The following is a 72,089-nucleotide window of genomic DNA, read 5'->3' as shown; positions in this document are numbered from 1 at the left end:
TTTTCTAGGTAAATACAAGTCTCTGTGTTACTGAAAACCTGAAATGGGCATAAACTTTTATGCAATTGCTTTATGGTATTTACACATGTTCACTATTGTGATTCAATTGCATATTAAAATTAAATTTTGATATAGTTACCACAAACTGTTGAATTAATTAACAGTAAACATCTAGGTGGGGTATTTGGTTCTGTATGACTGCTCTATTAGAGTATTATAAAAACCGTTTGTCAACAATACCATGTACGTAACAAAATCGTGAGTGAATGTTGGAGAATCATGAACTCATATGGGCGCATTTGAGCTTTATGGCCACTTGTTAACCATTTTCATCAATTCTCAATTCCTTGAATTAGCTACAAGAAAATATTTTTAAAACTGGACCCTGTGCTAAACAGCATCACTTTAAGCATCAAAATTCTAACTATTTCTCATGCATGACCATATGGGCAAAATTTGGTCACAATTAACTTTCTTGTATGATATTGTAAAAATTTAGTTTGCTACAAAAAGGTGAAACAAATAGTTGTACATTACTTACACAATTTTGTGAGGTTTTTATCACATCAAGTACATGGAAACATGTATTGTTAAAGTTCCCAACATTATGTATGCAAAGCTTAGGGACCCGCCGATTATGCTCATTATTTTACCTATTATGCTATGCTGCACTGCTCAAAAATTTATCTATTATGCTTAAATTAATGCTCAATATTTACCTATTATGCTCAATATTTTTACCTCAGTTCCCATGTTTTTTGCACTTTATGGAAAAGCAGTAAGTGGTTGAAGCACAGACTGTAAATCCTTGCTTGTCAAAATGCATGTCACAGAAAAGATCGATATACTCTAATAGAACAGTCAGCTACCTGATAATTTTATTAGTTACTGACTGTTCTATTAGAGTATATCGATCTTTTTGTTGGATATGTATTTTGATAAGCAAGAATTTATGGTAATGCACAAATTTTCTTCCTATTATGCTAGCATTATGCTCAATGCTTTCAGGCACCTATTATGCTCATTATTATGCCAGCATAATCGGCGGGTCCCTAGCGATGATACATTTATAAACTATTAAACATTGTCCCACCAGAAGCAAAGTAGTAGGGAAATAGAGCAGCTCCCTCAATGAATTCATACATTTCAGCGGAAGACAGGTTGGCCTCCTCAGCAGGTGCGTAGCCAGACTTTTGGTGATGCCAGGGCCTAACTATTATTATTATTATTAACATCATCATCCAAAGAAAGAGTACACAAAAGGCTTATAGCCTGTACAAGGTGGTCCCCAAAACACATACACAGTACAAAAAGCAATTCAGAAACATTGACTAGCTACAAGCAAACAAAAACAACAAACAAGCAAACAAAAACAACTATACAAAAAGTAATAATAAGTGAGAGACATCAGTTAAACAAGTAACATCAGAGCCGTGATCTAAATAAGCATGATGGTAAGGACAAAATTTCATATGGGATTGAGTTCCAAACAAATGGTGTGTTCACGTAGAAGGAATATCAGCAAAGAGTAAAGAGTTTGCAAAGTCAGTGGATGAGATCGTGTAGTGTTAGTGTTAAGATTAAGATTAAAGTGGTGACAGGAATTGATTGGAGTTTGTTTATGCATAATGGAGTACACCTTAATGACACTCTGGTATTGACACTCCAGTAACTGTATAGCAAGACCAAAAAAGGTCACTACCTTGCTGACAATAACTGCCCTCCCACCAACTATATCTCTCCTTATTAACTACGCAGCTTGCTACACTGCTTCTCTGAATATTCTATTAGAGTGTATATCTCAATCACTGTGACTATACAATTATTGATGCCCAGGCATGGGCCCAGGTTCTGGCTATGTATGCCTCTGCTCATCAGTACACGGACAAAAAATCGAAATAGCCACTCTAATAAAACAGTCAAACCAGACTCCAATAAAATATGTGGTCGCACGAGACCGAAGACTAATAATGTATTGTATGTTATTGTTATTAGCGTTTTACAGTGACCAGCACTGAAGGTCTGACAGCAACATGTGTATGTATCATCTTATTACTAATGATGGTTCTCCCTCTGTCACTGAAACAATTTGAGACATTATACTATACTAGATATAGCTACTGAGTACGACCTGATCATAGGGCACCTATCAATGTTAATCCCATTATCCCCACCCCGTACACCGGATTTGACATCTACACTTTGCCCCACCCCCTTTAACGGCGGCAGTTTGCTGAAATAGGTACTAAATCAAGAAACCCTCTTTCAAGGAGGGCCGGGACATAGCGGGGTTTTGACAAGCTTCTTAGCCCCACTACTGGGGAATTTGACACTAGACTTTGTCAAATCCCTGTATTGCCCCACCCTGCTAGGGTGTGGGGCATGACATTCAGTTAGGTGCATAATTACTGAACCTGTTTTTACACGTGTACATCGCCATACCGGGAAGCAGCTGCAAGCAAGATCACAGATGCCCACAATCATGATACCATACCTGTATTAGCTGCTCCACAACCAACCAAAACAGCAAATAATACCAATTTAAGCGTGTCCATCATAACATTCGACGATTCGCGCAACCAATCACGTGACCAGACTTGCAACGGTTGGTCACACCCACTCAACTTTTGGAATCCTTTACACTATAAATTATTAAACTCCATGGTTACTACCCTCGGTAAGCTATGTACCACATGCAGTACTTCCAACCCCAGTTTCTCACCAGCTAATCGTAGCATCTATGATTATCAACTACAGTACCGGTAAAGTGGGAATTGTGGGTTTTTCACTGAACTTTCATTACGATAGTGTGCAAAACTGCAAATTCTCCTCTAGGCAAGTCAAAAACATAATTGAGTTTTTATGGCTGTGCTAAAATATTAACTTTGAACCACAACACCCCACAGGTCCAACCACAGATAATATACCCCCTATGGTCCAACCAAGTAACATGGTTTGTAATGCACAAGACATTGTGACTGAATATATATACTGAAACCTTAAGCCTCACAAGTCCTCCCCATGAATGACAGCTAAATGAACTAATTCATGGCATGCTCAGACATCACATGGGAAGTGTATACCTTCATCAGGTTCATGCATAGCCCCTATATTATAAAGGTATATTATATGCACAAAACACTGTTAGCACAATTAAAGATGACATCATGAAAAATAATTTCCAATATGGTCATCAGATGATGAACAATGATGGTTGCACCTACAACAACGAGAGGAACACAATGAGTTGTGTGTAGTGATACATTGCACTGTATTACATTTTAGGAAGTTATACAAGAAATAAGCAATACAAAACATGGCCAACTACAAAAGACCAAGAGGATTACTCTAATAGAGCAGTCACTTAAAAAATTTTCATTCAGTGTAGATCATTCCTTTATATGACAATTTTATACTGACTTTTGCATGAAAATAAAGCAAAATTATCAAATAGACTGACAATAGAAGCCTTATACTGTAAGTACAACAAGTACCATATAATAGAAAATGTATAACATTAGTGTATTTGGCAAATTGTACTTTAATTTGCCAACTTTTTCTGTCAAAGTATATTTTTCCAGCCATGGTTACGAAGTGACACGTCACAAATCATGGTGAATGTCTTTTTGCCAATCAGATTTTGTCAAAGGTTTATACTGCCAAAATTTCCTACTGTATGCTATTGATATTCAGTAGCCAATCAACAGTAACTTATGATATCATAAGTAGCCAACCAACAGTAACTTATGATATCATAAGTAGCCAATCATATTAAGAAACCTTTTAAGTGGTGTATAATCACCTATTAGAGGTTAAGGGTGCTCTGTACAGTTCGTATAAGGCTTCCCAAGACATAGTCTGTTTTGCACTAAAAGAAATATTGTGGTCACTCAATTAGTCTGTGACATGTTGACGCAATTTAGTACCTGTAAATTAGGTATCCCATAGCAACAAGCACACGCATCTTGCTATTCTATAAATTAGAACTACTCCATCATTTTTAATCCAATAGGCATGAAATTTTCACACATGCTACTTTAGTAATTTTGCCAAAGAAGAGCATTTGCCATTTTGAAATAGCAAGTTCAGATGATGAATAACGTGGAAATAAAGAAAAGGATTTCTGGGAGTGTCAACTTGAAAGATAAATATGTGATGATTGAGAAGCTAAAAGACAAAAATAAAAATGCACAATGGTTTGTGCTGTTTAGCATAGTGTATCATAAAAGTATCAAGGCTCTTGTGCGTAAACTGTAGGACTAGGTCTAGTATAAAGAGAAAAACTGTAACTTGTGTTCTAAACCAAATTTAGCAGTTGGGTTTGGACTAAACTGTGTACTAGTGTTAGCTTATATCCAGTAAAAAAAGCACAGAACATTAAAATTTTGCTAAAACCATTTGTAAGTTAAGAACAAATTAAATTTCATGGGAAGCCATATAAGCGAACTGTACAGAGCACCCTTAAGCACTATCACCTGGACTGGATTCTGGACTGGAATCTGAACTCAAGCTTATTTCAATATGTACTACATTCTCTCACACTCATCAAAGCGTGCTAGCCAGTTTCTTGAAACGCTCTAATAGAACGTTCAGAATTTTCATGGCACATGCTGATTGATGAGTAGAGAGAACATAGACTGCCACTTGTATAAACATGTAGATCTAGCTGTGTTAGTGTAGTGATTGTAAGACATGCAGTGTGGGTGTTTGCAATTCCATGCACTGATTATGATTGTTTTATTAGAGTAGTTTAATTGCTTTCACCTATGTAGGTGACTTAGTCTCAATCTTTTTCTTCTTTTTGTCATTGGGTCAGGATGACAAAACAAGGACAGGATCTGTTTCTTGAGACTAAGTCAGCCACATAGAATTACTCTAATAAACAATCTGAAACATTGGAGGAGACTGCTGTACCATAGATTATAGAGGTATGGTTGTACAGTACCTGTGGAAATCACCCACACTGCATACCTAACAATGTTTCACCACGTACACGCCAACATAGCTAGATATACATGTTTATGCAAGTCATGAATTGACTCAGGGGCAAATCTAGGGGAAGGGCCTTGGCCCTCCTTCATTCACTTTTAGGCTTCACTTGACCAATATGCTGAATATTATAGTGAATTTTGGTCTCAACATAGTTACATGATAACTAATAGTACAAATACTCATTAAACCTACCTTATAAACATACTTCCAATTAAGGCATTATCACTTGATTTGTGTCCAACAAGGACCTGGATCAGCATTGGAGGTGTACAAGATCGAGGTACTCTAATAGAGCAGTCACCTAACTACTCTAATAGAACATTCAGCAGATACACAATAGTTGGTTCTGCTATATCTGTCTACACCTAAAGATCAGTCGCATACAATGAAGTGCATTGGTCTATATTAATAACTAATTAATCCACTTGTACAGTCATTACACATGGAAATATTTAATTCAAGTATACACATGCCACTAAAAATGTTCTTAATTAATTTCATATCATTCAAATTTTTCCACACATTATTAGTCCAACATGCACCTGTTGTTGTAAAATTGTGAGAGGGTGTTTGTTGTCTGAACTTACCCAAACCATTTCATTAACAAATACTGCAGAGTCAGGGGCGTAACTAGCTAGAAGGTGATGGAGGGGCAGGCATGCCCCCACGAAACACTCAAAATATTCATAATTGCAAAAAAGGCTAATGACCCAATGGTGGGCTAGCCAACATATGGTGTTGTATTATTACAGCTTAATAACTAGCTACGTAACCATTTCAGTACCGACTGCTTCCAATCGACAACTGTACTCCAACAAATTCATCCACAGTCCGGTAGAGCTAATACTTTAGTGCAAATACAGGTTACTTTACGTTAGCCACAGCCTGTGCAGCAGTCCTAGCACACTGCTGACAGGATGACGTATTCACTCACTTCACTCAGCGAAATTCAAATGCCATGTATTGCACCAGAGATAATTATTATCTCTGATTGCACGAAATCCCACCTGTCTTGCTAGCAGAACTTGTAAGCTTGACTGATCCACCTGACTGACTGACAAAGTAAAAACAGACTGCACTACCGTACGTACAAAGGTCCAGTGTGATCGACTCGATAAAATAAACTTGGTACATTTATTTAGCTAACACTTTATCACCTCGTAGGCAGTAGGTTCATAGCATCATCTGGTCTCCTTTGTCACTTGTGAGTTGTGACTCCTGCCGTGGAGAAGCGGGTCACTCTGTTTAGATTCAAAAATGTTCTATCACGCGAGTAATCTAGGCTAAATATAGAAGTATGTGTCTAATATTTTCGTTCGATGGATTCACGAGCGAGTTGAATGTTGTGTGTGCGCATTCACTAGCAACCCCTGGTGATACCGCGTAGTAGTGTACATAATTTACAGTCATTTGCGTGTCAATTTAATACTGGTAAACTTGTGACGAAGGTTTTATATTTAAAAAATCATTTAGTGATGGGGGGGCAAATGCCCCCCCCCCCCCCCCCCCCCTTAGCTACGCCTCTGTGCAGAGTTATACCAGTATATAAAATATATGGCTACTCGCTACTTGAAAAGATGGCTACATCTACCAAGAAGTGCAACACGTGTAGTCCTTTATTACCCGGGGATATGCTGTCCAAGTGTATCTAATGTTACAAGAGCGGCCAAGATTAGCTTGTTGTCATGTATCAGTGCTTCCTCAGACCCTAAGCTCCAAGAGCTAGGTGTGCATCTACATTTAGGGCAAGAATTTCTGCAATTTCAGGATTGTGATTATTCCATCCTATCTACAGCCAGGAAGCAACTCTCTTCATTACCTACTGCGAGATCATTGTATGTGACAGCTAAGACTCAGCTACTTAGCGAGGTTAAATCTACCTCTGAGGATCACCTTCAAACACTTTCTGTTCAGTGCAAGTTTGCAGACTCTGCCGAGCTTGAGACCTCTTGTCGAACTTGGAACCGATTGCTGTCCAGTATGCATCCTGGTCAGCTGTCGTTTCTTTTGCGGGCGGCTTCGGACACTCTGCCAACTGCCATGAATTTGCGAAGGTGGAATATACAATGTCATGCAAAATGTGTACTTTGTGATTCCTCACGTCCGACTACTGCTCATGTCTTGGGGGGTTGCCCGATTGCGTTATCTCAGGAAAGGTACACTTATCGACATGATTTAGTCATTCAGTCTTTGGTCGACAGTTTCATCAGGGTTTACATTGACTTGCCCTATATCCGGGTTTATGCTGACCTTCCTAACTTGCGAGCCAGTGAGTCACCCCCATCTACACTTCCACCTAATGTGATTGTGACCCCCTTTAGACCAGACATTGTTATCCATAATACCGTCACTTCTAGTATACTTTTATTTGAACTGACATGTCCATTGGACAGTGCCCACCATCTTGAGCAGGCTAGATCCCGCAAACAAAATAAGGCTGAATACCACCAAATTCTATCAGAGCTAGATCGGTTAAATGTTACCAACTTTTATGAGACTCTTGAGATCAGCGTTTTAGGTCACTTCCAGCAATTTTCAGTCACTAACACTTACAATGTACTACATTTTATTGATAAGGACATCAATATCACAAGGTCACTGGTTCGACGGATGCTGGATGATGCCTCGAAGGTTTGTATGACTGCATCCCAGAGGATTTTTATGGCAAGGGATTGCCGAGAGTGGTTGTGATAATGTACTTGTAATTTAATATTTTTGTTTTGTTTTGTAATTGTTGTTTTTGTTTGTAATTGTTGTTTTTGTTTGTAATTGTAATTACTTTTCTCCCTTGCCATGCCCACGTTGGTATCACTTGATCACCAGCCTTGTGGTCGCATGTGACCGAGGGTTACTGAATTTGTAAATGTATATACATGTCTCATTTATCGTGATGGTTTCAACAACATTATGAGCAAATTAGCTATAAGCATTTGTATATGGAAATGTCTTCAAAATGCAGTATTTTAGCATCTATTCCTCAAGAGTGCTTCAAGAAACTGGCTAACATCTTTTGATAAGCATAGAATGTAGTACATACTGAAATAGGAGTGGTTTGCTTTGTAATTGCATATATACAGCCAATGAAAAAAATGGTTGTCATTAAGCGTGTCAAGAAAGTGAAATACTAACCAGTAAGGACCCTAGACAACTCCAGCTCACTCTTGATAGTACTGACACAAACAAGCATGTTGCTGCACCTTCAGTGTCAGAACTCTGTTTTCCTTTAACATTATCATGTTTTCACATGCTGAATTAGTCTAAATACAGCATTAATGGCAACATAAATGAACAGTTACTGTTTTTACATATTTTTGCAAAGAAACAACAATTACTGAAATATTAATGTTATTCTACACAATCATTAATCACGGGGTTAGGCTTGAGTCTATTATGCTCCAAAATTTGCCTATTATGCTTTTTGGCATTTCCCCAATTATGCTTGCTTTTATGCTTTTCAGAAATGCATTATGCTTTTATTTTGTGTTTTTCCTTTGTGCAGAGACGTTTTTCATGACAGAATGTAAATGGAGAAGTTTCATTTCAACTGCAACATACAAATAATAGCACTAGCTTGAAAAGGGGATGTGCTCCAGAATTAGTTAGTAGGTATACTAGAGCAGGGGGTAGTCTGTCAGAAGCTATAGACATGACTTATATTGTCTAATATCTTTGTAGTTTTGTATGCAAATAATTATGTACAAAATATTATGCATAGTTTCTGATTGATCTTCTGAGTTCTAACAATTGGTAATCAAAGGACAGCAACTGCTCAGTATAATATGTGACTTGCATTTACAAAGAACATATTAGCCTCCTGGGGATAAACGTTCTCATTCTCTCTGTTGATGCAATGACTGTTCTATTAGAGTACTTGACTGTTCTATTAGAGAATCACAATCTTTTTGGTTTGATATTAACCCCAGTCTCACTGCAGACCCACAGAGACTTCACTAGTTTCAATGTCCAGACATTTACTAGCTATACTGACTCATCGCTAACTTTACTATCATCAGAGCTTCTATTTTGTTATCTTCCAATCAAGCTTCCAATAATCATAATCATCATATTTACTCAAAATCATACGATGAGACGCATGATGTATTACCAAATTTTCATTGATTGAAGCTCAGCTAAACTGCTTTGCCATGCCTTGGTACTAGTTGGCACATGACTACGTGTGTTCTATAAAACTCAAACCCACAATGAAAAGGTATTTTCTGGACAAATCCTGTAAGATAATTTATGATGAGAAGGATCAACTTGTTATTTCTGAAACTGTTTTTCTCCATGAGGTGGAGTGGAAGCCATGCTCTAAAAGAGCAAAGAAAGTTGTCCCCCTTGATGGACATCCTGTTTTCATCAAGGAAAATTGGAAACCATCAATAAAGTTTGTAGATTCGATGGAGCACTCCCTTTAGGGGTATGCTGATGATGTAACTTTACTTTCTGATGATATCGTTGTTCACAAATCTGTGTTGCAACTACTGGACCTGAGAGCTAATGATATAGATTTGTGCTTTAAGCCCTCAAAATGCATCTCTTTTCTTTTTGATGGAACTAAAATTTTGTCACAGGGAATACCTTTGTCTAAAGGTGAAATCCGGTCTTGATATTGTTGAAGGGCAGACCAAGTATTTTGGGGAAACTTATTGACATTTCTTTAAGTGCTACTAAGAAAGCCGCAAGTAAACGGATGATTAACCGTATGACTGACCTACTTACTGCTGCTGATGCACTCCCTGTTCACAGAGAATACAAGGTCTGGATTTACAGTCCTACTCAGGTTATACTGTATTACCCTGGAGTTTGCTGCCCCAGTATCTCTCATATATCCAGGGAGGCAAAGCTAAGTTTGTTATCTTGTGTCGGTGCTTCCTCTGACCCTTGGCTGCAGGAGCTAGGTATGCAGCTGCGTCTTGGAAATGTTGCTGCAATTCCAAGACACCGACTACTCTAACCTGTCAGATGCTCAGAAGCAGCTATCTGCCCTCCCATCTGCCCTCCCATCTGCCCTCCCATCTGCCCGTTCCTTACACCTTAAAGCCAAACATCAACTTGTGAATCATACAAAGAGTCAATGTGAGGATCATCTGCAGACTCTCACTGTTCAAGCTAAGTTTGGAAACTCAGCCGAATTAGAGAACTCTTGTAGGACTTGGAATAGGCTTCTGACAGGTTTTGATCCTGGGCAATTATCGTTCCTCCTTTGGGCTGCCTCTGACACTTTGCCCACTGCTGTCAACCTGCAGCGCTGGTCCATTCCAAGTGATGCAAAGTGCTTATTGTCGCCCTACTACTGCCCATATGGTTGTCCTACTGCTTTAAGCCAACAACAATACACTTACCGTCACAATCAGGTGCTTCATAGTCTGGCTACAAAGCTCATTGAAATTTTTGCAAATTTTCCATTTGTTCAAGTGTATGTAGATCTACAGAACTTCTGGGCTACTGAAGCACCTCAAGCAACAATTCCAATATTGATACTAACAACACCCTACCAACCAGATATTGTTATATTCAATTCTCAAGTTTCATCAATAGCTTTGTTAGAATTAACATGCCCTCTGGACTCTGTACACCATATACAATCAGCTCGTTCCCGGAAACAGCCCAAAGTGGAATACCTACAATTGCTTGCAGAGTTTGATCATTTAAAAATACCAAGTTACTATGAGATGGTTGAAATTACAGTGCTTGGTCACTACCAGCCAGCCTCTGTGAACAATCTGTTGAATTTAATTGATTTTCTTGCCCTGGCACAACTACCTCCAAGTCACTTGTCAGGAAGATGCTGGATGCTGCTGCCTGTAAAAGTATTTCTTCCTCTTAGAGAATTTTCTTAGCAAGAACATGCAAAGAGTGGGTGGACTCAGCCAACCTTACTTACTTAACTGTATTTTATAGATAGTTTATTTTTGTAGGGACACCTTCCTTGCCATGCCCATGTAAGTTCCTTTAGTGGTCCTGTTTGGTCGCATGCGTCCGAGGATTTATCTGCCTTTAGTTATTTATTTGTGTTTTTGTACACTTTCTGCATCATTTAATAATGATGGTTCCTCCTTCATTCATTCCATCGAGTGTAAAGCTGCAGTAAGATTGTAGCGCATTTTACTACTTGTTGTCAGGAATCATTTCACCATCCAAAACAGGTTAGCCCTTGACTTTGTGACTATTATAGCAGACATTATACTTATTGTGGTGGACATTTGTCCATTATGTTCTAATTATACTCCATTATGCCAACATTATGCTTTATGCTTTTCATCCCTATTACATATGCCAAAAATTATGCCGGCATAATCGACACAAGCCTACACAGGGTAATATGCCATTTGATGCTCTTGATTGCCATTATACTCTAGTATGTATTAATAGTGAATCCAACAAAGCTGTAAAAAATGGTGCAGCCTTGAGTGAAAAGTCATAAAATCAAAGGTGGTGGCCAAGAAATGGCTGCAATGATGTTAAGGCTAATATTGTACACAGTATGGGTGAAAAAACTTGTTAAATAAAAGGTGGTGGTTAATTTCTAATAATGACTGTGTACATTATTAGAAATTAACCACCACCTTTTATTTAACAAGTTTTTTTACCCATGCCTTTTTAAGGCTGCACCATTTTTTCCCAGCTTGGCTGTGTTTATAGATTTCACACTTTCCAAGCCCCAAATCAGACTTTGGAGTTTGCTTTTACTCACGTTTCTTCTGTTTTATACAGACACAACAATGATTATTATTAAAGACAGACTTATAAATGTATTGTATTGCATATAACTCAACATTTGTAATACTATTGTAATACTCTAATAGAGTGCACATTTTTACAGATAGAATGCTCTAGAACAATCTAGCACTTCTATCTATGATGCAGCAGATTTGAATTTTTCTTGCAGAAATAAAGTGAGGTGATCAGTCAAGATAGCAGTGGTCCAGTGGTTAGGGATGTGGGTGTTAGCTATGGAGGTACCTTTGCTAAATTTTATTTGGACATTTTTGTGGACCTTTTTACCCCTCAGTGACTGCTCTATTAGAGTATCTTGATCACGCCATTTTACATTTGTTTAGTTTTTATTTACAACTTTGTGGCTGTAACTTTTGTATTTAAAACTATCAAAAGGCACTGCTACAATGATCACCCTATGTACTTCAAGTTATTCCCATCCTCGCTTCACCCTGTAGCTGTGACAGAAGTTTGACCTTTTTTACACAAAAAAAATGCACATAACTCCTTGAATATTTATCTGATTCACAGCAAATTCAGTACATGAATTCACCTTTATACACTCTTCATTTGTGCCAAAGATCATGGCAATCGAGTTACATATTTGCATTTTATAGCAATGTTTTTTCAAAATATGCGAAAATAAATTGAAACCCCTGTAGCCTACCAATGGCTTAAGAAAAAGATGAAGAAATTAAATTAAAACTTTAAACACACATATCTCACAAATGACTAGTGAAAATTTAATCAAATTTTCTGCGTGGCCTACCCTACCTGGCAGACAACTATAATGCAAAAATGGTGTGCTTTGGAGTGAGGCAATGGAGCTATGCACACGTGAAAATCCTGGTTTCTTGTCAATATACTTACAGTGTGTCAATATACTTACAGTGTAGTGCGCAGGCTTTCTTGACCGCACGACACACTATGTGTGTCTTGATAATTGCTAATTATGTAGTTTGCTTACTAATTATAATTATAAACATAAATCAGTGCTTGAATTGGTTATTATGCAGTTCATATTAAAATAAGTTTTAAGTACAAGCAGGCAGAAAAGCTGTTTTACGCTTTCTCTATCATGGGGTCTTTAGTCAGTACTCATGGCTATAGTTCATTAAGGAGCGTTTTGTTATGGTTCATACCCATCTTTCAAGTTAAAAGACTTCCTTGTCTCTGCTACCATACAACAAGGCTACTAACAAGAGTTTTCACTTTTAAAATAAACCACATACAAAGTATCCTTTTTTATCATTTATCACAAAGTAAATGGCTTCTAAAAAGGCTAAGCTTCATGAAAGTGTTTATTACTGCTTAATATAGTTCATCAATAGCCTTCAATAATAGACTGAAGTCTTCTTGTTGTAAACTTGAAACTTTTGCTCACTTGTGTGTGTGGACAGACATGCAAACACACAATTTCCCCCCAATTCAAATTAAAGAACCAGAAGGGTACACTCCAGGTTTAAAAACACTAACATAAGTTAACTACCAATTCCACACATCATCATCAACATTACTACCATCACAACACATGATGATCACCTGATGACACTTCACACCTCTAGTACTAGTGATGAAGTCTCTACAAGGAGTACACACATCACTGGAGTTCCTCCTTCCTCGTGACTTGACTGGATGATCAGTAGGAAGATCATCAGGTGATAATAAGATCTGATGAGGAACAACATCTCATACTAAACTAGCTCAACATCAGTAACTGCAGGTCTCAAATTGTGTGATGTATGGTGGAACACCAAGGTGGTAATTATCAAGGAGGTAGGTTAGAGACCTAGCACAGGGATCTTTGTGGATTTCAGTAACTGAGGTGAAGCTGAGGTTTATAAAGCACAAAGATCCAAGGGTGTGATCTCTAACTGACTTATCATGCCATAACATCACAGCAGTATGATGAACAGGTGTTTTAGAATAACAGTTGGCTTGAGTGATCACGATGACAACAGGTTGTCACAAGTTGTTGTATTTATGGCACAACAACAGCATAAAAACCAGGCTCAGTTTTGCCTACGGACCACATCCACATTACAAATAACACAAAATAACCATTCTGCTTACCCATCTAGGTATCTAGTAAAGTGCATCTACAGTTTACTTGAAGGTGGAACATGCTTAGAAAATAGATGGGTGCTAAAAAAGAATCTTGCATGTACTTCCCATAATTGAATTACTTTAGGCATGCTTATATAATGGAATAGAATGATTGGCTTGGGTGACTACACCCACTGTGGGCTAATATGCTTCAGAGTAGTGCTCGACAGTATTGAAATTTAAATACGCAGTATTAGTAGGTATCATACAGTATGATAGTACTGTATAGTAGGGATCACAAAGGTGTAGGCATAGCCCACGAGAAAGCATCACCCAAAAACCAGCCTCAATTTTCCCTGACAATGATGAGGCCAGAGTCAATTATTACTGCCTGACATAGGCCATTTGTCAGGCAAATATCATGCATGGCCGACCACAATGGAAGTTGCCTGACAAAATGTCAGGTCAAAATACAAGGAAGTAGTCCAAGGTTGTACAGTTTTTTTAGTGTATAAGTAAATAATGAACACAGTACCATTATACATACTAAGGTTAAGATCTATTGATGTATTCCCTGAATACCAAACTGTGTAAAGCAGCAGTGTATCAATGTCAGGTAAAGCTTTAGTTCGCCTGACATTTTAACTGGGCTTTCTTAAAAATTATAATTGTCTCTGGATGAGGCAGTATTGGATAGGTAAAACTAAGCACAAACAAGCTTTCAGATCAACCTGAAACACTTTCAACAAATTGCTATGGAATTTTAAATATATATATTAAACAGAATTTTCTACTGACTGACTGACTGACTGACTAAGAAGTGTTATATCCCTACTGTGCATTTCCATTATGGTATCTTGAACACAGTAGGGATATAACACTTCTTATTGAATTTACTTCTTATTGTTCTACTCCAACTTGTTTCAGTACTTTTTATTGATGTGCTATGATCCCTACTCTAGTTGAAAATTCCAATTTTGTGTATTTGTATCAGTGTAATATAGTTAGCCTGTTATAGTGACTATTATCGTGGCGTAGCTAAGGTGGGTACTGGTAGGGCACAGGCTCAACCAATCAGTTTCAGTGCCCTACCAACTCAGTTCCAGAAACTGGCCACGCTAGATCTAAATACCCTAATAGAGCAGTCACCCTAATAGAGCAATCACCCTAATACAACAGTCAAACATATATTAGTGTAATACTAGAATGATAAACTGCTTAAATTGTTCTCATCTTCAACTTTAGAGAGTCTAATTTCAAAACTTTTCCTGGGGGGCATACCCCCGGACCCCCTAGCACATCATGATTACTGCAGCTTGCCAAGAGTGCCCAACCAATCCTTCAGGGCTAGCTACGCCACTGATTTCTTGGGACTAATATGAAGCGGTATGCATCCCAAAAACCAAAAATGTAGTTCAGTACAAGTAGGCAGGTGCTTGTAATGTGACAACCTCAGTGTTTGTTTAGGGTGTGTCTTGCTAAACCATCAATAAGTTGATTAATTAAACACCAAAGGCTGGGTTAAAAACAATTCTATACGATATAGTTAAAGCACTGCCATGCGTGTGTACGGAAATATAGTACGAGGGGGTGTGTTGAGAGGCCAATACAACACAAGGCAAAGCCGAGTATGTATAATAGAACAGTCAGAATTACTACAGTCACACAATATGGCGTATATCATGATGTCACTACTCACTTTACTAACACACTTTCCACACACTATTCTATATAGAGGACATCATAACACATCAGTTACACAACACTACTGACTTCTGACACACTACACAAGTGTGTGGGCATGACATGAGAGAAAATCATCTACTCTTACAAGTACTACATAACTGAAAGAAAACATTGATAACTTCATAGAATAGTATTGATTGAATGGTCCACACAAGCCAGTATACAGTGGAGCCTCAGTCATCTGTTGACTAACTGACACACAACCTTAATAAACTGTCATAAAACAGACCAATATGCTAACTCCTGATATTGTCAACTCTGGTTATTAGACGCATATGCTTACTTATTTGTGAAATTAATTATGTGCCGGGTTATAAAAAAGATCTGTATGAGTTCCTAATAGGAGGGAGTTATTCATGGCCACCATGTTCACCACATTTTCAAAGTGATTTGGATACCATTAATCGTGAACCATTTTGTTTAAGTTGAGGAAATGGTGAACGTCTCATACAGCTATCTTTATAACAAAGGGTGGGTAGAATTTGTTAGACATGTACCTACCTGTTGGGATATTGAGTGCACTGTGAATGAAATTAGTGAATTAGAAAATGTTTTTGTATACACTGATAGTCCATTGTGTGTTGTTCAGGGTAGCAGTAACACTGTTAGTATGAAAAGTATAGGAGTATTTCAATTAGTGGAATAGCTGGTGTCAGCAGTGGACAGACAGCCACATCACTCATGGCATATTGATGATGACTCACTTATACTGACCCAGTAGAGGAGGTCACTTCACCAGATAGCGGCTCAGTGTTATCAGATGATGAGTTAGTGTAGTGTGTACTAGTTGAACTAGTATTAATGTGTTGTATAGCATCCAACTTCTAATACACAACAGGTACATCCTGTCTACTGCTGATCTGGTCAACCTTCAATTGTACAATAATAAAATGTACAAGGAGATCATCAGAGGCCATGGTGGAACTTCAGTCATGTGATCACAGAATTTCTATTAATAAAGTTACTACTACTCAACACTCACTACTTGAGTACTGTGATGTTCTGTGGTAGACTCCAGTTATTAGGTGCACTTAGTTATTAAAGGCATATTGCCAGGCCCTGTTAGCAAGAGTTAATATTATGGGTTAGTGCACATGGAATGCTTGTGCAAGATCCAGCTACTACTGGAAGTAGAAGATATTGCCAGAACAGTGTCATTAGTTAGAAGTGGACATAAATTATACGTAACACATTGTCAAGCTTGATATTCTAATGCTGTGATTTAAATATAACAGGTCTAAACAACATCCATCCCTATAGTACCACTCAAACTATGCTGTTCCAGTCCAGTTACTCACCTTGTCACTTAGACTAGCTACTCACCAGGTCAGCAAAAAATGGCCAGTTCTTTTCCTCTAAGTGGAATGATGGCCAAGTGTCTGATATTGATGTTAATGTGAAACCTGACAAAGGGTGTACATACCAAAATATTTGTATAAAGACATTCAGTAAACACGATGAGCTGCAGAATCTGTTAAAGAAACTGAAATAAAATTTGTGAATACCATGATGTTCCAGTTAGCTTTAGGAGAATCCTGAAAATTATATAGTAGCAAAACTATACCCTTCACAAAATTATAACAATTTTGTTAAACATACACTCCTTATAAACACAACAAAATAAACAACTCAGTATAAAGTGAAGTTGTCATCGTTATAAGTCATTTCTCCATCTTCATTGGCAAATGTCATCATATCCAAGTATGTTGGATTTTGAAATATTTGTTTGCTGCAGACAACAAAATAGGATCCATATTTTCAACATAAGTATATGCAGGAGTGCATCGAATCCTATGAACAAGGATTCAATGTGCTGCAGTACACATTTATAGAGAAATTAACAATGTAAGGGACATGAAGTGTGTTGTGTGGTCAAGGATACCATGCTATATACAAGTGTGGCAACTTGAAAATGTGTATAGTGAGGTGCCAGGGTATACCTAGGATTTTTCAAAGGGGGTTTCCACTGGAAAGTAGATCCAAGATGCAAGAGTATGGGGGTACAGCCCCCAGGCTCTGATGAATATTTAATTTCGGTGATTGTCAAATACCTGTAGTCTGAGTGCTACATAACAAAATTATGGTCAACTTTTAGCACTGAACTGACCTATGTAATTATATGCCTGATGATCTCACAATGTATAAAAGTAAATTATAATTGTGTTGCCTACACCATTATCATGCAGTATCTTAAACATATGATATACCCAGTTGTAACTAGCTAGTCAGCTAACAGATTAGCTGTGGAATACCAGCTAACATTACACAGTATGTACAAATTGATCAAGGGCTGCAGTAATCAGTATACCTACTAAGGACCATGTACATTTCATTTGTAAAAATTCCTAGCAAGTGAAATGTACTCATGGGATATGTTGCAGACGCAAGTTTTTATACTAAATGACTGTAGAGGATTTTTAATAGTAGTGCATGTGATGACTGTCCCTATTAGAGTATTTCAATGACTGCTCTATTAGAGTATTTCAATGACTGCTCTATTAGAGTATTTCACTGACTGCTCTATTAGAGTATTTCAATAGGGGGACAGCCCCACAGATACTAAGGACACCTCTTTATAAAGGACAAAAATAAACCCAATGGTGAGAGGGGTCACAGTTCCACTGTATCAACTTCTGCATATACTTCAGACATGTTTTCAATGACTATAGTTCTACCCAATTTTCATCTTCAAAATTTCATTCTCCATCGTTCGTAATTCAGTTCACTAGAAATTATAAATTGTTGCTTCAATCCCAACACTGTATATATCGCTTGAGAGACTAGCACTGTCTTTAAATCTACTATTGACAGCCTGGCAATACTTGTAACACTAAATATCATTGTAGTCCTTCCTTGACTGTTACCTTCGATTTCACAACATATCTACTCTGGAAAATTTGAAGGCCACACTGCATTTTCAAAGCTTGATTGCTTTGGCATGGATTTTAAGCATGCTTGAATGTGAGATGCACCTGTACTGATATGCACTCAGTTATGGAGAAGGAGTTGACACTGTAGAAGTCATTGCAACTAAGTCACTAATTTTATTTAGTGATATCATACACTTGTGTAGTAATAGCAAAAGGCTTGGATTAGAAATACTTTAATGCTTATGATGATGCATATGATGTCTGTTTCTAGGTTAGTGCAATGTGTGGATTTACTATAATACAGCAGCTGCATTAATTAACAAGCTAAATGGCTCACTTTTAATAACAACAGCAATTATTAAAATGATTGACACTAACATCATTCATTTTGTGACACACTTTTCACAGATTGGTATAAACTTATATAGTGCTTGCGAGCCCCCAGAAACCAGCCTCTATGACCAGCTTTGGGGCTTATATACTTTTTGCTTCTTCTTTATGAGGCTGATTAAAGGTTATTTTTATAAGTTAAAAATTTGGCTATTGTGCTTGATAGTAAACACATGTTTTATCAGATGGGTTTAAATCGATTATTGAGAGAAAACTAATGTCAAATATTGGAGTAACATTATTTCAAAATACGTAAATAATGAGGATTAATTTAGATGCAAAATATCCACTCAGATTGCTACAGCAAACTAGAGTATAGCTCTAGTGATAAAGTATGTTAAAATAACAGATGATAATGAATGGGCTTTAGATAAGTAAAGTCAGACTCCGGTGGATTTATAACATGATTGTTCTTCTCTGGGTCTTTTGATCATGTTGACCACAAGTGAATCATTTCTTGTACACAATATCCTAATGACAAAGTGTTTGTGAAAGTCTATGCCTAAATATAGTTTAAAGGTGCTACTTGTTTCATGATAGTAAAGGATGTACAGTAACTTACCTAAACAGTCAAACAATTAAATAAGCAAATCCAACTAACCACACGGAAGGTAATTTATTACGAGGTATATTGTATTTATGTAGTTCACATGACTGTTATAGTTACAATCCAAGCTGGAGCTATGTTGTTTTGACTTCATTAACTCAAAGATCACTATTCTTAGCCCTACAACTTCAAACGTTCATAACTTTTTTCCCCAAAGAGGATTTTAGAGGATTTTGGATATGTTATTCTCCAGAAAATTCTGCATCTAATGATACCAAATTTATCTTGGTACCATTTATTTCCAAGTATGGTCATTTTTTTTTACTTTCAACAACCAGGCTATAAGGAGTACACATTATGTCATGCTCAGCTGTTTCAGACTGAATTATGTTGCAACAATGAATGGAAAACTTACCCTGCTCTATACATAGAGACATCATTAACATGAGTAGTTTTCAATAGTTTCTGTTTCTTAGACCACACTCTGTGACACACCAGGTACACACACACTATTAGTATGAGTAGTAAGATGACACCAGTTGATCCACAAGTAATACCAACCAGTAGTCCTATATGTAACATGTTAAGTGTGATAAGATGACAGGGAGACATACAATACCTCTTGTAAACTCTTCATCACAGTTTGGAGAAGAAGTAGCTACATGCAAATAACAATGTAATTATCAACACAGTACAATACCGAAATAAGTATATTACTCACTTCTCAGCTCACAATTCCTCCCACTATACTCAGACAGACAAGTACAAGTGTAGTTACCATTAACCACATCATCACTACAACTACCATTGTTCTGACATGGGTTAGTGTCACAACTAGTAATGATGTTACTGCAGTTCCTGCCAGTAAATCCTTCTGGACATGTACAAGTGTAATTATTAACTTCATCAGTACAAGTTCCATCATTATCACAAGGATCTGGATCACAATCATAAATATTTACATTACAAAGATCTCCAGTATATCCTACACTACAATCACACATGAAGCCATTAACCAGATCAGTACAGTTCCCATTAACACAAGGATCACCAGTACAATCATTGATATTTTCATCACAAAGATCTCCAGTATATCCTGCACTACAATCACACATAAAGCCATTAACCAGACCAGTGCAGTTCCCAGTAACACAAGGATTGCCAGTACAATCAGTGATATTTTCATCACAAAGATCTCCAGTGTATCCTACACTACAATCACACATAAAGTCATTAACTAGATCTCTGCAAGTTCCATTTACACAAGGATCAGACATACACTCATTGATTTCTTGATCACAAAGTTGTCCAGTAAACCCTGGATCACAGTCACAGGTGAAATCATTAACTAGATCTCTGCAAGTTCCATTTACACAAGGATCAGACATACACTCATTGATTTCTTGATCACAAAGTTGTCCAGTAAACCCTGGATCACAGTCACAGGTGAAATCATTAACTAGATCTCTGCAAGTTCCATTTACACAAGGATCAGACATACACTCATTGATGTCTTGATCACAAAGTTGTCCAGTAAACCCTGGATCACAGTCACAGGTGAAATCATTAACTAGATCTCTGCAAGTTCCATTTACACAAGGATCAAACATACACTCATTGATTTCTTGATCACAAAGTTTCCCAGTAAACCCTGGATCACAGTCACACATAAAGTCATTAACTAGATCTCTGCAAGTTCCATTTACACAAGGATCAGACATACACTCATTGATTTCTTGATCACAAAGTTGTCCAGTAAACCCTGGATCACAGTCACAGGTGAAGTCATTAACTAGATCTCTGCAAGTTCCATTTACACAAGGATCAGACATACACTCATTGATTTCTTGATCACAAAGTTGTCCAGTAAACCCTGCATCACAGTCACACATAAAGTCATTAACTAGATCTCTACAAGTTCCATTTACACAAGGATCAGACATACACTCATTGATTTCTTGATCACAAAGTTGTCCAGTAAACCCTGGATCACAGTCACAGGTGAAATCATTAACTAGATCTCTGCAGGTTCCATTTACACAAGGATCAGACATACACTCATTGATTTCTTGATCACAAATTTGTCCAGTAAACCCTGGATCACAGTCACAGGTGAAGTCATTAACTAGATCTCTGCAAGTTCCATTTATACAAGGATCAGACATACACTCATTGATGTCTTGATCGCAAAGTTGTCCAGTAAACCCTGGATCACAGTCACAGGTGAAGTCATTAACTAGATCTCTGCAAGTTCCATTTACACAAGGATCAGACATACACTCATTGATTTCTTGATCGCAAAGTTGTCCAGTAAACCCTGGATCACAGTCACAGGTGAAATCATTAACTAGATCTCTGCAGATTCCATTTACACAAGAATCAGGACTACAGTTGTTAATTTCACTTTCACAATTACGTCCAGTAATCCCATCACTACACATACATGAGTAATTACCCATCAGTGGCATGTTTATACAAGTTCCATTATTCATACACAACACTCCATCACAATAGTCTATTAGTTGTGAACAATTTTTAGAAGTGTAACCAGTTGGACAAGTACATGTGTAGTTATTAGGAACTATAGTAGTACATGTTCCATTATTCATACAAGGATTATCAGGATCACACTGGACTATTATTGTCTCACAATCTTCACCAGTAATACCTTCAGGACAATCACATCTGTAACTAGCAAATCCATCTATACAAGTTGCACCATTCTGACATGGAAAAGGTACACAATTATTAAACCTTTCACTGCAGTTCTGTCCAATAAAGTCTTGTCGACAAGTACAATTGTAGCCAAGAAACAAGTCATTACATGTTGCTAAGTTCTCACAAGGATTAGGATCACATTCATTTGTTTCATCAGCACACAGTCTACCCTCATAACCTGGACTACATTGACAGGTAAAGTTATTAACTTGATCTACACATGTTCCATCATTTAGACATGTCACATTCACACAATCATCAATGTTGACCTCACAATATCTACCTTCATATCCTTGATCACACTGACACATAAAGTCATTGACCAGATCAACACAATTTCCATTAATACAGTCAACACCAGTACAATTGTCAATACCATCAACATCACAAACATCTCCAGTCCAAGGACTAGTACAGTTACAGGTAAAGGTGTTATTACCATCTATACAACTTCCACCATTCATACAAGCCTGAGGAGGACAGTCATTGATATTGGTTGTACAGTTAGTACCAGTATAACCATCATAACATGAACAGTTATAGAAATTAATGAAGTCATTACAAATACCATTCACACAAGGTCCTGGTGGTGTACACTCATCAATTAGGTCAACTTCACACAACCTTCCTGTTAGCGGAGGAGGACATGAACATGTAAAGTTGTTAGTACCCTCCACACAGCTTCCACCATTTACACAAGGATTAGGATCACAGAATCCAATAAACACTTCACAGTTAGTTCCATTGTACCCAACAGGACACACACAGTCTACACCACAATCAAGAGGTGTGTGTGGTACACATGTGGAGTTCATTACACAATCATCACATGGATCTGTAGTGGAGAAAATGTATGCAGCTAGGATGCATGTGTGAAGGAATACTATTACATACACATAACACAGTAACTCGCATTGAATCTACGGTACACACTCATTCCTTATAATTATATCAAAGCAGCTTGCCTCTAAAAGGTACAACCGTGCATGCACAAAAATATAACCAAGAAATTGCTTCTTCTACATTACCATGCTGTTGTAAATAGCCAATGACTTTTCATGAAGTATACTTTCCTAAATAACCATTTGTGAATACTGTAAATGACTGCATTTTATTAATTACATGTTTTACCATGATTTTAACATGCAATATAGCAGTAGAAATTTTGAAGAGCTGTACTTTCCTACCATCATATCACCCAAGACAATCTGGTAGTATTACTTCAGCCCCAGTGTGCCTTTAGAGCAACCAAAATAATTATACTTCTGATGAGTTACTACAGAATTTTAATTTCATACTGACTAACTGATGCATGCTATGGGCATGATATTGTGACAACAGTATCATCATCATTTAGATCATCACAAGTAAAAGAAAAAAATTAGGAATCTTAAATTAGAGTAGGGACAGTGTATAGTGCTGTAATAAAAAGTACTGAAACAAGCTGGATCAGAGTAGTATGTAATGTCCAAATACTGTAAAACAATAAGAAGCGAATATCCCTACTATGCAGCACTATACACTGTCCCTACTCTAATTAATTCCTGTTTTTTCTTATACTTGTTTGTGAAGTTTATTGCAAGCTCATGACCACTAAATAGCCTGCTTTTCACAAAACCAGTCACAATATTATATACAGTTAATCACAGCACCATTATACTAGATTATGACTCATACAATAACAACTGACAAGAGGGCGTGGCTCTACATAAGCCTGCAGACAATAATGGATGTGGATCTGTGCATACCCACAGATTGATGAATGGGCGTGGCTACCATATGTCTACAGACAGTAATTTAAGTAAGTGGGCGTGGCTCACAAAAGAAGCAGGGCTATGCTATGACGTGTTACTACACATCCAAATCATTACACTAATTAATTTAGCACATGGGGTCAGACCTAGGGCCCAAACGAACTTGGATTGTCAGGGTTCGAACATCCACCAACTAAAGTTCATGAATCTTTCGAACTTTTAAAAATGGAGCTGATTCTTGTTTATAAATTATAAATCACAGCATATTAAATGTTAAATGCATGTCTCACAAGTTTGCAACACACACATGCAGTTGTACTGACTCAACAGTTTTACTGAGAAAACTTGAAATTGAATACCACAAGTAAAATGTTTGTGATTACTAGGTTTTAAATACATTTTACTACTGCTATACAGTTGAGACAAGTGATGGCACCACATAGAAACCTTAAAACCCAATAGAGGCATGGCCTGTGACCACCACTAGACCATCAACACATAACGTAATTAAATGCCTAATACCATATGTCTGGCCTCCCCCACATCATTATGGAACAAAGCAAAATGGATAGCTTAACTGTATCACTATCTACTTAGTAACTATAGTTTGAACTGTTCAACCCACATTCGAATGTTCGTTTGTTCGGACGAACGTTCGAATTCACCTAAGTTCATTTGGGGCCCAGTCAGACCGGATAATCTGTAAAGTGGGACCTGGATAACCCAACTCGGTTTTAACATCGTTACTAAACTAAATTGATTGAATTACACGTTGCTAGTTCGCTGCAAGTTGCTCTCACTGATTAATATCAACAGCAAGTCACGTGTGTTCAAATAGTTTGGTGCAACGACCATGTATATTCAAATAGTTTGATGCAATATACACCAGTAGATGGAAGCTGTACTGTAGTCTATTAACACTCAGCGGTAGAACCTTGAGTGATGGCCATGGTAAAGAAGGATAAAAAGTAAGACAATAGCGCAAGCATTGTATGACCAAAGGTTTTCTTAAGCGAACTAGAAGCATTTCTGCAAAAGAATTAGGGCTGTAGCTGTAGCCAGTTTTCCGCTACGCTTGCCTGAAGATGTCAGGCAGGCAGTAGAAAATTCCATTGAATAAATTTAAAGAAAAAATTCTGTAGCAACTTGAAGGAAACATTTCGGGTCGATCTGAAGACACTTTTGGGCTTGATTTTACCCAACCAATACTGTAATGTTGTTGTGAGGAAAAATCGAGGCAGGTTTTTGGGTTATATTATATCATGGGCCACACCTATACCTTTGATGTCCGTACTATACAGTACTGTCGTACTGTATGATAGTGTATGCATTTACAAGTAAGTGATAATACTCTCAAAATATTTCTGTTGTACACTTTAATAATATAATCTCTGTTACCCTACTCCCCTCTCGAAAAGGACTGCCTACAATCCTAATTAGCGTTGGACATAATCATCATGTGATGGTGGATGCCTTGTAACACCTCGCAGGGGCGTAGCCAGGATTTTTTGAAGGGGGGTTCCAGCACCAGCATTGAGTTACTAGAAGCAGGGGTCTGGGGGCGCAGCCCCCAGCCACTGAGAGGCTTTCAATATTTTAATAAATCAAAACTCAGCAAATTGCTATATTTTACATTAATTATGATGCATTAAGTGCCCCTGGGATGAAGGTAGTACTAGATAAAGTCACCTAGTGGAAACAGACAGCATAACACATAGAGACACATATAGTAATCTGTAAGTGATGGTTATCTCACTGTGGTATAGGAGCAATGAATCCACTGATACAAATGACAATCAAAACATTATAACTATGCAAATATGCATAGCATGAATTCATTTTGCATAACACAAGTGATAAATTACTGGAGCTCTATATCTTTAAACACTGCACACCAAAGCTATAGTAGTATAAGATCATGCTAAGTTTTGCATTTAGGAATGTTGGAATGTTTGAAAAACTTCATATGGACATGGATATTTACATGCATGTTCTATTAGAGTATACCTGACTGCTCTATTAGAGTATATACCTGACTACTCTATTACAGTATATCGATCTTTTTAACAAGTTTTGAAGAGGGCTCATGTTACCCTTCCCTGAGAGATGAATGTAAGTTTTATCAATTGTTGTGCTGTGCCATTACACTATATTGCTCACTCATTTTGTCCTGCCACACTAAATGGTGTGTTAGGATCCTGCTTGCAGAAGTCTAAATTTTACAGGGGGGTTCCTGAACCCCCCGGAACCCCCCCTCCCTACGCCCCTGCCTCGGTGCATAGTTGTGATAGGAAATGCACTGTTTGTTGTTGCTGTTGTTGTTGTTGTACATCATCTTCATCATTATTAGTTGTAAATTTCTCCCTATAGTTGAGTCAGTGTTTGGAGATTGTATATTGAGTGCTTGGTTGTGTTGAACAGTCTCATGTTATTTAGACATGGCTTCAGCCAAAGTGAACCACTTTTCTCTGCATGATTCCTGTTTAGGGTGTGCTGAATTCAACAATTAGCATCTGAAAATTTCTTTACTATCTTGCAGGGTCCCATCCACTGATAATTGAGCTTTTGTCTAGTTGCAATGGCCACACTAAGTCACCTGGTTTGTAGGGTTGGCCATGTACTTTCTGATCATAAAACTCTTTCTGGCAAATTTGAATGTTGGCAAGACGTGCTCTCACCAGGTCAAAGGCAGTTCTCAGCTGCTTCTGAAGTGCCATTGCATATTTTCCTGCAGTACAGCTTGATGGTGTTAGTGTGTTCATCATTACATTTTATTCAAGGGTAATCGTGCCTGTCTGCCAAACATCATATAGAATGGCATATAGCCAGTTGAAGACTGTATACTGGTATTGCACACAATACACACCTTATGAACATACTGTTCCTAATCAAATGGATGGTCTCTGGCACTATATCAAGTAGAGTCCAATTGAATCATTCTACAAGCCCGTCACTCTGTGGATGGTATGACATGGTTCTAGTGTTGTGAATGTTCAGCAGATGGCAAATCTCTGCAATTAGCTTTGACTCAGATTGGCAACCTTGGTCAGAGTGTAATGGAATGGTTCTGGTATTGAAAACCTAAGAAATACCGCTTTTTAAGTTTTTCTGTTACCATGGTTGTCTCTTGGTTTGGTACTGGAAAGGCCTCCATCCATCCAATGTCCAACCACAAGAATATAAGAATTACTCTTCTCACCCTCAATTAGTGGGCTGGTAACCAGCTGAGATAGTTCCCAGGGAAGTATGCAGTCAGATTCTTTCTTGTGCACACTGAAAACATGTTTGGCACTACTGCCAGACATGCCAACTCTCACGCATTAGGTGTGAGTCTCACTCTTTGGCTAGTAATCTCACGCACTCACGCCTAACCCTCTCTTTCAGCTTAGTTCTCACGCATTTCTCACACCATGATCTGTTTCATAATTAGCTCTGTGCTTAAAATTGGATAGACCTGTGCTTATTTTTGTACTTTGAGCATGTAGTGACTTTTTTTTTTTTTTTTTGGTCTCCACTACCAAAAATCTTGGAGCTGCACTTGAATCTGGTCCACATTGCTGGTAGTGTTTGAGGTCTCACTCCTAAAATTGTTCAGAGGTTGGCATCTCTGTACTGCTGTACATCAGAATAGTGTCCTGGCCAATAAAATCTCTTTTAATTGTTGAAGTGTTTTTTCTTGGCTTAATTCCCACCACTTATTCCTTCATGTGCTTCACCTAAAATTTCAGTACGCAGATTGTTGGGCATGATCAGCTTTAACCATGTTAAGTTGCTCATGGGCTGCACATAAACCCTACACATCACCCCACTGTGAATGGTGTGTTGTTCCCACTGTTGGAGGAGGCGTAAGTAATCAACACTCTGACTTTTTGCCAGTTCTAGTGATGGCTTTTAGTCTGCTTCTTTGGCTTTGAGTAGTAAACCAACACAGTTATCAGTTAGTTGAAAACCATGCATGTATATTTTCTAAAGAGTATCCAGCTGGATGAAATGGTCATTATTGGCTATGTTGGCTACTCTATCATGATTCAATTTACCTTCTCACAGTGGTTCTTTAAATATAAAGTATCCCATTGGTGAAACAGTGTATCAGCTTCCCTCCACAATACCATTACCAGATGCCATTTTAATAGTTTTTGTAATGATTATTTTTGTGTATGTATTTCCCTGTTTGTAATTGCTGAACTTGTAACTGTAGCTAACTGTAGTGTTTGTTTTTGTAGTTGTATTGTACATATGTATTGCAATGTCTCCTGAACGGTTTTAGCCAATTGTGTGGTGTTAAAAATCTATCTATCTATCTATCTACACATCTATCTATTTATCTATCTATCTATGTGAGACTCTCTACCACATTGTCAACATGGGTAACAGGAAGGGCGTCGGCACTGCTACGTATGCTTATGGCCTGGACGATGGATAGCAGTAAAATTATAATCTTAAAATAATAAAATCCAGCCAACTTACAAACTGCTATAAATTGCTGAAGCCATACCAGTGCATCATTGTCTGTTCAATGGAGCACTGAGGAGATATTGCCAAAGTGTTGAAGAAATGTGACCACTTCCAAGAGCTCTTTTTTAGTCACACAATAGTTTCTTTCAGACTTGGTAAGGATCCTATATGCTACTGGCATAACAAATTACATGTTCTGTGCTATCAGACTGATAATTGAGGTAACACTGTACCTACGTATTCCAGTATCGCTTGCATCTATTAACTACCTTGACCAAATTTGGAAGGACAAGAATTGGTGGTGCAATTTCAACGATACGAAGGCAGTATATGTGACTGGGTCTCGGAAAACCGATCTTATTGCCAATGACAGCAGATTTGATTTTTCACCAAAAACACAACGTTATAAGATGAATAAACTATCAATTCCATTATCAAAATCAGTTAGACTTTAGTGGTCTGCTTTTGCTGGCTGCTTTTCCCAAGCACAGTAGCGATCCGTACAAGTGGTCTGAGGCCCTAATAAAGCTCTGGCAGCCTGGGGATGGCTGTACATGGCTGTACAGTGACATGGTGTCGAATAAATACCTGTGCTGTAAATGTCCTTTCGTTTTAGCTATGTTTGATACCTAAATGGCCCATAACTTGGCCTAATTCATCCCTAGGCCTACGCCTTCCTCTTTAAGATTTTAAACAGCCTCTGGATGCTCTGGAAGGTAAGGAATTGATGTAAAGCATGTGAAAATTTGGTATATACACATAGCTACATCCATTGGCGAGCTACAACACAGTGAATACTTAAAACCGGGCATTTCTCAATACTTTTAAATGGGTGATATGACCAGTTTTCCCAGGCTGGGTCATATGGCCAAGGAAATTTACTTGGTATTGTAGAAGTTTTCTGGTTGTAATTTTAAGCCAGCTTTAGCTGTTCAAATACCTGCTGAAATTTGCTAAATGTTCTTCAAAAGTTCTCCCCATAATAATTATGTTATCGAGGTACACGAGACAGGAAGACCATTGGAGTCCAGCCAGTGCTGAGTTCATTAGATGCTGAAAAGTGGCAGGTATATTGCAAAGCCCAAAGTGCATTACAGTAAACTCAAAAAGGTCCTCTTGAGTAGAAAATGCAGTATCGCATGATCCTCCAGTACCACCTCTACATACCAATAGCCACTTTTCAGGTCTAATGTAGCAAACCAGACTGACCCTACTAAGGTGTTCAGAGTACCATCTACCCTTGAGAGAGGTAGGCATCCTTTACTGTCAAAACTGTTCACCTTTCTGTAGTCAATACAAAATCAAGTTGTGCCATTTTTTCACTAAAACAATTGGAAATTCCCAAGGACTCTTGAATGGTAAAACACCGTTTGTAGCTATTTCATCTAGTAATTGACACACTGTATCACAGCATGGCAAGGGTATTCGCCTTGCTGCTTGGCAGAATGAAGGTGAGGTACCAGTGTTAATGCGATGCTGTAATACATTTGTTCACCCTAGTTCATCATCAATCATTACGAACTATCACATCAGAGTACAGTAGTGGGAACACAAGACTTGGAACTTCTTTCTCTGAGTCTCAGTAATGTCATCAGGCAGGGGTGCACTAATGAAAGATTATCAATGTGTATGTCACCTATAGATGCAGCCTCGGATTCTCTTGCAGTGCAAATTGTATGTTCACTGATATGTTCTGCAGTGGCTATTCTGCTATTCTTGTACACTGTTGTTGGTGTCAAACTTGTATTCACTACCCTTACTGGTACCATTTCACTTAGAATACTCACTAATGTTCTAGCAACACACACAGGTAGCTGATTAGACTCACTGCATTCCACCAGCCATGTTCCCTTAGCAGTTGAGTCTGCACGGGCCATGACTTACATCTCACCACCAGCCGGGACTTTCACTGTGTCTGTCAGTATAACCTTGTTGGACCTCACTGCAGCTGCTACACAGTGTGATGTAAGTACAACAGTGTTTCTATTTACTGACATTCCTCCTGTAGCAAGATCTAATATGCATCTTTAGGCTTCAAGAAAATCGGTTCCTAATCTGATGTAATTTGGTCAGCTATAGTATTCATGCTGAAATAGTTAAATGGACTGTGGCAGACCCTTACATTTTCACCGTCAACCCCAACTAGCCATTGTGCTGTGAGTGTGTTGGAACTATCCTTCACTCTTTCCCAGACTCCACTTTTTAGCAGGCATAATCAAGGTAAACACAAGATACACGAAATAATTAGAAACTCACGGAGCATTTTTACCCAAGTCACACCTGCATTATTATTGTTCTGAACTTGGATGAGTCTAGTCAGTCTTCATAACAGTTAAAAGTTTTTGATTGTGGTACTTAATTAGCATATTTCCATGACATTCCTAGGATTTGTCTGTTTATGTCAGCAAAACATACTGTAGCAAGAACATTCACTGCTGCTAACCACAACAACCATCATCAAAATCTTCAAGTAAGCTCTAATCTGTGGGTATCATGAACCATGATAGTGGGTTCATAATAAGGATCGCAGTGGAATTTTTGAAAATCCTAATAGAACAGTCACCTAAAACCAGCCTTAGAAAGCAGACTCGAGCATAAAACAACCCTCAGAAGGCTTATTATCAAACACTGAACTCAGAAAAATTGTGATATAGCAGTAAAAATGGTCTAGACAAAATTTGGAAACATTCAAAAATTGCGAATTTTACGCGAATTGTTCATATTATTATTCATAATATCATGAACCACGGTAGTGGGTTCATAATAGGGATCGCCCATGTTTATTGCAAAAATCCTAATAGAACGCACACCTAAAAAACCACCTTGAAAAGCATCCTTCAACTCAAAACAACCCTCTGCATGGTGGTTATTTGCAATGAGTATAGGTCCACTAGTAAGTATCAAGTGAAAAGGAAACAGTATGTGTATTTCAGACAAAACTGAAATATGCCCGTTTGTTCATAATAGGAATCGCCCATGTTTTTTGCAAAAATGCTAATAGAACGCACACCTAAAAAACCACCTTGAAAAGCATCCTTCAATTCAAAACAACCCTCTGGTGGTTCTTTGCAATGAGTATTGGTCCACTAGTAAGTATCAAGGGAAAAGGAAACAGTATGTGTATTTCAGACAAAACTGAAATATGCCCGTTTGTTCATATAAATCATATTATTATTATTCATAATATTATTATTATTATTATTCATAATAAATTATTATTATTAGTATTATTAATTTTTATACAAATTAAATAAAACACATTAAAGCATACACACAATGAAACAACAGTAAATATGACAATTAAACAAAAAGGAATATATCTGTCACAACTGTCAATAAGATGTCTCATCAATAGCCGCTCCATCTGCCAAACTTAGTGATCTCCATTTCGTTCGTGATCCACGCACACATAATAAGGCTGCTCGAATAATTGCAAATGATAATCGTGCCCTCACATATCCCATCACAACACTATAATTCTTTTCCCATTTAACTGATAGAGAGTCTGCAAGCCTGCGCAAAAAATAATCAGCCTCTGAGCCAAATAAACCATCTACATTATTATTATTATATTCTTTCACAGGCATAGTGAAGTTTACAAGGAGAATCTTGGGATAAAAAGTAGCAAGGCTTGCTGAATGGATCATTGTGAAGTCAATACCAGACTAATTCGGATTTTACTAGTGAAGATATCAATGAACATTTTCTTTCTGTTGCCCAGAAAACTTAGTGCATTACCATCTTCCCATACATCCCCTACCTCATATATTACCATAAACACTGATGTGTCACCACTTAAATAATCTGAAGTGGATGTTCAGGAGGTTGTTGAGTGTATTTCTCATCTAGATAGTCATAAGGCGGTGGGGGTTGATGGAATTCCAGCAAAGTTTGTTAAGGCCTCACCTTTGTGCATGGCTGTGCTTTTGACTAAGTTAATTAATAAGAGTATTTCTTCAGCTGTCTTTCCGGATTGTTGGAAATCTGCTGTTGTAAAGCCAATTCCAAAATCACGCAATAGTTCATCGTTGTCTAACTTTCGTCCCATTTCAGTTTTACCAATCTTCTCCAAGGTATTGGAAAGAATTGTATCTAATCAGATGATTGATCATTTCAACAAGTATGATCTGTTCTCACAAAGACAGTCTGGCTTTCGTTGTGGACATTCAACTCAGGATGTTCTTCTGCATGTTTCCAATTCTTTTTCTGGTGCTATCGATCATGGGGAATATGTAGGCGCTGTATTTTTGGACCTAGCTAAGGCTTTTGATTGTGTAGACCATTCTATTCTGTTGCAGAAGTTGGGTTGTTATGGCTTTGGTGATAGTGCTCACTCATGGTTAAGGAGTTATCTGAATAATAGAACACAGCGAGTTGCATTTCAAGGTTGTTTGTCATCTAGTGGGCCTATTAAAGTTGGAGTTCCCCAGGGTTCAATCCTAGGGCCCTTACTTTTTTCTATTTATGTCAATGACTTGCCAAGTGTTATTTCTTTGTCTGACATTAATATGTATGCAGATGATACGGAGCTTCACTTTAGCCATGGTGACCTTTCTGTTGTGGAAAAAACCCTTCAAGCAGATGTAGAGAATGTTTCCACTTGGCTGGTTGTTAATAGACTCAAATTGAACGTGATTAAATCATTATGTATGCTCATTGGTTCCCGCCAGAGAACTGGAGGGCTGAATCTCACAATAATGTTGGATGGTGCTATCTTGAAGCAAGTTTGTTCTACTAAGTATTTGGGTGTATATTTTGATCGGCATCTCACTTGGCAGGTTCATGTGGATTATGTTCTTGGTAGAGTTAGAAGGAAACTTTTTGCTATGAATCGGGTTAGGCCGGCTTCCTCTAGAGTTCTGCAGTTGCTATATCAAGCTTATATTTTAGCGGTGTTGGATTATTGTGATACTGTGTGGTTACCATCAAATTCTAGTAGTACTCGTCGTTTGGAAAGACTCCATTCTAAGTTTACATCATCTTTCCATTCCTCTGATAACTTTAACTTCCGATCATCTTTAACTGAAAGGCGTACTTTTCACACAGCTGTACAGGTTTTTAAAATTCTCAACAAGATTTCCCCTCCTTATTTACATGGGATTTTTTCATATGCTGTGGATGTTACTGGTCGCTCTGGTAGAAATTTACACCGATTATTTGTTCCAAGTGTTAGAACTAATTATGGAAAACAGTCTTTGGCGTACAGGGGTACGGCCATATGGAACAGATTACCTAAAGCACTATACAGTACTAAAACTGTGAATGGTTTTAAAACATTATTTTGTACAATGTAATTCTGTTTTGTTGTGTATGTATGTACTTATATTGTATTGTATTTTTTTGTTGTGCTCTCAGGGCATAGCTGAAAAACAGCCTTCTTTGGCTGACGCTATTTTCCCTGATTAAATATCATTTAAAAAAATAAAATAAAAAATTGTGCGTGTCCATGACCTATTTTTGATTTCGTTTTCGGATGGAAACAGCCCAAACTGGGCCGTTTCTTCTTGCCAAAACGCCATTACGCTCGAGAAGCCATACAAGATCGCGCTCGGAGTTTAGTTTTTTGGTGTGCGCTACTTGTGGCTAATAGAATCTGTCTTTATTAAACTCAGTATAGGACAGGAAGCTTAATCTGGGCTGATGACTTTGTTGCAAGGTGGTTTTTTCGCTCCGTGATTATTGTACGTGGGCGGGTTATCCAGATTAAATACTCTAATAGAGCAGTCATGTAAATACTCTAATAATGCAGTCAAGTGTATAACAACAATCCTTGCACTGGATTTGACAGCTATTAAAGGCACCAGTAATGTAAATTGTAGCTCATATTGGGAGATTCTCAGTCTGTATGCACATTGCAATTTGATCAGTTTCATGTTTGTACTGAAACGTTGACAGTGTTACTATGCAGAATGCAAAATTATAGTATTCACCACAGTTTTCATTATCAATCATGTTAATTTGTACACATGATATTGTAGTCAATAGTGTGAGAAGATATTGCTGAGGAGATGATATGTTCCAACAACTTGCAGCAAATACTAGTCAATGATATAGGTCTATAGTTTGATGGATTAGTACATGGGCCTTTCTTGTATACTGGTGTTACATATGCCCTCTTCCAGTCTGAAGGGAGTTCACCCTGATGTATAATGCAGTCAAGTGTATAATAACAATCCTTGTACTGAATTTGACAGCTATTAAAGGCACCAGTAATGTAAATTGTAGCTCATATTAGGAGACTCTCAGTCTGTATGCACATTGCAATTTGATCAGTTTCATGTGTGTACTGAAATGTTGACGGTATTACTATGCAGAATGTAAAATTACACTCTTCACCACAGTCTTCTTCATAATCCATTACTGGATTAACAAAAGGTACACAAACTAGATGAATAAAAAATTGGAAATTTTAAAATGGGAATAGGGATCGCTGAAAAAGCCACAAAACAAGAAGGGATCGTTGGGGTGGTAATGTAAACCACAAATCCCTATTTTGACTCACTTCAAAACGACAGAGCATGTAACTAAAGATTTATGACAGAGAGTCAAAATAGGGATTTGTGCATGGTTTACATTATCACCCCAGTGATCCCTTCTTGTTTTGTGGCTTTTTTCAGCGATCCCTATTCCCATTTTAAAATTTCCAATTTTTTATTCATCTAGTCGATCTAGTATTATTATTCATATTATTATTATTATTTTGTTTCACTCGTGTACAGCCCAAGGCTTCCATTTTTTCGCGATAAAAACTACACAGCCTTACTCACTGAGTCCTTCCGCGTGTCCATGACCCATTAATTAACCCGTACTCCACAGATCGCTAACCGGCCTCCACCTGGATAAATTTCTAAGTTCTTCTTCGCCATTGCCTGCTGTTCCGTATACGGAAGAAGCCGTAGAAGAACAAAATGACGGGATCTTGTGTGCCTCAGGGATGCGACTATAGTCTTTATAACGTTAATAGATGGCAGATCGAGCAGATTGAAGTTGTGCAGCACTCTTTTACCTTACAAGATCGCCATAATTATAGGGTCTCTAGTGAGCTGCCCGTCTTCGCTACGAGAAGCCGTTCAAGCGCGCATGCAAGGCATCCAGTTTATTCTTCTTCCTAGCCATCACAGTGAGTGCTTTGTTTGTCCATTATAGGTGGAAGATAAATGGTATCGCTGATATCATGGCTGCTTTTCACACGCAAAAAAGGTTGGGTGGGGTGTTTATTACAACCCTACCATTTAAACATATTTTGTGGTCTAACCACATATCATCAACAACCCTCCCATATGGTATCCATGTCATAAACAACTTACAGAGTGTGAAGTCTGACAGTCTTATATGGGAGGATTGTGTGCTACTGTGCTTATGTCACTGTAACTAGCTACTGTTTACTTATTCTAGCACATTCTCCGATCAGCTAGTGACATTGACAGTTGCAAACATTTAGCTATGACCACATGCTAATGCACTTGTCAATTTCATGCCCCACCCCCCACCCCCGGACATCCCCACACCCCAGGTGGGGATTTGACATTGCTTCTTGTCCCCACCCCTGGGGCAATTGACCGTTGTCCAATTCACTGACTGATTTTCGGTAGTTGCATTTCTAAACAATAAAATCGGACTTGCTATAATATTACTAGCTACAGGGCAGGTTTATTATTAGTCACATGCATGAAATATGCGCTTAGTCATCCTTGAGGTGTTGTCAAATCCCTACTATTGGGGTGGGGACATAGTGGGGATTTGACAGTCGATTTTGCCCCACTAGTGGGGAATTTGACACCATGATTTGTCAAATCCCCTGTATTCCGGGGGGGGGTGGGCATGAAATTGACAAGTGCATAACCAGACTTTGCTGACTATACCTATGGTGTTCCACTTTGTGACACACTGTTGCTAGCAGGCTACACCTAGGCTTTCCAGGGCTAGAGCCAGTCTTAAGTCCTGGCAATTGGAACTCAATATGCCAGTTTAAAGTACTCCTGCATACATGGGTAATGACTGCCAAATCCCTGGTAATCATGTAAGACTGGCTACGCCACTGGCCACTGGTAGTGCATGACATTGTGATTTGTACATGCAGACACCGGCATAGGAAGACTTTTCGGCCAAGCCTAGCCATCTCCTATTTAGCTTGATTAATACCAACTCACAGTGTTGCTGCTGTATTCAGCCCTGTTCATACATGCATTTGTACAAAGGTGTTGTAAAGTGTCATCGCTACAATAATAGCACTACAGCTACAATGTATAGCTATCTCTTCACTACCTATTCTGTTAGACAACTCTACACCTATAATGTATGTGCTTGATGTATGCATCATTATATCATGTGAAAATTTATCTTCTCTTTTGAAAAAAAATTGGACTCTACAGCAATTATAGCACTAACAGTTACCATTCTTATAACTTGTATCATAGAGTTTCATTCTTGTCCTTCTGTCAGAATAAACACCTAAGACATCTTGTTCTTCTTCAAGTCTCCTGTGCTGTCATCAACACTGTCTCCTGTATATAGTGATAGGTGCACAATCAGTAATTCTTCTGACAGGTAGGTAGTTCATATAGCAGTGTGTTTTCAGCAATGACACCAAGTGTGACGATGATGGCTCAAACACTGAGTATAGACTAGGAATTAATGTATCCTGCCTTATATTTTGTGTGTGTACAAATCAGGATGAAAATACAGTCTTTATCATAGATTACAAAATTAATATTGCATTAACATATCTAATGATAGGCATTCCAGTATCCGAGATTTTTTAATAAAAAAATTCTCCGTATATTCCCCAATAGAACCCTGGCACAAAATAACAACTCGTGTTTAACTTGGGATTGCTCCGTCGTCCGAGCTCCAATGAGTATGAAAATCGCTGTGGGGTTTGTCCACATGCTGATCATCATGAAAATCTTAGTTTTATCGTGCGCGTTACATATAAGTAAGTTTTGTGTTGTTTTGTAATCTTTTCAAGCCTTGTAATGTATGTAGAGTACTTTAAAACTTTTAAAAACGTACTGTCAGGTGGAAGGTAGTCACTGGTGCTTACTTTAAAGTGCGTAGTTACTTCGCTCGGGTTAGCGATTTTCAGCTCCAGAGCATTTTTCTGGTGGCTGTGTCATCAGATCAAAAGTATAAACCACTTCAAAGTAGGCACAACAATGCCATAATTGAAACCACAACTCCACCTTAGGTATTGTTGCATCATTGTGGCACCTCCACTTTAGTTGTTTGCTTTTATAAGTTGTTAACTTGATGTTTTTATACTTACTTGAGATAGCCACTTGCCTATGGATATGCACCACTGTGTTGAGAAGTGTGCAGTAGGTGAAACATAATTGCTCACCAAAAAGCATACAATGGTTGCTGAGATCCAATAAGATCTGAAGTTACTCTCATTACATGTACAAACTTGTAGCTAGAAGCAACTGCAGTTTCAAGATAGTCCAGATTACTAGATGGCTTCCTGATTCAATTGTGCCATTTTCCCTTTAAAATGTATGGGGAGCCCTGGAGAAAATTTTTACCTTTTTTCAATTTTTAAGCACTGTGCATGCCCAAGTAGCTAATTCCAACCCAACAAACTATATATTTCTGAGATCGGCAATCAATACTCTATCTATTGAGCATATAAAAAGCCCATTTTTCCAAATTTTAAAAATTGGGCTGGAATGCCTACTAATGAGTTGGCCTTTTAAACTAATATAGGAATCTCTGTTAGCTTACTACACTAATGTGTCAGTTAACTTATAATCCGTAAATGGATTTGGAATAAAGTACACAAACTAGACATATTAAAAATTTCACTGGGATGGTAATGTAAACCACAAATCCCTATTTTGACTCTCTATAAATACAAAATTAATAATGCGTTAAGATATCTATTTATTGAGTTAACCTTTTAAACTGAGGAATCTCTGTTAGCTTACTACACTAATGTGCCAATTAACTTATAATCCATAAATGGATTTGGAAAAAAGTACACAAACTAGACATATTAAAAATTTAAAATAAGAAATAGGGATCCCTGAAAAAAGCCACGAAACAAGAAGGGATCGCTGGGGTGGTAATGTAAACCACAAATCTCTATTTTGACTAACTTCAAAATGACAGAGCATGTAACTAAAGATTTAAGTCAAAATAGAGATTTGTGGTTTACGTACATTACCACCCCAGCGATCCCTTCTTGTTTGGTGGATTTTTTCAGCGATCCCTATTCCCATTTTAAAATTTCCAATTTTTTATTCATCTAGTCGATCTAGTATTATTATTCATATTATTATTATTATTTTGTTTCACTCGTGTACAGCCCAAGGCTTCCATTTTTTCGCGATAAAAACTACACAGCCTTACTCACTGAGTCCTTCCGCGTGTCCATGACCCATTAATTAACCCGTACTCCACAGATCGCTAACCGGCCTCCACCTGGATAAATTTCTAAGTTCTTCTTCGCCATTGCCTGCTGTTCCGTATACGGAAGAAGCCGTAGAAGAACAAAATGACGGGATCTTGTGTGCCTCAGGGATGCGACTATAGTCTTTATAACGTTAATAGATGGCAGATCGAGCAGATTGAAGTTGTGCAGCACTCTTTTACCTTACAAGATCGCCATAATTATAGGGTCTCTAGTGAGCTGCCCGTCTTCGCTACGAGAAGCCGTTCAAGCGCGCATGCAAGGCATCCAGTTTATTCTTCTTCCTAGCCATCACAGTGAGTGCTTTGTTTGTCCATTATAGGTGGAAGATAAATGGTATCGCTGATATCATGGCTGCTTTTCACACGCAAAAAAGGTTGGGTGGGGTGTTTATTACAACCCTACCATTTAAACATATTTTGTGGTCTAACCACATATCATCAACAACCCTCCCATATGGTATCCATGTCATAAACAACTTACAGAGTGTGAAGTCTGACAGTCTTATATGGGAGGATTGTGTGCTACTGTGCTTATGTCACTGTAACTAGCTACTGTTTACTTATTCTAGCACATTCTCCGATCAGCTAGTGACATTGACAGTTGCAAACATTTAGCTATGACCACATGCTAATGCACTTGTCAATTTCATGCCCCACCCCCCACCCCCGGACATCCCCACACCCCAGGTGGGGATTTGACATTGCTTCTTGTCCCCACCCCTGGGGCAATTGACCGTTGTCCAATTCACTGACTGATTTTCGGTAGTTGCATTTCTAAACAATAAAATCGGACTTGCTATAATATTACTAGCTACAGGGCAGGTTTATTATTAGTCACATGCATGAAATATGCGCTTAGTCATCCTTGAGGTGTTGTCAAATCCCTACTATTGGGGTGGGGACATAGTGGGGATTTGACAGTCGATTTTGCCCCACTAGTGGGGAATTTGACACCATGATTTGTCAAATCCCCTGTATTCCGGGGGGGGGTGGGCATGAAATTGACAAGTGCATAACCAGACTTTGCTGACTATACCTATGGTGTTCCACTTTGTGACACACTGTTGCTAGCAGGCTACACCTAGGCTTTCCAGGGCTAGAGCCAGTCTTAAGTCCTGGCAATTGGAACTCAATATGCCAGTTTAAAGTACTCCTGCATACATGGGTAATGACTGCCAAATCCCTGGTAATCATGTAAGACTGGCTACGCCACTGGCCACTGGTAGTGCATGACATTGTGATTTGTACATGCAGACACCGGCATAGGAAGACTTTTCGGCCAAGCCTAGCCATCTCCTATTTAGCTTGATTAATACCAACTCACAGTGTTGCTGCTGTATTCAGCCCTGTTCATACATGCATTTGTACAAAGGTGTTGTAAAGTGTCATCGCTACAATAATAGCACTACAGCTACAATGTATAGCTATCTCTTCACTACCTATTCTGTTAGACAACTCTACACCTATAATGTATGTGCTTGATGTATGCATCATTATATCATGTGAAAATTTATCTTCTCTTTTGAAAAAAAATTGGACTCTACAGCAATTATAGCACTAACAGTTACCATTCTTATAACTTGTATCATAGAGTTTCATTCTTGTCCTTCTGTCAGAATAAACACCTAAGACATCTTGTTCTTCTTCAAGTCTCCTGTGCTGTCATCAACACTGTCTCCTGTATATAGTGATAGGTGCACAATCAGTAATTCTTCTGACAGGTAGGTAGTTCATATAGCAGTGTGTTTTCAGCAATGACACCAAGTGTGACGATGATGGCTCAAACACTGAGTATAGACTAGGAATTAATGTATCCTGCCTTATATTTTGTGTGTGTACAAATCAGGATGAAAATACAGTCTTTATCATAGATTACAAAATTAATATTGCATTAACATATCTAATGAGTTGGCCTTTTAAACTAATATAGGAATCTCTGTTAGCTTACTACACTAATGTGTCAGTTAACTTATAATCCGTAAATGGATTTGGAATAAAGTACACAAACTAGACATATTAAAAATTTCACTGGGATGGTAATGTAAACCACAAATCCCTATTTTGACTCTCTATAAATACAAAATTAATAATGCGTTAAGATATCTATTTATTGAGTTAACCTTTTAAACTGAGGAATCTCTGTTAGCTTACTACACTAATGTGCCAATTAACTTATAATCCATAAATGGATTTGGAAAAAAGTACACAAACTAGACATATTAAAAATTTAAAATAAGAAATAGGGATCCCTGAAAAAAGCCACGAAACAAGAAGGGATCGCTGGGGTGGTAATGTAAACCACAAATCCCTATTTTGACTATCTATAAATGCTCCATTTGAGTTATATAAAGATGTGAAAATATGGATTTGTGGTTTACATTACCACCCCAGCAATCCCTTCTTGTTTCGTGGCTTTTTTCAGCGATCCCTATTTCTTATTTTAAATTTTAAATTTTTAATATGTCTAGTATTAACAAAAAGAAAATGTGATTTTTGCACACAAATAACTCCATGGTCCATTCTCCAAAGCACATCATTTATGCATATAGCCACCTTCCAGATAGGGGAGGCCACACACCAAAGTTGATTGAAGTTGTTCCATCTATTTGCCATTGCCAAGATATGATGGTCACAGTTTTTGCCGGTTTACTTTTCTTTTTTAAGAGGTTTACAAGGACCAAGATTTTCCTTGTTCATCTTGCACACTTTGTATAAACGCAAACACATAACTTGACTGCCTTGAAATTTGGCACAGATAAGGAATGTACAAATCTGATAAATTTTCACAGTTTATTGGGCGTTCAGTATGTAAAAGAAGCTTGAAATTTTTATAAATTAAGTCCAGTAGTTCTACTCGTACTGGTTGGGTTTACTGGTCAGCTAATACAGCATGGGTTATTAGCCTAGACTGGCTTGGTTGTACTGGCTGGAATGTGTGATGAATCACTCGAAGCAGGATAATAGCCTGCAAATAGGCTTGGCAGTTCTATAACTACCTGATGAAGAACCTTGCATGGCAGGATTATACTTTCATAGGCCCACAGTTCTATATCAGGTAGTTATAGAATTTCCAGGCAGGCTAATAGCTTTCTTTGAGCAATTAAACACCCATTCTGGCCAGTACAACCAATCACTCAAGCTAGTCTAGGCTAATAGGCTGTGCTGCGCTGGCTGACCAGTCAACCTAACCAGTAAGAGCAAAAAACTGGATTAAATTTATAGACACGCTTGTACTTAATAAGTATATTTCCGTAGGACTAGTCTGTTTCAAATGTAGTAAGAATGTTCACTGCTGCTGACCACAAGCAACCATCATTGAAATCTTCAACCACAATCAAAACTTTTAGTCACTAAGAAATCAGGAAAAGGTGCAGCATAGGCACAATGCCTATTGTACTGATGATAAGACTACTCTGTGAGTTTCTAATTGTTTCGTGTGTCTTGTGTGTACCTCAAGTTGATAGCTCTCTATACCAGATAAAGCACTGGCTAGGCACATGCTATACGTAAAATAATTATAGCACTCAAACTTTTTTTTATTTTTTTTATTTTATTTTTTTTTATTTTTTTTATAATTATTTTTTAGGTTAATTCTGTGCATAAAATAAAGGACGCATATTTACAAGCACGTGAAACAAATATAAAGTTAGTCAGGTGAAGCTGAGTCCAGCCTGCCTTCTGCATAAGCAAGGTCAAGGTCAAAGCCTGCCTTCTGCATAAGCCTGCCTTCTGCATAAGCACTCAAACAGTGGTCTCGAGACGAAATGCTATATTTGTCTCTTTTACATGCTACATTTGACATATAGCACTCACGGCAGTGCTTTAACTCTTACATATAGAACTGTGGCTTATTGAAAAGGTTCTATAACTGCCTAATATGGAACTGTTGTATTCTGCATGGCTATTGTAGAACCATTTTTTTGTTTGATCCTCCCACACAAGGTTCTAATAGAACTATACAATGAATGCATATTATAAGTATGTACTATGTTGTGGTATTATACAGTACAACAGTACTGTATAGTAGGGATGACAAAGGTGTGGGCATGGCCATGATAAATTATTACCCAAAAACCTGCCTTGATTTCCCCTCAAGACGACATGATAGTATTGTTTGGGTAGAATCTTGCCCAAAAGTGTCTTCAGATTGACTCGAAACGCTTACGTCAAGTTGCTACAGAATTATAAAAAAGTTTATTTATTGAAATTTTCTATATATCCCCTGCCTGATGCTTTCAGGCAAGCAAAGTGGCTACAGCTATGGCCCTACTGCTTTCACAGAAACGCTTCAAATTCACTTAAAAATAAACCTATGGTATATACAATACGTGCGCTATTGTCTTATTTTTATTAGGGTTCCACCGATACAGAAAAATACCTACCGATCCGATACCGATACCTAGCAGTAAATTCTCACCGATACCGATAATTGCCATACACTTTGCACGCCTCTCAAGTTAGCTATGTGTGACTGCACTATTAGAATATTTACTGTGCAGTGACTGTTCTATTAGAGTATTTCGATCTTTTTCATGCAAACATAGTAAGTAGCAGTTGTTCAATGTTTAACAAAGCAATTCCAGCACCTTTTATGCTAGAATAATGCTCAACACTATTTCCAGTTTGTTATACCTCACGTTTTGCTAGCATAGCATTTATGATGATAGTTATGGTGATGACGATTGGCGCGAGTAGTCATTGATCGGTATCAGAGTACCTAGTAACCGATACCGATCGATATTAAAAGCTCAATATCAGCTCCGATACGATACCGATCCGATTATCGGTGGAACACTAATTTTTATCCTTCTATATACTAGAGTGGCCAAGGCACAGTACACTTTGATCTCTGGGCATGCATGTACACAATGTTATTGCACCAACATATTGGAATACATGTGCGGGTAGTTCAGTGAGCTGTTCTCCGTTGTAGACGAAATGTAGCCAGCTACCTGCATGGCTACAGGAAATGGACTGCTTGTGGAATGGTATGCACAAAGAAAGTAGACAATTATTGTGAGTTAGTCTGGCATACCTGTATGTAAGTGGCACAGGCTGACGCCAAACATTGTTCCGTTGGTGCGTATCAGTTTTATAGGTATAGCTGGAATGGAAGTGGACAGCCCTTGCGCTTTTATGAATATGATTATTAGATCATGATTGCTGAAGATCATGATCTCACTCATGAATATGCAAATTGTAGCTATTTACATATGCGACAGTAGCTATAGCTTGGACATGAAAAAGTTCACAAACAAGTATTAGGAATTTTAAGCTAGAGTAGGGACAATGTAGTACCGCTGCAATAAAAAGTACTGAAACAAGCTGGATCAGAGTAGTACATAATGTCCAGATACTGTAAAACAATAAGAAGTGAATATCCCTACTGTGTGTTTTGATCATAGAATCTCCATAGCACAGTATATAGGGATATTCACTTCTTATTGTTTTACAGTATCTGGACATTACATACCAGTTTGTTTCAGTACTTTATATTGCAGCGATACTACATCAAGACACACGGTAGTGTGGCGTGCGGCCCAAGAAGCCGGCGCATAACACCCGTGAGTATATTGACAGGAAGAAAGAAAACGCAATTGTCGCACCTCCGTAGCTCTGTGCTGCCTTGATGAAACAAGACGAATTTTGCTGTGGACACTCCCTCCACCATCAGCACTCCACATTCCAAATTTGAGCGAAATCGCTTCAAGCGTTCCCGAGATATGCGACTTCAAAAATTGGCTTAGTTTCTTCGTTTTTTTTTTCTTCTTATTTTTCTTCCTCTTTTCGCACACTTACAAAAACTGCTATAAAACGCGAACGCCATATCCGATCGCTTTGAAATTTGGCACACAGAAGGGGGGTATAAAGGCGCATCTCTGTACCAACTTTGGTTGGAATACGATAAACAGGCAAAGAGCTATGAGCGATTATTCACGAAAAATAACACCAATATGTTGTCCGCCTACAGGGTAAACCGCGTATGGGAAGAAGCTGAAACTCGGTGGGTGAATAGATTAGCTATTGAACCTCAAACCTTTTGTGGTTTGAAAGAAATCGAGCTAAAAACCAGGAAGATACAACGAAAAAACCAACAGTGTGTAACAATTACGCAATCGAGATTAGCTAATAAAAAACGACTGCTTGCCACGCCTACCAGGTAAACCGCTTGGGGTAATGCTTTGAAAATCGCTGTACAGATGGAGTTATCATCTTAGAAAGGCTCTTCACTGGTGTAGAAGAATCAGACTTAGAGCCACGGAGTTATAACACGAAATCCAACTTGGTGCAGCAAGTGCGAGATCGAGATACTCTAATAGAGCAGTCATCCTAATAGAGCAGTCATCCTAATAGAGCAGTCATCCTAATAGAGCAGTCATCCTAATAGAGCAGTCACCAGAAGAGAATTCAAGAGATCAGCTAGAAACAAGTAACCTGTATAGAGATCAGCTACAAACAAGTCACCCTGTAGAGAGATCAGCCACAAACAATTCACCCTGTAGGCGTGGCTGTTATAGAAAGATCAGCTAGAAGAAGTTACCTCGTAGAGAGTTCAGTTACAAAGAAACCACCATGTAGAGAATTCATTTACAAACTAGTGACCCTGTAGAGACATCAGCTAGAAGAAGTTACCTTGTAAAGAGTTCAGCTACATAGAAACCATTCTGTAAAGAGCTCAGCTGCAAACAAATCCACTGTACAGAATTCAGCTACAAACAAATCACCCTATAGAGAGATCAGCTAGAAGAAGTTACTTTGTTGATAGTTCAGCTACAAACAAATCACCCTGTAGAGAGATCAGCTAGAAGAAGTTACCTTGTAGAGAGTTCAGCTACAAAGAAACCATCATGTGGAGAGTTCAGCTGCAAACAAATCTAATTATAGGCACAGATCCCTCTAATTAGAGGCCTATATCTTTAACCTGCATCTGCTGCAAAATATTTGAACATATAATAGTATCCTCAATTTCTCAGCACGCTAGCAATCACAACATAATTTGTAACGAACAACATGGCTTTCGTAAAAATCACTCATGTGAGACTCAACTACTCGAAACTGTTAATGACTTATCTGCATCTCTAAACTCAAGCAATCAAATTGATCTTCTTTTATTAGACTTCTCGAAAGCTTTTGATAAAGTGTCTCATCCACATTTACTGCACAAACTGTCCTACTATGGAATTACAGGTCCTTTACTCAATTGGATAAGTGACTTTTTAAAAGATAGAGTGCAACAAGTATTATTACATAACGACAGAAGCCAGTTTTGTAATGTTTTATCAGGGGTGCCGCAAGGTTCAGTATTAGGTCCTTTGCTCTTCCTTCTTTATATAAATGATCTCCCTAGTAATGTTACCTCTAAAATCAGACTCTACGCCGATGATGTAATTTTGTATAGAGAGATTCATAGTGCAGAAGATATTATTAGACTACAGAAAGACTTGGACATCATTGCTCAGTGGGCCCACACGTGGCTAATGAAACTCAATTTGACGAAGTGTGAACACCTCACTATAACAAATAAGAAAAACCCTATAAATTCAACGTACAATATCAACAGTCATTTCCTCTCTAAGGTCAATTCTGCCAAATGCTTAGGAGTCACCTTTACTCACAACTTGTCTTGGCATGATCACGTTGTTGCCATTTGTAATAAAGCAAACTCTACACGTGCATTTTTGCAAAGAAATCTCAGGCAATGCTCTCCTACTATTAAATCACTTGCTTACCTCACTTACGTACGACCAATTCTGGAGTATGCCTCTACTGTATGGTCCCCTTATGTCAGAACTGATATTGCAAGACTAGAAATGGTCCAACGTAAGACTGCTCGTTTTGTCTTCAACAAATTCTCGGCATACTCCAGTGTGACCTCTATGTTGTCTCAATTAAACTGGCAATCACTTGAAGTAAGAAGAACTAATGCCATCATCACCATGTTTTACAAAGTTATCAACAACCTTATTTGTATTGACTTCTCACAAGATCTCCAACCAGTATTGTCATCTACCCGTGGCTATCTTAAAAGATTCATCAGTTTACCTGCTAGAGTTAACTCATATTATCATTCATTTCTCCCACATTCAATTCGACTTTGGAACTCACTACCTACTAACTTAACTACTGCACCTGACTTAATCACATTTTGTCACGCACTTCATCTTTATAGAGAACAGTTATTTTAAGTTCACATCTTTTCACATGCACACAACACTCAATTATGAGGTATGTGCATTAAACAAATTAAAATTAAAATTAAACAAATCACCTGTAGAGAATTCAGCTACAAACAAATCTCCCTGTAGAGAGATCAGCTAGGAGAAGTTTCCTTGTAGAGAGTTCAGTTACAAAGAAACCACCATGTAGAGAATTCGTTTACAAACTAGTGACCCTGATGAGACATCAGCTAGAAGAAGTTACCTTGTAAAGAGTTCAGCTACAAAGAAACCATTCTGTAAAGAGCTCAGCTGCAAAAAAAATCACCTTTACAGAATTCCACTACAAACAAATCACCCTGTAGAGAGATCAGCTAGAAGAAGTTGCCTTGTAGAGAGTTCAGCTACAAAGAAACCATCATGTGGAGAGTTCAGCTGCAAACAAATCACCTGTAGAGAGCTCAGCTACAAACCAATCTCCCTGTAGAGAGATCAGCTAGAAGAAGTTTCCTTGTAGAGAGTTCAGCCACAAACAAATCACCCTGTAGAAAGATCAGCTAGAAGAAGTTACCTTGTAGAGAGTTCAGTTACAAAGAAACCACCATGTAGAAAGTTCAGCTACAAACTAGTGACCTTGTGGAGACATCAGCTAGAAGAAACTACCTAGTAGAGAGTTCAGCTACAAAGAAACCATCATGAAGAGAGTTCAGCTGCAAACAAATCTCCCTGTAGAGAGTTTAGTTAGAAGAAGTTACCTTGTAGAGAGTTCAGCTACAAAGAAACTATTCTGTAAAGAGCTCAGCTGCAAACAAATCACCTGTACAGAATTCAGCTACAAACAAATCACCCTGTAGAAAGATCAGCTAGAAGAAGTCACCTTGCAGAGAGTTCAGCTGCAAAGAAACCACCATGTACGGAGTTCAGCTAGAAGAAGTTACCTTGTAGAGAGTTCAGCTACAAAGAAACCATCATGAAGAGAGTTCAGCTGCAAACAAATCTCCCTGTAGAGAGTTTAGTTAGAAGAAGTTACCTTGTAGAGAGTTCAGCTACAAAGAAAACATTCTGTAAAGAGCTCAGCTGCAAACAAACCACCTGTACAGAATTCAGCTACAAACAAATCACCCTGTAGAGAGATCAGCTAGAAGAAATTATCTTGTAGATAGTTCAGCTACAAACAAATCACCCTGTAGAGAGATCAGCTAGAAGAAGTTACCTTGTAGAGAGTTCAGCTACAAATTTAAAGAAACCATCATGTGGAGAGTTTAGCTGCAAACAAATCACCTGTAGAGAGTTCAGCTACAAAGAAACCACCATGTAGGGAGTTTAGCTAGAAGAAGTTACCTTGTAGAGAGTTCAGCTACAAAGAAACCATCATGAAGAGAGTTCAGCTGCAAACAAATCTCCCTGTAGAGAGTTCAGTTAGAAGAAGTTACCTTGTAGAGAGTTCAGCTACAAAGAAACCATCATGAAGAGAGTTCAGCTACAAACAAATCACCCTGTAGAGAGATCAGCTAGAAGAAGTCACCTTGTAGAGAGTTCAGCTACAAAGAAACCACCATGTACGGAGTTCAGCTAGAAGAAGTTACCTTGTAGAGAGTTCAACTACAAAGAAACCGTCATGAAGAGAGTTCAGCTGCAAGCAAATCTCCCTGTAGAGAGTTCAGTTAGAAGAAGTTACCTTGTAGAGAGTTCAGCTACAAAGAAACCATTCTGTAAAGAGCTCAGCTGCGAACAAATCACCTGTATATAGAATTCAGCTACAAACAAATCACCCTGTAGAGAGATCAGCTAGAAGAAACCACCATGTAGAGAGTTCAGCTGCAAAGAAATCACCCTGTAGAAAATTCTGCCACAAACAAATTGCCCTGTAGAAAGATCAGTTAGAAGAAGTTATCTTGTAGAGAGTTCAGCTACAAAGAAACAACCATGTAGAGAGTTCAGCTAGAAGAAATTACCTTGTAGAGAGTTCAGCTACAAAGAAACCATAATCTAGATAGTTCAGCTGCAAACAAATCACCTGTAGAGAGTTTAGCTACAAACAAATCTCCCTGTAGAGAGTTCAGTTAGAAGAAGTTACCTTGTAGAGAGTTCAGCTAAAAAGAAACCATTCTGTAAAGAGCTCAGCAGCAAAAAAGTCACCTGTACAGAATCCAGCTACAAATAAATCACCCTGTAGAGAGAACAGCTAGAAGAAGTTACCTTGAAGAGTGTTCAGTTACAAAGTCACCACCATGGACAGTTCTGTAATAAATATATGTATTATATATATAATTTGTACATTTACTGATAAAATCAGAAATATTTAAGGTACATCTGCTTCATCTTTTCTTCTTCCTGTGGTAAAGAAAAAAAGATAGGTTTAAAAAGTCCCAAAGCAGGCCATAGGCCGGCTTTGGGGTATACAAATGAAGTGAAATCTAATCCAAAACAGCCAAGCTGTAAAAAAAGTGTGCGGCCCTCAAAAGGGCTATGGTGAAAAAAGATGTGAAATCCAAGGTGGCGGCCAAGAAATGGCTGTGATGGTAGGTTAATGGTAAAAATTTTAATAACGACAATTCTGGTGAATTTTGTGCCAATTGACCAAGCGGCACCAAAATTCACCTGAATTGTTGTTATTAAAATTTTTACCATTAACCTACCATCACAGCCATTTCTTGGCCGCCACCTTGGATTTCACATCTTTTTTCACCATAGCCTTTTTGAGGGCCGCACACTTTTTTTATAGCTTGGCTGTTTTGGATTGGATTATCCTTACTCTAGTTTATTCTTGTAATGCACAAGTGCATGGGTGTGTACTAGTAGCATAGTTTTGCATTTCATTTCAGTCTTTCTTTTTTGTGTCATGTGGTGTATGTGGCATTAATAGAGCCAGACACTTTATTAGAAATGCTGCTTATAATTTTGCAACTACTTAATACATTACATCCATGTTATGTCATGCAAGCATATCCTCCATTTTATTGACCCATACATCAGTAATACCAATACCAAGAGTTCATAATATTAGCAAGTAAGAGAGAGTATCAAATACCCAGTATACCCTGTACAAATGCAATGGCACAAGTTCACCATTAATGTCTCTGTTGGTTAAAAGGTGTTGAACAAAACTCTACCTGTTAGAAAAGAACTCTTGATAGCGGTGAAGCCTGTACTTTAAAGAACAAAGTGAGGTACTTATACTCTACTATGGGAGTGCATTTGCTGAATCTATCACAGTTAGATACTCTCCCTTACTACCTAACATATGAACTCTTGGTAATACTGTGGTACTTCATATTACAAGTACACAGAAAAATTTGGAATTTTTAACTAGAGTAGGGACCATAACACATCGATAAAAAGTACTGAAACAAGCTGGAGTAGTGCATGATATTAATTCACAGTAAAACAATAAGAAGTGTTATATCCCTACTGTGCATTTTTCCATTATGGTATCTTGAGCACAGTAGGGATATAACACTTCTTATTGTTTTACTGTGAATTAATGTCATGCACTACTCCAGCTTGTTTCAGTACTTTTTATCGAAGTGTTATGGTCCCTACTCTAGTTGAAAATTCCAAATTTTTCTGTGTACTTGTTTGTTAACTTTTTTTTGTAAATAATAATTATGACTGGTCGACCCACACATACCGCATCTGAAATGGCACCATGCGCCCTAATTATCATCTGAAAAGTGAAGTATCCATTATGCTTTGTTGTCAGCTATGTTCAACCCATTATGCAGCATTTTGAATCAAGAACCGTTCGAAAAGCACCTCTGCAATCCACGCATACCGAAAGAGAGAAATGGTGCCACGCGCCCCAGTTATATCAATTATCGTCTGAAAAGTGAAGTATTCATTACGCTTCGTTGTCAGCTATGTTCAACTCATTACACAGCAGTATGAATCAAGAACTGTTTGAAAAGCACCTCTGATATCAAAATAGCCACTATGATAAATACATACGATTTCCGTTACGAAGGGAAGCCATCACGTGCTATCACCAAATCGACACTTTTGCTGTCAGCAAAGATGAATGGGACACAAAGGAGGACACTGGTAAGTCCATGAAGAATGCATTGTATGTACTGCGGTATGCCAAAAGGCACCTGTTGGGCCGAAGCAACGTCGAACAGTGAAAAAATCAAGCCCGTAGCCTTAGCCGTATCGAGTTATGCTTGTCTGAAGGCATCAGTCAGTCAGTTACTTACTTACTCAGTCTACTAGTAGAAAGTTCCGTTAAATAAATTTTTTTTAAATTCCATAGCAACTTGTTGAAAGCATTTCAAGTCGATCTGAAAGTCGTTAGGGAAAATTGAGGCTGATTTTTGGGTGATATTATTTCGTGGGCCATGTCTACTCCTTTGTGGTCCCTACTATACACTACTATCGTAGTGTATGATACTGTGTAGCAATTTCAAATTTTAAAGATGCTATGATGAGCTACATACAGTGGTGGAGGAAGTAGTTGATATGGGGGGGCTGACCAGAGTATAGAATCTCTGGCAGCAGGGGGTCTGGGGTATGCTCCCCCAGACGCTGTAGCGACTTTACCTTTCACAATGTCTCAAAGTTCACCAAAATTAATTTATAGCAATTTTATAGGTACAATTTGAAGCATTTTAACTAAAACACCAATTTTAGTCAAAACTATTTAAAACAGGCTATTTGCAGTTATTTTTGGCAAAGCTTTTAGCGGTTAACTACAGGGTTAATGAACATATAGCATTTATAAGCAGTACAAAACAGCCTATAGCCATCTGGAAACACTTGATACAGTGGTAAGACACCAACTCGTAAAGTAAGAGGAACCTGGTTCGATTCCTGCTGTAGGCAACTTTTTAAAAAAAAAACTACTTTAAGGGTGCTCTGTACAGTTCATACAAGGCTTCCCAAAACATAGTCTGTTTTGCACTAAAAGAAAGATTGTGGTCACTTAAGTAGTCTGTGACATGTTGACGCATTTTAGTACCTGTAAATTAGGTATCCCATAGCAACAAGCACACGAATTTTGCTATTCTACACCCTATCACTTAAATTAGAACTACTCCATCATTTTTAATCCAATAGACATGAAATTTTCACACAAGCTACTTTAGTAATTTTACCAAAGAAGAGCGTTTGCCATTTTGAAATAGCAAGTTCAGATGATGAATAATGTAGAAGTAAAAAAAGGATCTCTGGGACTGTCAACCCGTAAGATAAATATGTGATGATTGAGAAGCTAAAAGACAAAAATAAAAACGCACAATGGTTTGTGGTGTTTAGCATAGTGTATCATAAAAGTATCAAGGCTCTTGTGTGTAAACTGTAGGACTAGTTCTAGTATAAAGGGAAAAACTGTAACTTGTGTTCTAAAGCAAATTTAGCAGTTAGGTTTAGACTAAACTGTGTACTAGTGTTAGATTATGTCCAGTAAAAAAAGTACAGCACATTTGCTAAAACCATTTGTAAGTTATAGAACAAATTAAATTTTATGGGAAGCCATATAAGCAGACTGTACAGAGCACCCTTAAGGAACACGTTATGAGGCCCTGACTGCTCTATTAGGGTATTTGAGCATTCTATTAGAGCATATCAATCTCTTTATCACGGTTTTCAGCCCACTCCAAAAAGGATAATTTCGGCGTGATATCATTCTGAGGGGGCCTCAGCAGACCAAGGGGGGCTTCAGCCCCCTAGCCCCCCCCCCCCCCCCCCCCCCCCTTTCTCGCCGCCTATAGCTACATATGCATATAGTACAGCCAAGTTAGACAATTAACATTTTATACACTTGTTTACATCTAAGCAGTAACTTACCTCTTTTATGTACAATTGCATTTGTTGTCACTGATTGTGTGTCAAAACCAGTTGCAACAAGTACTGTTAACTGAAACTCACAAACTGTATCATTAGAATTCAGTGTTTGATCTGTTGTAATAATTATTGATACATCTCCAGTAACTGGATCAATAACATCACTATTTCCCATTCCATTTATGGAAAATGGTTCAAAATGCCTAAAGGTGCTTGATCCTCCTATACTCTGAAAATCCACCAGAATTAAGAACACATCATTAGGATCCTCAACAAGTAGAAGTGCCTCAAACACAACAGTTCCAATAGGACAGTATATATTGGCATCAACCTCATAATGTGTAGCATTGAATATTGCATAGTAACCTGCAGGGACTGAGAAGAGAAAGCTTGTAATGCTAAATTGGTAGAAATTTCACAAGATTATCATACAGTACGGTAGTACTTTTACCGTACTGTATAATAGGATCGTGGAGGTTTGGGTTTTTCTGGCCAAAAATATAACCCAAAAACCAGCTTCACAATACCATCCTAACACCTTGGTAGTATTAGTTAGGTATAACCAAGCCCAAAAGTGTGATAAGTATGACCCTAATTAAAGGTAGCTACAAATTTTAAAATATGTTCAATGGATTTTCTGCTGACTGACTAACTGCCTGCCTGTCTACCTGATGCCTTCAGGCAAGCGTAACTCAATAACAGCTAAGACTACAGGCTTGATTTTTCACTGTTCGACATCGCTTCATCATGAGGTACGTACAATGCACACATCATGGACTTACCTTTGTCCTCCTTTGTGTCCCATTTCTTTTTGCTGACAGCACAAGGTATCACTTTGAGGTAGTATGATATGTGCATGGCTTCCCATTTAATCGTCCGTACTTTCCATGGTGACTGGATTGGTTGCAGAGGCACTTCTCCTACTGTTCTTCATTTGTAATGCTGTGTAATGAGCTGAACATAGCTGAAAGCGTAGCAGAATGGCCACTTCACTTTTGAGTGGCCATTCTGCTACGCTTTCAGATAGAAACATCTACTCTGGTGCTATTTTTTCCGTTTGATGCAATATGCATGGGTTCACTGTCATAAAAATGTTACAAAAAAAGGTAAACAAACACCACTAGTGAACAAACAAGTTTAAGGAAAAATTAGAAATTTTAAGCTTGATTAGGAATCATAAAAAAAATAGGGAAACAAGGGAGGTCGCCTATATCTACACCTGCAGATATACTAGTGAACATTTAATCCCCAATTCATGATCTAGACTGAATTAGGGATTAAATATTCACTAGTATATCTACAGGTGTAGGTGACCTCCCTTGCTTCCATACTGTTTCTATGATCCCTAATCAAACTTAAAATTCCTAATTATTCCATATAGCTACTTGTAGTCATGTTACAGTAGGAGTGGTATCATACAGTACGATAGTACTGTATAGTAGGGACCACAAAGTTTTGGGCGTGGCACATGAAAAAACATCACCCGAAAACCAGCCTCAGTTTTCCCTGATGATGATGAGGCAGTATTGGTTAGGTAAAACCCCAAACAAGCCTTCACATCAACCCAAAACGTTTTCAACAAGTTGCTTTAGAATTAAAAAATTAATATCTGGTGACTGACTGACTGACTGACTGAGTAACTGACTGATGCCTTCAGACAAGTGTAACTCGATAACGACTAAGGCTACAGGCTTTGATTTTTTCACTGTTCAACGTCACTTCAGCCGAGCACATACCTTTTGGCATATCACAGTATGTACAATGCATTCTTCATGGACTTACCAGTGTCCTCCTTTGTGTCCCATTCATCTTTGCTGACAGTGAAAGGTGTCGATTTAGTGGTAGTATATGGTGGTTTCCCTTCGTAACAGAAATTGTCTGTATTTTTCATAGTGGCTACTTTGATTGCAGATGTACTTTTCGAATAGTTCTTGATTCGTAATGATTGAACATAGCCAACAACGAAACATAATGGATACTTCACTTTTCAGGTGATAATTGGTAGCTTGGGCGCACGGCGCCATTCTTTCCTTTGATGCGGTATGTGTGGGTTCACAAGTCACAACAATAAAAAATTAACAAACAAGTATATAGTGGTGGACATCATAGCTTTCCAAAAGTTGTGTACTGTGTTAGTGGTGTCGTAACTTTATGTGGGTTTGGTCTAAAGGTATGTAAAGGATTTGTGTGTTTTATAAACTAAAATTTATTTTCATGGCGTGTTTTGGTCCTCACACTTTTGTTGTAGGGTAAATCCCTAGGTATCATTTTAATCCTTATTACACCACAAGTAAAAATGACATTGATTGCGTAGCCATAGGACAAACACTTTGAAAATTACAATGCTTTGTTTACGAGCATACGTAGTGATTGATCAAGTTATTATACAGCACGTCACTCTGCAATCCATAGCATAGGGACCATAGCACAATGATAAGAAGTACAAGTTGGAGTAGTGCACTATATTGAATCACAGTAAAACTATAGGAAGTGTTATATCCCTACTTTATGGTACCTTGAGCACAGTAGGGACACAACACTTCGTATTGTTTTATTGTGGTTTAATATCATGCACTACTCCAGCTTGTTTCAGTACTTTTCATTGATGTGCTATGGTCCCTACTCTAGTTGAAAATTCCAATTTTTTGTGTACTGGTATCTTGGGTGATGACACCAGTCTGAGGTAAAGGGAAGGATAAGCTTCAACAATTAAGATACTCTATGACTACTGTGATGTGCGTAACAGGCTTCTATCCCACTAAGGTTTCTGACTTATAATCCATTTGCATGGCTTTTATTTTTAACACTTTTGTATATTGACTTTTAACACTTTTGTATATTGACTTTTAACATTTATCTCTTATAAATTGAACATACACACAACTTCAATGAGCTAGTGCATGTGCATTGTTCTGACTGTTATTACTTGAGGTCTGACATGGAACTTGAAGTTACATCTCAACTTCAGTATCATACAGTACAGTAGTACTACTGTACTGTATATCAATTAAATTTGGTGAATTGGCGATTCAAATTTGGTTAACTAAATATGGCGAATTGGCAGTTCATTACTAAACCGCCAAATTTAAATTTCGTCAACATTATTTTCATACCTTGTGTCCTAGCTTTTGATACCAGTTGTTGATACAGGTTTCGACAAACCAAGTGTGACTTCGTGGATAGTATTTACACACACCTTATTGGTAGTAAATTAGCGTGGTTCTGCACATGCAAATGGGTGTGGCTTACAGACTAGACTAAAACTCGCACACTTGATTAGTGGGCATGGCTCCATGTAAGCTTGTAGGTAGTAACAGACATGAATTTGTGTGCAGCCATTGATGAATGAGTGCGGCTCTACATAAGCCTATAGACAATAAATGATTAGGCTGCATGCAATGACTGAATTCATAACATTTCAGCACAAAAAGGATTATTATTATTATTATTGTTTACTGAGCAGTCAGCCCTGCTGGTGTGCTCAGGAATCACATAAACAAATACATTAGGTACAATAATATGATTGGAGTCTAGCTGTAAATAGATCAGGATTGTACACTACAGCATGCACACTTCGTCCTTACACCACTTGCGTGCACCGTCAATTTTTCAGTGAGAGCATTTTGCCAAGTTAAATTTTTGCCAACTGCAATTTTATAGTAAATTGGCAAATGTGACCGAATTTTGGAAAATCACCCGTATGGGCGCACATGAAGAATTTTCATGTTTAGTGAGTTACTGTTTAGAGGAGAGTACAGTTTTAAAAACATTTCAAGAATTTTCTTGTAATTTAAGGCATTGAGAATGACTTACAATCATTAACAAGTAGATTTACACAGTAAATCGCGTTATTTGATCAGTAAATATTTAGAGGTCAAATGCACCCATATGGTTAATTTTCCAAAATTCGGTCACAAGTATTACTTTTGCCAATATTTGTTGTTATACAGTATATTAGGGATCACTTTTCTGGCCAAAAATATCACTCCAAAACCATGCAGCCTCACAATTCCTTCATGGCACCTTGGTTAGGTATAGCCAAGCCCAAAAGTGCCTTCAGTATGACCCGAAATGCTTCCAACACGTTGCTACAAAATATATATATATATTTTGTGGAATTTTCTACTGCCTAACTGACTGACCGACTAGTGTAACTCAACAACGGCTAAGAATATAGGCTTGATTTTTGACTGTTTGATGTCACTTCAGTCTGAGCATGCCACAGTATGCAATGCACACTTCATGGATTTACCTTTGTCCTCCTTTGTGCCCCATTTCTTTTTGATGACAGCCCAAGGTGTCGATTTGTGCATTTAGTGGTAGCATGATGCATGAATTCCCTATAGGAATTGTCCGTATTTTCTGAAGAGGTGCTTTTCTCCAACTGTTCTTTGCTTGTAACACTGTGTAACAGGCTGAACATAGCTAAAAGCAAAGCACAATGGCCCATTATACTATCAAGTCAGTAATTGATAATTGGGGCGCCCGTATTTTTCATCGTGACTGGATTGATTGCAGAGGCACTTCTTCTACTGTTCTTCATTTGTAGCACTCTGTAATGTATAGCTGAAAGCAAAGCATAATGGCCACTTCACTTTTCAGTCAGTAATTGGTAGTTGGTCATGGGGTGTACATTCAGATGAAAAAATTAACTCAGGCACCATTCTTTCTTATGATCCAGTATGTGCAGATTCACCAGTCATAATAATGCTACAATAAAAGTAAACAAACAAGTATAAGGAAAAATTAGGTATTTTATGTTCGATTAGGGATTACAAAAAATGTAGGGAAACAATGGAGGTCACCTAACCTGCAGATATACTAGTGGACATTTAATGCCTAATTTAATCATGGGTATACTCTGAAGTAGGAATTAAATGTCAACTAGTATATATACAGTTGTAGACAATTTCCCTTGTTTTCTTTCTATGATCTCTAATCAAACTTAAATTCTACTATTTTTCTGAAAACCGGTCTTACCACCCATGACAGTAGGATTGACCTTTCACCACAACTGGCCCATGATGAATACAGTAACAAATTTCATTGTTCTAATCAGCCATATTTAAGCACCATGTACTTGTTTTCAACCAAATAGCCACTGGTTTATCCTGTCCCTGACCAAACGCCCTTCGACTTGTAAACTGCTTACAGAAGTCATCCCATTTTTTTAGTATCCCAGAAGCATTACTGTTAGACAAGGGAACAAACATATTGTCACATTTAATGATCGATGTTTGCCAGAAGTTAGACATCCATAAGCTTAACACTACTGCCTACCATCCCCAGTGTGAGGAATGGTGGAGTAATAATTCAATCGTACACTTAAGACTGCCCTCCATAAGCATGCAACACAGCATGGTGCTCAGTGGAATAAGTACTTGAGTGGAATTCTCTTCGCATACCGTTATGTTCCCCATGGGGAAAGCCATCACACCGGTTGTTTGGGATAGACTGCAGAACACCTACATATGCAAAATTGTTTAACCTTTCAGTTTTGTAGCCTGCAGACACACGAAATTATCATGAAGAGCTGTCATTATCACTAATATCTGGATGGCACAATGTAGTACAGCAGCTCAGAAATGTTACAAAGCCCAGAATATACCCAACAGACTATGTGATTGGTGACTGGGTCCTTGCTTTGGTAAAGTATCCTGGAACTTAGAATTGAAGTATTGCAATACAAATAGTCAGTATTATGACTGGTGAACGTTTGAAAAGCTGAGAAGCTATAAATTATTATGTGAATTGACATTGACCATGTCTACAATTTTTTATAAACTTGCCAAGTGCAGCTATAGATTTAAGATTAGATACTGGGCAGTCATCTCAGCTGGTTTGCCAAGGGGGTGAAAAGCCCCTAATGGTACAATTACACACGTACAATTTGCTATATATAGCTAACTAATAATTACAACAATTAGTAAGATTACTATTAGACTGTAGAGATTACTATTAGACTGTAGAGATTATTATTAGACTGTAGATATTTTATAGATGTACTTTATATGCACACACACCCTCATTTCAAGGCTCGTGCATAATACAATATTAATAATAATAATAAGTAAGTAAATTCATCCACGTCACTTGATTCTATAATATTCACTTCGTTCTTTTGTCAATACATAGTTAGTGGTCAATCAGTTGAACAACAAAAAAATTGGTTAGAGTGTTGATGGATAGGCTCAGAATCTTCTGAGCAACAAGTATTTTAGTGCAGAATAAATTGTCAACTGTTGTGCAACTAAGTGTACATGTGAAATCTGGAAGTATTTTGTGGTTGCATAATCAATGTAGATTAGTAGAGCTTAGTTTTGAGTTGATATGTGCATGGTGATATTCATCTATCAGCTGCAAGAATGGCCATCTCTCTTAAGCTCACAGAAGTCTCTTTACAAATGTTTGAATCATCTCCTTGAAGACATACTTGCTCTCACCTCTTTCTAATGCTCTTTGGTTTGGTCTTATTTCTTCCATCCTGCCACCTGTTCACAATGAGGTTAAAAAACAAGACAGTTAATTACTGGTGACCAAGTGTCCAGTAATATTGTTACTGTCTGACCTTCGGTCACTTATGTTGATGAGCATTATGCTTTTGATCAGTGCTCAAAACATCACCTATTATGCTTTTGAGAAATGCCCCACCTTTAGCCAATAATGGCAAGTTATTGTTGTATCAGACCATTTATTATTATTATCTGTGCAAAATCTCTTATAAAGAGTATGTACAAGCACAGGTAGTGGTACAATTAATCAACAAATTATATAATTAATAATTATTGTCCAGTTAGCCTTGCTTTAAATTGTTCTAAACTTGAGCAGGTGATAAAGTCATTAGGTAAGTTGTTCCAGATCTTTATAGCTGATGGGAAGAATGAGTGAAGATATTCTAGTGTTAGCCCCTCACAAACAATAGTTGGATGGAGCTGGTATGAGTGTGGTGTCAGTCAGTATATCTATTAATTGGTGTCAGGGGCGGTGGAGCAGGCCAAAGAGTGAGGGGGCCAGGCCAGATGTAAGTTGAAGACCAAAAAAAAAAAAATTATTATTATTATTATTGTTTACTGAGCAGTCAGCCCTGCTGGTGTGCTCAGGAATCACATAAACACAAATACATTAGGTACAATAATATGATTGGAGTCTAGTCATATATAGATCAGTATCTGCAATTTCAATTGTATCAGTTGGTAGTATGTTCCAGTCATTTATTGTTCTTGAGAAATAGCTGTTTTGGTATGCCGTGGGGATGAGGTAGGTAAGATATAGTGAAGATGGTGGTATTGTCTTGTTGGTCGTGTTTTTGGTAAGTATTAATGAGGAATTTGGAGTGATAACTGTTGGTAGTGTATCTTATGCAATATTTGTAACCTAGATAATTTCCGACGAACTTGTAATGTAGGCCATTTTAGCTGATCCAACATTAGAGAAACTGAACTGAATCTGCCATAGTCATTCAACACCCAGCGCGCTGCTCTTCGTTGTACTTTCTCTAACTCTGAAATATCCCCAACGTGGTAGGGATCCCAGACAGCAGATGCATACTCTAGTTGCGGTCTCACCATTGTTAGGTAAGCTGATTCTTTAACTTGCCTTGAACATTTGTTTAGATTGCGTTTTAAGAAATTGAGTGTTCTAGATGCTTTATTGACAACATTTGATATGTGAGGTGACCAAGACAGTGATTTATGAATTAAGACTCCTAGGTACATATGTTGATCAGATATATCTAGGATGTGATTGTGAAGTGTGTAGTCATGAGTGAGTGGTGATAAGGATCTTGTGCAACGTATAACCGTACATTTACTAACATTGAACTTAAGTTGCCAAGTATCGACCAATAAATAAAAAGGCCACAGCCTGCTGACAATAGCTGCTCTCCACCAATTATATCTCCTTATTTATAACTACACATACGTAGCTAAGTAATTTGCTACACTGCTTCTCTGAATACTGTGACTGCTCTATTAGAGTATCCAGATCCTGACTGTTCTATTAGAGTATCTCGATCTTTTCTTGCAAACAGTGTCCCAAAAAAGTGGGGGGGCCATGGCCCCCCTGCTCCCCCCCCCCCCGTCTCCACCGCCTATGATTGGTGTATAATCTTAAACGTCATGATAGCTTTAAGTTGATTTCTGCAGTGAGCTAAAGATGGCCAATTCAAATTTTGCAACATATTTGTGACACTTGCATATGCAGAGTAGTTATTATACACAAATCTTGCACAGCGTCTTTGGACTGATTCAATAACTAAGATGTCCTTTTGTGTATGAGGATTCCAAACCACACTGGCATTTTCTAGAATTCGTTTGATAAGAGACTTGTAACAGCTCACTTTTACAGAGATTGGACAGCTTTGAAGGTTAAGTTGTAAAAATCTTTTATTGCTATTAGCCTTGTTAGTTATTTGTCTGAGACCAGGATAGCTTTGAGTCAATAGTAAGTCCTAGATACTTGGTATGTGTGGCTTCTTGTATAATGTTATTATACAAAGTATAATTAGGCTTTTTCCTGTTCGTAATTCTGATAAATTCATATTTCTGAATGTTAAATATCATTTTTCAATCATTTGCCCAACTTTCCAAGGAAGTTAGATCTTTCTGAAGTTGGTAACAGTCTTCTTTTGAATTAATAGAGGTGTACAGAATGACATCATCTGCATATAGTCTTACTTTCGATAGTATACATATTGTTTGGTAAATCATTGATAAAGTATAAAAATAGTAGAACTCCTGATGTTAACTCAGTTGCATCAATATGCTCACCATTAACTAATAGTATTTTTAAAAATTGTTAATTCAGAAATGAAGTAGGGATCTATGCAATTAAAAGTAGTAAAACAAGAGATGAATGACATAGCTTGGTGGGAAAGTCCCTACTTTAACATTGAGCAAAATTATGCCTAATGTGCCAAAGTAGGGACTTTTCCATCAAGCTATGCTGTAATACCATCATTCATCTCTTGTTTCACTACTTTTTATTGCATAGATCCCTACTTTATTTTTAAATTAACAAATTTTTAAACACTAGTTTGTTTAGTTTTTTGTTGTAACACAGCTAGTTATAGTGTAACTTGTGAGCTAGCTATTAAACTCCTGTACAGCTTATTAAAGTATGCTACTGAGCCAAAATTGGAAGCACATAGGCCCGTAGTAGCGTGCATAGCTTACCTTTGATCGTAGTAGCGGTGGTACTCAGATCTATGACCTGTCTCAGCATGATGGTTTGCGTTCTATTCATCCGGGCTGGAAGTTGTTCGAACGAACAGGCCCTTTCAGTTGTCTGGGACTTAGTCTCGACTAACAGGATGAAGTAATACAATTTCCACTCGAGTACTATCCAATCACTCCCCTGATCTCACCATCCGGCACTGAGTGGCTGAGTCAGTGTGTTCAGAGGAACAAGCCGTCAAGTATCAGTCCGTCTCAAAATCTCTTCGTTGATTGCAGTCCAGGCATTGGCAAAAGTCAGTGACAACTCAGCAGCCTTAATGTTTCACGTGCAATACTTCAATTTATAAGCGCCCCACTCTATCAGCAGCATAAGCACTTTCTGAAATAATTGTGTAGTGTCTACAGAAAAGCGTTGATGCGGAAAATTAACACCTCGGTATGGTTTCGATGCTTGAAGAAGACAACCAACCTGATTGAAGATAAAAGGAAAGACAAGGCCCACAGTGTGTACACTCGTCAGAACCCCAAAAGGCACATCCCACCGGTGAGTTTGTTGTTGTGGCATAAAATGGTGACCATGTGCTGCTTTGTTTGGGCTCTAGGCTTGTGACTGTGGTCAGTGAGTGAGTGAGTGAGACGAAATTTCAAGTTTTGGAGATTTAAAAAAAATCTATATCCAGTCACCGGTAAGTGTTTTCTTGTTTTTAATGCTGTATTTCATGTTAGATGGACTAATATTATTCCGTAAATGTGATTTTCATGGCATAAGATGTCTCTAGGATGATTTTTAAAGGCGGCATTTTAGGCGACGCGTCATCTTCGGGGGGATCCCTACTTCAGTACTACCATACTGTTTGATACCTGCTGTCGTCTTCCGGTAAGAAAATCTTTCAACCATTCTAAAGTGTTACCCTGTATGCCATAGTGACCTAATTTATGGTAGAGATGATGGTGTGATACCTTGTCAAAGGCCTTGGAGAAGTCTAAAAGTATTGCATCAGTTTGAACATTGTTGTTGAAGGATTCAGCAAAGTCATTGACAGGTAGTAGGAGCTGTGTCTCACAAGACCGCCCATGATGTTGTTCATTGCACAAGATGTTGTGTTGGGAAAGGTTGGAGAAGATGTGTGAATTATGTATTTTAATTAAAATCTTGGAGCATATGTATGTTAATGATAGATACAGGTCTGTAATTGCTGCAGAGGGTATGGTCTCCTTTCTTAAAGACTGAAACAACATTTGCCTGCTTCCAGTCAGGTGGAACTCTGGATTGATGGATGGATGCCTGAAATATAAGTGTCAATATAGGAGCTATCTCGATGCTACAAGCTTCACAGAAAATTTTGTCAGGTACAGTTGCTTTGGAGATATCTAATTATCTAATTCCTTCAGTAATTTAGTAACTCAATTGGTGTCTACAGAGACAGTGGCAATATCAGAAAAAGGCAATTCATGAATAGTTGGAAGAGCTTCTGATGAATTGGGTGTGAAAACCGAGGTAAAATAATTGTTCAGTAGTTGTGCTTTAGTTTGGTTGTCATTATATATGCTATCATTGTGCTTTATAGAGGAATCACCTAAGTTGTCTTTCCATTGTCTTTTAACATAGGACCATAACCATTTGGTTATCAAACCATTTTTGTCAGTAAGGGATGTTATGTATCTGTGATAAGCTCTACGACTTTCTTGTTGGATTGTCTTTTTGAAGTTTTTATATGTTTGCCATTTAGTGGGCTGCCAGATGACTGCTAAGTTGTATGGGTGTTACTTTTTACATGAGAGACGTATGATGTGAGAGTTAATCTGTGTCCAATATTCGAAAATTTTGTTGGTATATATGATAATTATGTACAACACAGAGATTTCAATTCTTCCCATAAGGTGGTAATTGAGGTAGATGTATAGTGAGAATTATTAACTCTCACTAGTTAAGTACCAGTCTATATGTATAATGTTTTACCAATATCATCACAATTATGGATGAGGCATACCACTTGAGCATCCAATTCAATTTGGCAAGTTATCTAAGTACCATACTAGAACTAAGGAAAATTTTGCACAACCTCTGAGATGTCACTTGTCATTTGCTCAGTCATTTTTTGCAACAGAGGTACACAGTATTGGAACTCCTTACCAGCAGACCTTAAGGATTATGTTCAATTTGAGGAGAGTGTGCAAACTTACCTTTTATCTGTCTTGTAACAAAGTAGCTAATTTTGTGTTATTGTGTTTGCTTACATATAATGTATGACGTTGTATTTTGTCTGTAATATTGTGTATGTGTGTATATATATAATATGTATGTATGCACGCATGATGTACGAATGTATATGTATGTATGTATATAACTAGCTCTGATCAGGGAAGAACAGCCATGCCGACTGTCAGGAGCTTTATAAATCAACCAATCAATCAATCAATCAATGAAAAAGTTGGAGCTAAATTGTTCTATAGTGGATCTAATAGATTGCATATCAGTCTTGTGCCAGATGTAGATGGTTCTTGGGCTGTGTTTCTAAGGAGCAAGAGAAATTAATGATTGGAAAACAACTGCCTCATCATACAGTACGATAGTTACTGTATAGTAGGGACCACAAAGGAGTAGGTGTGGCCCACGAAATAACATCACCCAAAAACCAGCCTCAATTTTCCCAGACGACGATGAGGCAGTATTCGATAGGCAAAACTAAGCCCAAACAAGCTTTCATATCGACTCGAAACATTTTCAATAAGTTGCTACGGAATTTTAAAAATAATTTATTTAATGGAATTTTCTACTGACTGACTGATGCATTCAGACAAGTGTAACTCAATAACAGCTAAGGCTATGGACTTGATTTTTTCACTGTTCGACGTCGCTTTGTCCCGAGAGGTACCTTTCGGCATACCGCAGTACGTACATGGCATTCTTCATGGACTTACCAGTGTCCTCCTTTGTGTCCCATTCATTTTTGCTGACAATGAAAAGTGTCGATTTGGTGGTAGCACGTGATGGCTTGCTTCCCTTCGAAACGGAAATCGTCCGTATTTTTCATAGTGGCTATTTTGATTGCAGAGGTACTTTTCAAACAGTTTTTGATTCATACTGTTGTATAACGGGTTGAACATAGCTGACAGCGAAGGGTAATAGATACTTCACTTTTCAGACGATAATTAATATGATTGGGGCACGCAGCACGATTTCTTTCTTTTGGTATGCGTGAATTGCAGAGGTGCTTTACGAACAGTTCTTGATTCGAAATGCTGTACAATGGGTCAGGGCTGGAACCCACGGTCCAGCCAATCACTTTTCAGCTACTTTATTTTAGTGAAAAGATCGAGATACTCTAATAGAGCGATCATCAAAATATACTCTAATAGAACAATCATCGTGATACTCTATTAAAGCATTCAATACTTATAGTCTAAGCCATTACATCTGTGTTAACTGTCTTAAATTACCCAGTGAGTCATCTGCATGGCACACTGCATTGAGCTAATTGATCATGCATGTCATGTCATGCAGTTACAATCTAAAACTAAACTTTCACGTTGAGAAATTTTTGTATACATCATGAAAATAAAATTAGCTACTAGCTATAATAGTCAGATATGAAACTCAATTAATTGGTAATATAGCACAAAATTACCATTGAATGTTAGCAAAAAGAAGAGACTTTGCATGTATAATAGCCTCCAGATGCCATTTCAGAGCATCTATTTTCAAAAATTTCCCTGGGGGAGCATGCCCCCTGACCCTTCTAGCTTAGCATGCCGTGTGTGCTTATAGCACATGCAGTTAAGTAACATACCAAAGCAGATAACCTCTGATTTACAGATCATATTAGATCAATAAAAACTGAGTAGTGTGCATGACTATGACCTTCATTGCAGTTCATGTCTGGCCGGACCACTCAAAATCTCTGGGCCCCTGCCCTGCAATGGGTTGAACATAGCTGACATTGAAGCATAATGGATAGTTCACTTTTCAGACGACCAGGGGCTGGGGTGTGCTGCGCCATTTCAGATGCAGTATGTGTGGGTTCACCAGTCATAATAATATTATTTACAAAAAAAGTTAACAACCAAGTACACCAAAAAATTTGGAATTTTCAACTAGAGTGGGACCATAGCACATCGATATAAGGTACTGAAACAATTTGGAGTAGTCCATGAAGTAAAACAATAAGAAGTGTTATGTCCCTACTGTGCATTTCCGTTATGGTATCTTGAGCACAGTAGGAATGTAACACCTCTTATTGTTTTACTGTGATTTACTATTATGGACTACTCCAACTTGTTTCAGTACTTTTTATCGATGTGCTATGGTCCCTACTCTAGTTGAAAATTCCAAATTTTTTCATGTATGGTCACTAATCCCAGGGACAGTATGACAGGACTTAACTAGAGATGGTCTGTGAAAATACATCAAGGATATTATTTCCTCTAGTAGCAAAGTTGACTGTTTGTGTAAAACCATATTCTTCAACAAAGTCAATAATCTTGTCATTTACACTGATGTTTAAGCTCCAAATAGTCTTCTATTCATTAGCTGGTTGCTATATTAGAGTATTTCATATTCTATGCGAATGTTTTATTAGAGTACATGTAATTGTGTGACTGCTCTAGTAGAATATCTTGATTTTTAAATGGAATTGTACAATTTTCACTTGTAATTACTTTAAAATGCTAGCATGATGCTCAATTCCTGTTATCCCCAAAAATTATACCAGGAAATTGCCACATCCCTAGCCACATGGCATGAAAAGCATACCAGGTAAGTATACCACTTAAAGGTTGGTTGACTTTGACTGTAAATTTTAACAGACATCAGTGGGGGGGTTACTATTCAGTGGGCTGGACTACTGGACTGGAACACTGGACTGGACTACTGGACTGACATATTTTTGATTTTTGCACATTCTATGGTTGGATGTATGGAGTCTTGCCAGTAAGTACCCTTAGGGCACCTGCAGCCCACTTCTAAACGCTGAAGACGAACAATGGAATATGCAAAAACTGTCTCTTATCTTGATAATTTCGCTACTGTTCATTATGCCACTATACAACACTTATTTCTTACCCTGGTGTGTAATGCTGCAGGCAGTGCAGGGAATTGATTGTGACAGCAATAGTTAATCAGCAATCAACTAGGTATCCTTCGAGTTATATCCTTAGAGCAAGCTTGAGGAGCAAGCAAGCTAGTCTCGCTGCCAGATTTCTGTCTCAGTGCAGGGGCTTATCAATTAAAGATTATAAGTAGCCATACTGAAAAATCTCTAATTGGTAAGCCCCTGCACTGAACTAGAGGCAAGTCTAGAGATCTGGCCATGCTGGCGAGACTAGCTAGCTCCTCAAGCTTGCTCTAAGGATATCTTGAAAGATATTGTCTACTGGCTAGTTGATTGCTGGTTAACTATTGCTGTCACATTCAATTACTACACACCAGGGTAAGGAATAAGTGTTGTATAGTGGCATAATAAACAGCAGTGAAAATATTAAGAGACAGTTTTCACGTATTCCACTGTTCGTCTTCAGCATTTAGAAGTGGGCTGCAGGTGCCCTAAGGGTGCTTACTAGCAAGACACCATAAATCCAACCATAGAATGCGCAAAAACCAAAAATATGTCAGTCCAGTAGTCCAGTCCAGTGTTCCAGTCCAGTAGTCCAGTCCAGTGTTCCAGTCCACTGAATAGTAACCCCCCATCAGTGGTACATTTTGATCTACATGTTTAATATGTAAGATGCAAATATACACATGGCCAAATTACCAACCATCAGGTGTGTATATGCTACAAGCATAACAAAAAATTCAAATTTGATTAGGGATCATTGGACTAAATAGTTGTGAAACAAGAGAGGTCGCTTACACCTGACGATATACTAGTATGTATAAACTGAATAAGGGATTAAATGCACTAGAATATCTGCAGGTACCCCTTTATAAAACATTTTACTACCGTTTATGCCTACAATCCCTAATTTTCCTTGTACTTGTTTGTTTGTGACCATCTTGTAACATTATCATGACTGGTTAACTACAAAAGATTAAAGAATGGGATCAGATTTAATGTTTTCATCTAAATATGCACCCCAACTATCAATTACTGAGAATGTGAAGTGGCCATCACACTACCTTAACGTTCAGCCCATTACACATGAAGAACATTATGTGTAGAAGAACCTCTACAATCACTTTTGTCACTACAGAAAAAATGGAAAAAATATTTGTTGCAGACGTAGGGAAGCTATCCCATGCTAATGCAAATCAACACCTTGCTGTGTAAGCAAGAAGAAATGGGACACAATGGAGGACAAAGGTAACTCCGTGATGCATACGTTGTTTGTACTGCAGTAAACTAAGAGGCACCTTTCAGGCTGAAGCATCACCAAATATCAAAAAGTGTAGCCTTATAGCCGTTATCATTGCCTGAAGGTAGCAGGCAGGCAGGCGGGAGGGCGGGCTGGCAGGCAGGCAGGCAGGCAGGCAGGCAGCAGTCATTCAATAATATTGTTAGATTTTAAGATTCTGTAGCAACTTATCAGAAAAAATTTTTTTGCTCTGAGGACACTTTTGGGCTTGGTTCTACCCATACAATACTGCCAAGGTGCCATGAAGGCATTGTGAGGCAGGTGTCTGGTCAGTATTCTTTTGTGGCCTGAGAAAGCCCGAACCTCCGTGCATGATCCCTAATACACAGTACTACGTACCATACTGTCTAATGTATAATTATAACTAGACAGATGCTAAAGCATGTGGGGGCGAGCCTGAACTATGTTTCATTTGATGTTTAATTACATATAGCTTAAGTTGAGTAAATTTAGTAATATGTTAGTGATCTCATAATTACATTGGTGAAAATAGCTAATGGGTATACAAAAATTAGTGATTTTGTTAATACATCAAATATCTAATATGCCTAAAATAGCAGTTATCAACTGAAGGTCAACTATGCGTTTTGCGTGCATGCTTAATATGTAGCTATATGAAATTAAGAACGTGCTAATCAAAAGGTTGCAGGTTCGATGCTCAGGCTGGGTTCTGTACTGTTGTTTCCTTGAGCAAGAAACTTTACTTCCATTGCTCACAGCCACCCAGCTGGTAAGCTGGGAACATATTGAATGAATGTATCTACATAATCAGGGCATGGCTGAAAGCAGCCTGCTTGGTTGATGCCGTCATCCCTGTAGAAACAAACAGAAACATTAAATTTAATTTAGTTACCTGAAGCTTTTTTATCTGTAGGGCAAGATAAGACTGGAGAGAGAGGACTTGGAAATCGGGTGCTTAATTGCATGCTTATTGATTTAAGTTAACTGCAGGATGTTAAGGTCACTGAAGCAATGCCAGACAAGTAGCTATACACGTGATAGTAGAGGATTCACAACATTCAAAGTGCACTTTTTATTCAGTGTTGGAATTATTGAATACAACTGAAAGAAAACAACCATTAAGCATGTATAATCAAAGTGTTGCAGTATGGTTTCTCGTTGTTTTGGAGTCATTGTTGCTCGCCTAGCTTTGTCATATTCTCTGCATCTAGCCAATCTATATACAAATAGTGGCGATATTATATCAAACATCATTATAGGCCATAAGAAATTAATTATAAGTTTCACGGATTGTTATTGACCTGGAAGGTCAGAAAAATAACAAAAAATGTACCTGCGACCATAGATAATATGCTGTAACTGACTGTTTTATTAGAGTAAATGTGACTGCTTTATTAGAGTATATCGATCTTACGGATGACAGTGCTAAAAATGCAAAGAAGGACTTCCGTCTCGGACTTCCGTTTTCCTCACTTTTATTCTTTAAGCTCTCCATCGCTACCAGCTACTACGCCAATTACTGATTACACATTATTAATAAGTTTAGAGTCTTTTATCAGTCTTTTTAGCCAAACATGTGATTCTAATTATGTTTTCAAGTTTGGCAAAGCACTGACCCACCGCATCCGTGAAACATAAGGCATGGTCTTAGTGATAAACCTTGCATCTTTTCATCTTGTGATTTTTTTCTCTATCACGTTCTCTTCTTCTCCTTAATCTCTCATCTCTTTCCGTGTGCGTTCGGGTGCTACTGTGCACGTGAGGTAGCTCTGGGACCACTACCTTGTGGAGACTTTCCGATTTGTATAGGAAATTCTTGTGCACGCGACGTACATACCATTTCAGCTACAAGTGTGGGGCTTTCCAGTTTCTTATGGGGAATTTTCGTGCACACGACGTACGTACCATTTCAGCTACCAAGTGTGGGGCTTTCCGGTTTCTTTTGGGAATTTTCGTGCACACGACGTACGTACCATTTCAACTACCAAGTGTGGGACTTTCCGGTTTCTTTAGGGAATTTTCGTGCACGCGACATACGTACCATGGCCACTTGACAACACTGGGGCTCGCTCAGGCTCGTCCCAATTATATTTTATTAGCTACCTCTTTAGTATACCATAGAATGTAAACGTGATCATGCTATTGTCATAAATATTTAGATATACTAAAATGTACCACTTTAAAGCAATATATACATGTATTAATGAGAGATAATTAATAATGGTTATCACACACAGACTACACTTACTTGTAGTACAGTTCCTGGTATAGTTCAAAGATGGATCACCATTATTTCCATTAACAACTCCATAAGTTCCTGATGGACAGGTCATTACACATTGACCACTAATAGAGTCATAGAAGGTGGGGTACTGACAACCTGGAACAAAGTAGCATTAATCAGGATCATTTAAGCAAAAGGACACTGTACAGTTAATCTTGTAATAAAGGATAGTTTCTAAGGTCTCTCTACCATTATCTATATAACCTCCTTATAACAGTAAAATCAGTTTGTCCCTTACTCTGTTATAGAGATATTTGTTTCAACTCTATGTAGCAAAATCTGATGTTGGAGTAAGCTGTCATGGATGCTATTGTATCAGTAATTTGGAATTATTTTATATCACCTATATACATAGCTACAAGGTCACATGCTATGAGGTAATATCACATACCCATACCAAGCAAATGTCATGAAGGCATGTCCCTCTGAAGTCTAAGACTAATTATTTATCTGGTCATGAAAGCTTAATTATTGCACACTCACAATATCTGCCTTGATTACAACCACCTTAAAATTTAGTATCGTGTGGAGTAGAATTGCTACCGTTGTGCCACATAACAGTTTGAGCTAACGAAAGCCATCCTGTACCCAACATGAACCACAAGGTCATTCTAAAATTGTATCTTGTATAGAAAATTTTCCATTTTATAGTACTACTTGTATTGTGTTGCAACAGACAGAAAATGGTAAAGATTATCAATATTGTTACATCATAGAACACTCTTGTGCTTTAATGTTTGGACATGTTTTTTCTTTTATTTGCAATATCATCTACAACAGCACAATATGTACATTCAACACACACACGCACACACACACATTTCTGTAACAGTTTAATAATAGTTGGCCACCCTCCTTCTGCACCCCTCTGCAATGAAGTGCCCAGGTACCACCAATATCCTAAATAAGTGTATTAAATTGAATAACAGACAATTGAGTCACCCATGAAACTTCTCAGCCAATATGAATGAGCAGTAGGAGCAGAAAAGTTTGGACAAAAAAGTTGTAACAGTAATTTACAGGATAATCCAATAGCACTAGCTGTACACACAGAGTGCAGTGTAGGAAACATACATTCACAAAATCTTTCAGTCATCTTCTGTACCATATCAAAATCAAACTTGGATAAATGGTAGCTGAAGAACCCATAAAAGCGGCATAGCCATACTCACATACAGGCCTTACAAGAAAGCTATAGCATGACCCTGTGGATCTAATTAGTCCTTCACACAATATAGAGCTTCCATCCGATGTCACATGATATTTCATTACATGTGGTCTTTGATAATAGTTAGTTGAGGGAACTACATGAATTATGAAAGAAAAATGAACTGCTGTGTATTACTCAGATTTTCATTGGAGGATTGTGCATAGGACTAGGGAAGGTATATACACAGAGATCAAGACACACGGTAGTGCGTCGTGCGGCCCAAGAAGCCGGCGCGCAACACCCGTAGTATATTGACAGGAAGAAAGAAAACGCAATTTTCGCACCTCCGTAGCTCTGTGCTGCCTTGATGATACAAGACGATTTTTGCTGTGGACACTCCCTCCACCTTCAGCACTTCACATTCCAAATTAGAGTGAAATCGCTTCACGCGTTCCCGAGATATGCGACTTCAAAAATTGGCTTAGTTTCTTCGTTTTTTTTCTTCTTATTTTTCTTCCTCTTTTTGCACACTTACAAAAACTGCTATAAAACGCGAACGCCATATCCGATTGCCTTGAACTTTGG

At 38.0% G+C, this 72,089-nt stretch overlaps 2 protein-coding genes and 1 long non-coding RNA gene across 4 annotated transcripts; 1 reads left to right on the top strand and 2 right to left on the bottom strand.

The window, feature by feature from the left end:
- Positions 1-17,073: 17,073 nt before the first annotated feature.
- On the bottom strand, positions 17,074-27,088 carry LOC136263722 (fibropellin-1-like). The gene is made up of 6 exons (XM_066058356.1): positions 26,899-27,088; positions 26,380-26,511; positions 20,033-22,912; positions 19,931-19,969; positions 19,727-19,880; positions 17,074-17,233 (listed from the first exon to the last, which is right to left on the bottom strand). The coding sequence occupies exons 1-6, from the start codon at positions 27,086-27,088 to the stop codon at positions 17,134-17,136; spliced, it is 3,495 nt and encodes a 1,164-aa protein (XP_065914428.1). The 3' UTR covers positions 17,074-17,133.
- A 13,082-nt stretch (positions 27,089-40,170) lies between these two features.
- On the bottom strand, positions 40,171-62,260 carry LOC136264484 (uncharacterized). 2 transcript variants are annotated; one of them, XM_066059238.1, is made up of 3 exons: positions 61,756-62,260; positions 52,586-52,957; positions 40,171-40,435 (listed from the first exon to the last, which is right to left on the bottom strand). In XM_066059238.1, exons 1-3 carry the CDS (start codon positions 61,823-61,825, stop codon positions 40,314-40,316), a joined length of 564 nt encoding a protein of 187 aa, XP_065915310.1. In that variant the 5' UTR covers positions 61,826-62,260; the 3' UTR covers positions 40,171-40,313. The 2 variants fall into 2 exon arrangements, with proteins under 2 accessions (XP_065915310.1, XP_065915311.1); XM_066059239.1 differs by having other exon boundaries at positions 40,171-40,326.
- Positions 62,118-63,332, top strand: LOC136264486 (uncharacterized). Its single transcript, XR_010705151.1, has 3 exons — positions 62,118-62,302; positions 62,361-62,635; positions 62,684-63,332. It is a non-coding gene; the product is annotated as an uncharacterized lncRNA (long non-coding RNA).
- Positions 63,333-72,089: the final 8,757 nt, after the last annotated feature.

This window comes from Dysidea avara, chromosome 8, assembly GCF_963678975.1.
Source record: "Dysidea avara chromosome 8, odDysAvar1.4, whole genome shotgun sequence".
NCBI lineage: Eukaryota > Metazoa > Porifera > Demospongiae > Dictyoceratida > Dysideidae > Dysidea > Dysidea avara.
The sequence above is the reverse complement of the archived record's forward strand: the minus strand, read 5'-3'. Positions and strand labels throughout refer to the sequence as shown.

Coding starts and splice junctions, on each gene's coding strand:
- LOC136264484 (XM_066059238.1), bottom strand. CDS start 61,825: ATGAATAGAACGCAAACCATCATGCTGAGACAGGTCATAGATCTGAGT. Junction 52,958..61,755: donor CACCGCTACTACGATCAAAG/GTAAGCTATGCA, acceptor TTCTCTTCTCAG/TCCCTGCAGGTTACTATGCA. Junction 40,436..52,585: donor TGCAATTGTACATAAAAGAG/GTAAGTTACTGC, acceptor GTCTATACTCAG/TGTTTGAGCCATCATCGTCA.
- LOC136263722 (XM_066058356.1), bottom strand. CDS start 27,088: ATGTCTGGCAGTAGTGCCAAACATGTTTTCAGTGTGCACAAGAAAGAA. Junction 22,913..26,379: donor TGGCCAACCCTACAAACCAG/GTGACTTAGTGT, acceptor TGTATGTAATAG/TATTCCTTCACACATGCATC. Junction 19,881..19,930: donor TGATGAAGAGTTTACAAGAG/GTATTGTATGTC, acceptor TGTTACATATAG/GACTACTGGTTGGTATTACT.